At 58.1% G+C, this 60948-nt stretch overlaps 3 protein-coding genes across 14 annotated transcripts in view; all 3 read right to left on the bottom strand.

Annotated features, from left to right (window-relative positions):
* Positions 1–1392: 1392 nt before the first annotated feature.
* On the bottom strand, positions 1393–20124 carry CDC42BPG (CDC42 binding protein kinase gamma). 6 transcript variants are annotated; one of them, XM_081532555.1, is made up of 37 exons: positions 19828–20124; positions 17212–17303; positions 17039–17122; positions 16605–16700; positions 16034–16182; positions 15443–15536; positions 15014–15214; positions 14641–14889; positions 14201–14280; positions 13282–13379; positions 13114–13194; positions 12725–12816; positions 12445–12624; positions 11936–12028; positions 11674–11798; positions 11511–11583; positions 11188–11294; positions 10987–11101; positions 10623–10771; positions 10435–10523; positions 10073–10125; positions 9909–9989; positions 9725–9784; positions 9329–9434; positions 8898–9031; positions 8652–8791; positions 8474–8555; positions 7576–7792; positions 6648–6710; positions 5928–6527; positions 4784–4881; positions 4470–4554; positions 4243–4363; positions 4000–4120; positions 3750–3873; positions 3543–3631; positions 1393–2599 (listed from the first exon to the last, which is right to left on the bottom strand). In XM_081532555.1, the coding sequence occupies exons 1-37, from the start codon at positions 19985–19987 to the stop codon at positions 2543–2545; spliced, it is 4638 nt and encodes a 1545-aa protein (XP_081388681.1). In that variant the 5' UTR covers positions 19988–20124; the 3' UTR covers positions 1393–2542. The 6 variants fall into 6 exon arrangements, with proteins under 6 accessions (XP_081388681.1, XP_081388682.1, XP_081388683.1 ...); XM_081532556.1 differs by having other exon boundaries at positions 3543–3628; XM_081532557.1 differs by having other exon boundaries at positions 3543–3628; positions 4003–4120.
* A 7057-nt stretch (positions 20125–27181) lies between these two features.
* On the bottom strand, positions 27182–47877 carry EHD1 (EH domain containing 1). Of its 2 annotated transcripts, XM_081532550.1 has the most exons (7): positions 47804–47877; positions 47014–47113; positions 46203–46629; positions 42559–42656; positions 30878–31290; positions 28397–28561; positions 27182–27938 (listed from the first exon to the last, which is right to left on the bottom strand). In XM_081532550.1, the coding sequence occupies exons 3-7, from the start codon at positions 46604–46606 to the stop codon at positions 27414–27416; spliced, it is 1605 nt and encodes a 534-aa protein (XP_081388676.1). In that variant the 5' UTR covers positions 46607–46629; positions 47014–47113; positions 47804–47877; the 3' UTR covers positions 27182–27413. The 2 variants fall into 2 exon arrangements, with proteins under 2 accessions (XP_081388676.1, XP_081388675.1); XM_081532549.1 differs by lacking the exon at positions 47014–47113.
* Positions 47878–60130: 12253 nt separating this feature from the next.
* ATG2A (autophagy related 2A) overlaps positions 60131–60948 on the bottom strand; it is a 21112-nt gene continuing 20294 nt past the window's right edge. For all 6 annotated transcript variants that reach the window (XM_081532542.1, XM_081532544.1, XM_081532548.1 and 3 more), the window contains 2 exons: positions 60862–60948; positions 60131–60772 (listed from right to left, as the gene is read on the bottom strand). The exon at positions 60862–60948 is cut by the window's right edge and continues 66 nt beyond it. In XM_081532542.1, the coding sequence (XP_081388668.1) occupies positions 60536–60772; positions 60862–60948 (324 nt within the window). In that variant the 3' untranslated portion in view covers positions 60131–60535. The remainder of the gene's footprint in view (positions 60773–60861) is intronic.

Raw genomic sequence — 60948 nt, 5'->3', positions numbered from 1 at the left:
AGGATGGCTGGAGGCTGTAGCTTGTAAGAGGCCTTGGCGTCCCTGCCCGAGGCTCTCTCTTCAGGTTTTGGCATCTCCATAGGCAGAGCAAACATTTCTTGAGTGAGGTGAAGGCATTTTATACTCATTATCTCACCAAAGTCTTACTAGAACCTCCCATGATGGGTTTTATGATCCCCACTTACAGATGGAGAAACTAATGCTTAAGAGAGGTCAGGTAACTTGCCCGTGACTGAGTTGCAGTTCAGTTGCTCAGTCATGTCCAACTCTTTGCAACCCCATGGACTGCAGCACACCAGGCTTCCCTGTCCTTCATTATCTCCCTGAGTTTGCTCAAACTCATGTCAGTGATGCTATCCAACCATCTCATCCTCTATATTAGACTGGAATCAAAACTACACTCCTAACCAGGCCCTGGAATTTCATGGGCCCCCTCCGATCCCCACCTAGCAAGACCTAGGCCCCTTCTTGGTTATTTTTCCTAGCTTTAGGGCCATGTCTTAGGGCACAGTCATCAGCTCCAGGCCTGCTCCAATCCAGGTGCACAGGCCTTACCTTCCTGCCTCACCCAGCCCCGCCTCCAGGCAAGGGTCCTGCCCAGTCATGGACACCCCAGCTCAGAACAAGGAGACCCCTCCCAGACATCCCCTCCCCCCCACCAGCAGCCTCATCTGAGTGGGACAGCAGGCTGTGCCCTCCAGATCCACTTCCTAACCCTTGCCCCCGCTCTGTACCCTAAAGGCTTCCCTCTAGATCTGCAGAAACTGAGGTCTAGGGGCCTCTGGTTGATGCTTGGGTTTGCACAAAAGGAAGCAGAAGATGGATGGGAGGGAGGGAGTAGATGAGGTATAGGAATTAATTTCCTGGGTTGCCTTCTTGCTTGGCCACAGCTGAGTACTTCTACTGAGAGCCATCAGTCCCACTGGTAACACCTGCCTTTCCCTGCCCAGCTGACCTGGGGGTGATAACAGCTCTTCACCACTGCCAGGGCTCAGGGCATCTCCTTGGTCAGTTCCCCTGATGCCGCCCACACTTTTGTAAACTGCCCCTTCACTTATGACTTAAAAAATTTTTTTTATCTATTTGGCTGCCCCGGGTCTTAGTTAAGGGATGCAGGATCTTTAACTATAGCATGTGGGATCTAGTTCTCTGACCAGGGATCAAACCCAGGCCCCCTGCTTTGGGAGCTCACAGTCTTAGCCACTAGGCCACCAGGGAAGTCCCTGTCTCTTCACTTTTAAACTCTCCTCATTTACCCCCATGTGACCATCATCTGATTTGTGAAGACACAGGAAGACAACCTGGTCTTTAACTGTCCCTGATCCCCTCCCTCCTCCCTGATCCCTCTGTTTTCTGAACCCCAGGAAGACAGATCCAGGCAGGGAGGCCAGCAGCTTACAAAGCTGTTTTTATTGGTTTCTTACTGCCTCACAGAGCGTCAGGGTTGATCCCTCCCGGGCATATGGCATTTGAGAAGATAAATACTTATTTTGCCCCCTACTCAACCGTAAGGGGATGTTTAATAAAAATAGTAATATAATAAAATAATAATGACTGTGATCAATAATAAAATGCTCCTATGATCCCCTAATACACAGGTGGTTGAAGCTTTGAGAAAAAGGACCCGTCCCCTTTCTGGGAAGGGCCGGAGTGTGCCTGGAGACCCATAGGGTGCCCACCTCCCACCAAGTAGCCCTTATAAATACCCTCCCATCCCATCCCTGGCTGGGAGTTTGCTTCCTCCTGGACGGATTAGATGACTGATGGATGCTAGCTGGCTCTCGGGGTCCCTCCCTCTTCCGGCCCCCACCGGTTCCCTGCACAGAGAAGGGGCCTGGGCCCGCGCTCTCCCACCTCCCACTCCCTCCAGCCCTCTCCTCTGGCCTCTCTCTTCTCCATCGCTCCTCCTTTATCCTTCTCTCCTTCTCATTCTCCTCTGGCTGGCTTTCACCTCCTTCTGATCACTATCCTCTCCTCCTGCACTTCCTTTCCTCCCCCATGCCTCTCTCACACCTTCACCGACATCCTCTCTCCTTCTCTACCTCGGCCTCTGGATCAGAGTCTGTCTTTCCTGTCCGGCCCCTGAGTGGAGACTGGGATATGCCCCTACTTGGCCTTGCTGGGCGTTAGTCCACAGCCAAGACCCCAGATTGCTCCTGGGGTCCAGCCCTTCTCTGTCCCTCATCTGGACTCTCATAGGCCTCCTGGGGCTTGGCCCTGGAGATGAGAGCTTTGGCACGATCACCCCTGGACGATGGGGCAGAGGGGCCCCCGGAACAGGAGGGGGCCATCCTATTCCTCGTGGCTAGCACAGGTTGGGATCAGGAGCAGAGGGAAGGGCAGGATGAGGGCTGGGAGTCAGACCCCCCCTATCCCGCCCGCAGGGGCCTGGAAACCCAGGCCATGGCTGCCCAGCCCAGACCCTCCCTGAGTCCAATTTCCACATGTCCCGGACCAGCCGGAGTTTGGCATTCCTCAAGCTCTTTGCTCCCTCATGTCTCTCTGGGTCCTGGGATTGGGAATTGGGCCCTGCCAGAGGACGTCAAGGGGAGCTCTCAGATTCAGGGGCTGGGGGGAGGCTCCGGGGTCGTTCTGAGACCTGGAGGGGGAAAGAAAAGGAAGTCAGGGTTGAAAGAGGAGCAGGAGTCCTCTCTCACCAGGTCAGCACCTCTCAGAGTCTTTCCCAGGACCCATCTGTTCATTCGCTCCATCCTACATTCAGTCAACAAACAGGCTTTACTCCAGGCAGAAGACAAACTTGACCCTCACGATCAAGGACCTCAGAGGAAAACCAGAGACCAGCAGGATCGACAAGGACAGGGTGGAGGGAGGAGGGTGCCAGAGGTGGCACCGGCCCCAGGGAGGCAGTGACCACCTGACCAGGCAGCCAAGTGGTCTTTGGAAAAGGTGATATCGGTGCAGAGACTTGAGCATGGCCTGAGCCTTAATCAGGTGGAGGACCAGAAAGGGCATTCCAAGAGGAGCAGGGCAGATGGCAGGGGTAAGGGCCTGGAGGTGTGAGAGAACACGGTGGGTCCCAGGGCTTTGAGTGGCCTGCTGTGGCTGCAGTGGGGTGCAGATGGAGATGGGGCTGGAGGGTGAGCAGATGACTTCCCAAACCCTTAGATCTTCCTGGTCCCCAGCCAGAGTGGGCTGCTCCCTCCTCTGACCTCTTGCCCATGGGCTGGGCCTGTGCTCAGAATTCCAAGAGCTCCCCTTCTGTGGTGCTCTCCCTCTGTGCCAGGTGCTGTGCTCAGGCATCTTCACCTCACACAGGTCTCATAATGATAACCTCATTTTACAGGTGAGACAAGCTCAGGGAGGCTGGGCATGTCACCTGGGGCCACACTGCTGAGACAGTCAGAGCCGAGACAATCAGGCCTAAGCTGACCTGCTTCCGGGCAGGTGGGACCCACTAAGGGGTTAGACAGGGGGAGAGAGCATCTCTTAGCATCCAAGGCAGGTGTAGGCTCAGCTTGTTCTCTGGCCTCAGGTCCCAGAACGAGACAGAAGGGCCTGACTTTGAGTGGGGGGAGGCTCACCTGTATCAGGGAGACCGCAGGGCTCAGAGATCCCTGGGGGCAGGACACAGACTCGCTGGACAGAGATGTCCAAGGCTTCCTCTTCACTGCTCCAGGAGCAGGATGAGCGAGGGGACGAAAATCCAGGGTCAGATTTGAAGCGTCCAAAGGGGGTGGAGACATGGGGGAGGGACGCAGAGGTAGTGGAGGCTGTGAGGCTGTCCTTACTGGGGTCTGCGTTTTTAGCGAGGCCGTCACTGCCCATGGAGGCTGGGCGCCGCGAAGCCTCGGAGAAGCTGTGGGGCCGCTGCGGGCCAGAGCCGCGGGCACCTCGTGCTTTCTCTTCCGCAGCCTGTTAGGGGACAGCGCGAAGGGCTGGGACCAGGTCAAACGAACTGCACGTGGCCTGGACGTGCGGAGGTCCGGGGACCCAGGTAAGGAGAGGCTGGTGATTGGCTCCAGAGGGCTTATAACTCACCACCAGGGGCAGGTCCCTGGCGCTGGGTCTTCCGTCTGCAGGGCCCACGTGAACCAGGTGGTTGAAGTTGGTGGGCGTTGAGATGAGCTTGGAGCGCACAAAAGGGTCCTTCAGCATCTCCCTACGGGGGTGGGGGAAGGGAGGTGGGCGGCTAAGGTAACGCCTCTCCCGGAAAGCGAGGTTTGGGTTCGCTCCGCCCCCAAAGCAGGAGGCCCCGCCCACCCACCGCACTCGGACGCGCACCTGCGCTGCTGCTGCAGCTGCTCCTCCGACACGCGGAAGAAGAAGCGGCGTTTGCTCTTGGTGCGGAAGAGCTGGCGCCGGCTGTTGTCCGTGAGGTTGGGGATGTCGAACTCGTCCTTCTCTGCCAGAGAAGCAGAGAGCTGGGCGGTGCTTCCAAGGCCCCACGACCCCAGTCAGCTGGTGCTCAGGGTCACGACCCCTTCCTCCCACCGCCCACACTCCCTCACCTGCCAGCGGGTTCCTGAGGTAGGTCAGGCGGACCTTCTCGGTACCAAAGAGGAACAGGGAGCCCTCTGGGTTCAGGGGTCGCACCTGAGGCAGCAGGCACAGACGTCACACCCTGTTATCCAACCGCACCCTAGTCTAGCCCCAGGGGCCTGGGCAGGCCTCACTTTTAAAATTTTAATTAATTTATTTCACTGCATTGGATCTTAGTTGCAGCATGTGGGATCTAGTTCCCCGACTAGGGATTGAACCCAGGCCTCTTGCATTGGGAGCGCAGTCTTAGCTACCGGACTATCAGGGAAGTCCCCGCACTCACCTTCTTGAGTGGCACGGTCTGGACCCATTCTGCCCTCCTCACGTCAAACACATCGATGGCGTTCTCGCTGAACACTGTCAGGTAGGGGGCTGCGTAACCTACACAACCAGGGCAGACACTGTGCTGTGCAGCCCCAGGCAAGTCAGGCACCTCTCTGGGCTGTATCCTAGGGCACACCCTGTGCACTGTCACAGCACTGTAACTCCCACGCCCCACCAAAGGGCCTCCTGGAGACTCTCTGGGTTGCCCCACCCAAGCTCCACACTAAGTCAGAGATAACGAACAGGGAGCACTCACTCTAAGCCATGTCAGGCCAGCTTGCAACCATGTTGCATGTTTTTCCTCCTTTAATTCTCAAACAACCCTAGGCAGGTAATGTTATCGTCCCTAACTTACAGATGATGGAAACCCCAGAGCTAAGTCTCACTTTGTGGTGAGTGAGAGCTGGGAACTGGCCCGGGGCAGTCTGGATCCAACGCCTACACACTGAGTGTCTGTGCTACACCCAACCCGCAGGCCCCACCCCAGAAGGGCGGCTGTGAAAGGAGCATTGTCCTTCTCCTCCAGCCTGTAGCCCAACACATCAGCTACCTGTGGATGTTTGAGGCTCCCCTGCTGCCCTGTTCACTCATTCATTCCTCCAAACATTATAGCCTCTGGGGGGGTGCTTGCCTGGGCTGCGTGCTGGATGCGATGAAGCACTGCAGACCCCCCATGTACCGAACCAGTCATTGTAATAAGAAGGTGCTGAGAGGGCAGAGATCTGAATGGAGGTGGGGGAGCAAAAAGGAGCAAAGGACCAATGGTGGGGGGTGGGGGCAGGAGTGTAAAAGCAGTAACGATATTGACAGCAATCATGGGGGTCATTTATGGAGGGCCCACTAGCTCTAGACCCTGGGGCTGGACTTGCAAACTGAAGAGGTGGCCAGCTACAAAAAGGACAGTAGTTCAGGCAGGGGAAGAGCTTGAATGAAAGCAAGGTCCTGTTCAAGAGGAAGATAACGAAGATCCCGTACAAGCCACCAAGGGTGTGTCAGGCAGGAGGGCACATACTCGCTTCCAAATCCAAGCTCAGGAGTTTGGGCAGGACCCTGTCTTCCTCCAGTACCAGGCCCCACCCAGCCTGGCCCTCCACAGGCCTCACCCCAGCCTGTGGGCGCTGCTGGCCACAGCAGCTCTTGCATGCGAGACTTGCGGCCGGCGCTGTCCACATAGACCCCGGCAGTGGTGAAGAGCAGCAGGAACTCACTGAGGCTGAGCTCCACAGCGCCCAGGGCCTCGCCCAGGCCCCCGCGGGATGGGGGCAGCTCCTCAGGCACAAGACTGGCTCCCAGTGCTAAGGGCGCTGCCTCATTGAGCAGCGGGTAGAGGGCAAAGGTGCCAGCCGCACCCACGCACAGCCGATCGCCCAGCAGCCCCAGGCTCTGCACGGGTGCTGGTGCCTGCAGCTCACGGATACGGCGCTGCCAGGGCCCTGGGCCTGGGCCCAGCTGGTAGCAGAGCACCTGGCGCTTGACCGCAACACAGAGCACGGGGGTGCGGGCCTGCAGGATGCGCCCGGCCGCCAGGACCTGGCAGCCTCGCGACTCGGGGATCTTGGCGCCGGCTGCCTCCGCGTTCTCCAGCTCTGCCAGGGCAAAGAGGCGCACGCTGGGGCCTCGGCCACACAGCGCGACCAGAAGGCCCGCAGCGGGGCTCACGGCCAGCCGCTGCACCCGCCGGCACTCGCCCACCTGGAAGATGTCTGCGGGGTTGGCGAGGGAGAGTGTCACCAGCAGGTGGGTGAGGGGTGCCCGGGGCCCAGCCTCCTTTGTCCCTGGGGGCTGACCCCACCCACACCCACCCTGGCCCGGCTGGCGGGTACCATTGCTGTGCAGGTGGATCACAAACAGCCCTTCCTCGGTGCCCAGAGCAAGGCGTTCTTGGTCTGGTGGAGGGAGGGAGGGGGTCAAGGGTCAGAAGGCCCATCCAGAGGCGGGAGATTGGGCAGTCTGCCCGCCCCTGCCAAGGACTCAGAGAAGACAATCCCACTGTCCCTGGACCTTTCTGTCCCCAAGTCCGGACTGGCTCTAATGGGGAAGGGCCATGGGGCCAGGAGTCAGGATGAGAGGCCTCCCCCACCCTGAGCTGTGGGATCTGGGGGTAAGTCACGTCATCTCTCGCAGCCTTGGTAAAATGGGGCTGATGATGGTACCTTTCTCACAGAGCTGCTGTGAGGCTGCAAAGAGATGAAGCATCACAGGGTGAGCGTTAAGCTCACAGCCACCTTTGCTCAATAAATGCCCTTGTCCCCTGGCTCCAGGCTGACACAGGGGACTTGGAGGACGTGGGCCCTGTCTCTCGTGGCTCCGTCCTGAGTGACGGCAGGGAGAAGCCCCAGCCCCAGCTGCCAGGGGAGGCCAGGGAGCCTCCTCTCCTGTCTCCCAGCAGTCCGGTGCGGAGGCCCCACTGTGCACCAGGCTCCCGGGTGAACGCAGCAGCCCCACAGTGGATAGTGTGAGGCTCCCCCATCACCTGGCGGCTGCTAACAGCCTGGAGGGGAACCTCCTTTATCTCTTACTAAAGCCTTGGCTCTTTACACTCACTTGAGATTCTTAAGCAGAAAGGGAGGCACAGAAAGTGGCAGAAGCTAGGTGCCCCACCCCAGCCCAGGTCCCTCACAGCGATGCCCAGAGGAGTGGCGAGGAGGACACATGTGCAAGAGGGTCCACAGCCCAGGGCTACAGGGACCGGGCAGTGGCAGCGGCCCTAGTGACCGTGGCAGGCCGGCGTCCCCTCCGCGTGAGGCTCACCGACGATGGCGGCGCAGAGCGCATGGGGCAGCAGTGGCAGCCCATTGTCGTAGGCCTCCTTGAGGGTGTACACAGGCCGGGGCCGGGGCCGCGCGTCCAGCAGCAGCCGCTGCAGCTCGCCCAGCACCTGCAGCCAGCGCTCCCGCTCGCCCTTGCTCTCCGCCAGCAGCAGCACGGTGCACGTGGCAGGCGGCACGGTCAGCTGGGAGGCCGTTACCTATGGGCAGAGCAGGGGGGGGTACCCAGGCTGGAGGGCAGAGTGCTGGGAGCCAGCTGTCCTTCCTCCCGTCCCTCTGTCCATCACAGATGCCCTGTAGCACCAGGTGGGTCTGCCCAGTGCAGTGTCAGTCACCATCTGGCAGCAGGTGATAAGCCAGGTGGGGTGGTCAGACAAGCATGGGGACAACTCCAGAGCCCTGGGACCAGTGCCACTGAGAGGGCAGGACAGGGCCTCACGGAAACAGGCTGGGGCCCGCTCACCCAGGCTAAGCCTGAGAGACGGACTCCCAGGGGAAGAGATGTTGCTGCTGGAGCATGGGGGACGAGTGGAGTAATCAGGAGTGTTCAAGGTTGGGGAGGGGAAGGGAGTTGGCAGGGTCTGAAATGAGGGTCCACAAGGCTACGGTTAGGGGCACCCTGAGGGTGATGCGGAGCCACCAAAGGGTCCTAGACAAGGCCGGGCACAGCCAGCTTCATGTATGGAAAACTCTGCACTGCAGGGTGAAGTGTAGCCACACTGACTGGAATAGAGGCTATTGTAGCCATCCACGTGGAAGCAAGGGGGGCAGGATGAAGGGGGCAGGATGAAGGGGGCAGCCGTGGTGATGGAGAAGAGCAGCTGGAGTGGGCCCAGCACAGAGACAGACAGAGGTCTGGCCCTTCCCATCCCGGAACTCACCCTAAAGATGCGAGGCAAGTCCTTGGATTGGGCATGGATAACATCAGGGGCCAAGACAGGAGCGGCTGAGAACTGGGGGTCCCTGGGAGGTTCACGGAGCAGGTCAGAGGTCTGCCGGCCCCAGCCACCCCCTCGACCCACTCGCCCCCCCCGCCCCAAACCACAGCCTGGCACCCACCTCAGATCCAGAGCCTGCAGGAGGGCCCCGCTGGCCGGGCTGAGCTTCGGGTCTGGAGCATCAAAGAGCAGCAGGCGCGAGTCGCTGAGGGCGGCAAACACTCGCTGCCAGCCCCGCCGGACACCCGAGGGCCGTGGCACCTGGGGGAAGGCAGGGAGGCATGGAGGTCCCACCGGGCCGCCTGCCCTGCCCTCCCCTCCCCTCCCCTCCCCTCCCCTCCCCTCCCCTCCCCCAGCACCAGCTCACCGACAGGAAGCCCTCGTAGGCGGTGCCTGTGCCCGTTTCAGGGTGCACTCCCAGGGCCGTGTGGAGGAGGTCAGGGGGCACAGGGCAGGGGGGGGCCTGTGGGGCACAAGTCGAGTGACAGAAGTAGCCGCAAACTGTGGGGGAAGCAGGAGCCGACAGGCGGCGTGAGGTGGGCGGGGGACTGCCGGGGAGCAGGGACCCCGGGAGCCCCAGCCCAGCACCCCTCAGACTGTCGCCCTCAGCACGGCCCCAAGCCGTCGCCAGTTCCCCATGAAGGGAGAAAAGAAAAAAGAAAACTGAGCAGTGGGAAATGTTGACGGGGGTGGGGGGCGCCTGCTGCGGCAGGATGGGGGCCGCTTCCCCTCCCCCCACCCGGGGGCTGTGGCTGGCGCAGGGGAGGCCGGTGAGCAGGGGGGCGCTGAGGGTCTCACCGTCACAGCCCAGGCCCTGGCGGCCCAGGCCCAGCATCAGCGAGGTGCAGCGGAGACACTTGGTGGGGGATGGGAAGCTCCGGGGACGCAGCGTGTGTGAGCCAGGCTGGTGAGGGGGACAGGCCCATTACCCAGGCCTGACCGTAACCCAAGGCCCCTGAGCCCCCCACCTCCCCCAGGCCACCCTGAGGCTCAGGCAAGACCACTGAATGAGCCAGGTGGCAGTGTGAACTCTGCGCTCCGAGGGGGTCTGGTCATACTCAAAACTCAGTGCCACCGTCACCATTCCCATCGCGGTCTGCTGGCACGGGGTAGGGGTGGGGGGAACCCCAAGCGGGACCTCGAAAACCTGGCATAATGGCCTGGTGCCCCCGCCCCGCCCCGCTGGGCACTGACCTTTGCAGGGGGACTTTCTGCAGGGGGTGTGGTGGCAGCAGGCGTCCTGGGGAACACAGCCTGCAGGGGAGCCGAGAACAGGGAGAGGGTGGGGCCCAGCCCCCCTCATCCCCGGGGCCCAGCCCCCCTCATCCCCGGGGCCCAGCCCCCCCAACCCCAACACAGGTCTCCTGTCTGTGCTCACCCCCAGCCGCAGGCTGCGGCGGCCCTCTGGCCTCAGCTCCAGCGCCTCTCCAGAGGTGCCCACATCTTTGGCAGAGTCCTTCTGGGGAATGGCATGTGGGCAGAATCAAGGCCCTTGTGTCCTTCCCGGGAGTCCTCCCCGGCCAGCCCCGCACCCGTTCTTACCTCTGAGCTCCGGAAGGACAGGAAGGGAATCAGGGAGTTTGAAGGCTTGGTGTCTGCAAACAGAGGGCATGTGTCACGGGGGCCAGAGAGCCCCCCCGCCCTTAACACTTGTTCCTTAGAAACCAGGGGCCAGGGCGGGGCCTCAGTTTCCACCCCAGTAAATGGGGGAGTGAGTGCAGGGGGGGAAGAAGGAGGTGGTGGCATACAGCGGGGGCTCAGTAAGCACTAGCTAACAGACAGCGGGTTAGGCAGCAGAGTCTGCAACAGAGTCTTTTCTCCACAGCCCGGCCAGGCTGATCCCCCTGGTGACCTGGAGAGGAGGCCTTGCTCCGGGACAGACAGGCGTGTGCACGGCTACTCACCCACTGGCCCACGCGCCCGCAGCTCCTCCCGCAGTGCTGCCAGCTCCTGCTGCAAGCCCTGGTGCCGCTTCTCAACCTCCTGCAGGCGGCTGGGGAGAACCGCGTGAGGGCTCGCCACAGGCCTGAGGGCTCGCCACAGGCCTCTGCCTGCATCCTGGGCCCCTCACCGCGCCAGCCCCTGCCCTCACCTCTCAGCCCGCAGCTGGGCCTCCTGCGCCTGCGTCAGCCGCTCCTGCAGGCCCTGCTTGGCCCGGATCTCGGCCTCCAGCGCTGACTGCAGCTCCAGTCTGGCCGATGCCTCCATCTTCTGCAGCCTCCGTGCCTTCCACTGGTGGTCCTGTGGCCAGGGGGCATCAATGTGCGATGCCCCCAGGACCGGGTTGCCGCTGAGGCCCCCCCCACCACCACACCACCTGGCCAGGTTCAAAGCCCCGCCTCTGGTGCGGACCCAGCGGGAGCTTAGGCAAGTCCCTGATCTTCCGTGAGCTCAGTGTCCCTACCTGTGGAGTGAGGCTCCCGGCAACCCTCCCTCCGGGTGTCCCCGGGGCTCACCAGCGGCCGGGAAGGGAGAGTCTGGGTGCCCACATTCCGCAAGGACTCCAGCTCCTCGGCCATCTTGGTGGCCAGGGCCTGCAGGTAGCCTCTTGACACCTTCTCATCATTCACCCTGTTTGGGGAGGGGGCTCAGGGTCAGAGGCTATGCCCTCAGTGCTGCCCAGGCCCAGCCCCTACCCCCAGGCCCCGGGCACCCACCAGCTGAGGATGTCGGCGATCTGGGCCTCCCAGTTGCTCTCCGTCTCCCGCCGCTCACCTTCCAGCCTCTGCTTGCTCTGCTGTTCCTGCTCCAGCTCTTCCATGAGCTGGGAGGGAAGGAGATTCAAGAGACACATACATGCCATGTGGGAAGCAGGGATCAGCCCCCAGGGGCCCCAGCAGTCCTGAGCCTGCCCATGTCCAGCCTGGCTCACCCACCCCATCTGGCCCACGTCCCTGGCGGCTCTGCCCACCTGCCCAGCCGGCTCCCTGCCTGTCCCACCGCCTGCGATTCTCTCCAACCCTCTGTCTGCCCTGCTCACCCGCTCCTGCTCCTGGCTCAGCCGCCGGTTCTCCTCCTGCAGCCGGCACAGTGCCTCCTCCTTGCCGCTTGGCCTGCAGGGGAGAAGGAGGACTCGGTGACCCCCCGGCTCGGGCCCCTGCCCTGTCCCCTGCCCCGTCCCCTGCCCCGGCTGCCCAGCTCACCCCTGGCCACGGGCCTGCTCCAGCTGTGCACGCAGGGCGGCCACCTCCTGCTTCAGCTGTGTCTCCTGGGGCCCGCCACTCTCAGGCGACCCCATGCCGTTGGTCTCAGAGGCAGTGTGGATGGTCTAGAGGATGTGGAGAGGGGTCAGGGCAGGGGTCCAAGACGCCATGACCTACCCTACCCCTGGCGCCTGGCCCTGAAGACCCTGAATGGGGTCAGGCTAAGAGAAATGCCACTGGGCAGAGGGTAAGGCCTCACCACCTTGACCTGGGGAGACGCGTTCTCCAGGCTTCGTTCCCGCTGTCTCTGGAGCTGAGTCACCTCTCGCTTCAGGGCGGCCACCTGAGCTTGCAGCTGGAATGGGGTGTAGAGTCAGCCAGTGCTGACCTTGTCCACCCTAACTCTTTTTTGTGTGTGTGTGGCCACTCCCCACGGCATGTGGGATCTTAGCTCCTTGACCAGTGATTGAACCTGCACCCCTGCACTGGAAGCGTGGTCATAAGCACTGGACCACCAGGGAAGTCCCTGTCCCCCCTAACTCTTGACCTTGCTCCAGATTCTTGGGCTTTGCTGGCTGCAGCAGGAGTGGAAGTGGTGGACCCCTCCCCACACTACCTGCTCCCTTGCTCAGGCCTCGGCCAGCCACAGTGGGGGTGCAAGGCATTTGGTGTTCCCAGCACCTCAGACCAAGCTCCCCAGGCTTCCTCCTACCACACCAGGCGTCATGAGGGCAGGGCACTGTTGCTGTCCCCACTCACCCCATCACTCACCCCACTCTGGGCATCACGGGCTTCCTCCAGCTGGGAGTTCAGGGCTTGGGTCTGGCTGACCATGGCCGCCTCTCTCTCCTGGGCCTCCTGCAGCTTCCGGAGCAGCTCCTCCTGCCGCCCCTTGGCCTCACGAAGCTCCCATGCCTGTGCCTGCTGCCCCACCCGAGCCTCGGCCAGCTCCTGGGGTCCAGGTGGGCGAGGGGAAGGCCAGCCAGGAGTCAGGGCATGGTCCTCCTTAGCACCCAGCCCTGGGCCACTCACCCATCTCACCACGCCCCACCTGGAGGAGCTGGTCTCTCTCCTGCCGCAGGTCACTGTCCTGGCCTGGGCTGCCAGCCGGACACCCGTCCACATTGCTGTCCCCCAGCGTCTCTGCCAGGAATTGTCACTGAGACCAGCACGTACAGCCTCAGCCAGGAGCTCTACCTGTAGTGTCTCATGGAACCCTCACCCCAGCTTGGTTAGGGGTGGGGTGGGGGGCCCCGTGGATTTCCTTGGTCCATTTTCTACACGTGGACTCAGAGTTTAAAATATTTCCTTAAGATCACACAGCATGTACAGACCCAGAGACAGGACTGGAACCCAGGTTGGACTCAGGTGGCTGGGAAACCAGCTCAGCCCCCAAGGTGAGGGGAGAAGGGAAGAGACGAGGTGCTGGGGGCGGGGTACCTGACAGCCTGTCCTGTAGAGTCTGCACTTCCTTCCGCAGCTGCTCCAGCTCCCTATGGTCTGAGGGTGTCTGCAGAGCCTCTGCAGTGTGGGGACACCCATAATGTTGAGGAGCTCGTCCTGTGGCAGGGCAGACCCACTCTACCCTGGCCCTGATGGCACCCATACCTTGGAGCTTCCAGCTCAGCTCCAGCTTCTCTTGCTCCAGACAGCGGAGCTTCCGCTCCAGGGGAGCCAACTGCTCAGAGCTGCTCTCGGGGCCAGGACTGGGGAGAGCAGGGCAACACAAGTTGGCAGAGAACCACCCCCTAGCCTCCTCCATCCTTCTGCATCCAACATTCATTCATCTAAGAAACGCCCACTGCGCACCAGCTCTGTACCCAAGTCTGGGCTCTGGGCTGGGAAGAGACACATGAGACTGCACCCTGCCCTTAGGAGGCCCCAGACAGGTACCATGAGTGGTGGCCAGGACAATGGTTCCAGAGTCCCCTGGGCCCTGGTTCCACAGCCCTGGCCCTTATTGTTTGTGTGACCTTGAACAATAACGTAATGTATCAGGTTCTCAGTTTCCCCACTGAGGTGATGCTAGGGGCTCTTGCAAGGGCTGTCAAGAGGACTCAGTGGTATGGGCCCAGGACATAGGGAGCACCCCATGAATGAAGGTCAGAGGCATCTGCTTATACTTCCCAGTTCCCACTCCCCCAGGGTCTCGCCGCAGTCTCAGGCCAGCCCTACAAGTGGAACTGGGTTGAAAGCATCTGCCCATTTTACAGAGGTACAAAGTGAGGCTTGGGGAGCAGTACTAGATCTCTGGCTCTGAGTCCATTACACACCCAGCCTGCCATGGAGGGTCCCATGAGGAACAAATACTGGGGCAGCACCCCTAGGGGTCATGGCCTCACCAGGACCTTGAGGACATGAAGGGTTGTCCTACTGGGAGTTTAGAGCAAAATTCCCGAGCATCTGTCTCATGTGGATACAGGTGGGCCATTCAGTCACTCTCCCGGGGTCCTGATGGGCTGTGCTCCCAGTGTTCTCCAGGCCAGGCAGCCCTCAGCTTCCCACCAGGTGTGTGAGGACTACTCACCTGCCTGAGGTGTAGGTGAAGCCCACGAACGGCAGGTGGTGGCCTAAGAAGGTCCCGTGGGAGGGTGGCGGCAGGGTTCCCTGCAGAAAGTGGGGAAGGAGAGTCAGAGTAAGAAGTACAGCTCCAGGTGGAGGCTCGAGACCCAGGAGCCCTCAAAAGACTACAACCCCCACAAGTCTTTGAGGTTCTGGCTGCACAGGTGCTGCTGGGAGTCTTCTTATAGGATGTCTGGATGACAGGATGACACTTGTGGTCAAAGATCCTTCACTTGGCACAACCCACTTCAGTGCAGGTGAACCAGCCCAGGTGAACCGTAACTCCCATGGGCCTCCCATCCCCAGCCCAGCAATTGCTTTGGGGAACTCTGCGGGGCAGGGGAGGGTCCCGTAGCCACTGAGACTCCAGGCTGTTGTCCTGCTGCTGTGGGGCCCCCCACTCACTGGATGGTTGAGGGTGTCGTCGTCCACATCGAAGTTGGAGGTGTCCACGGGCCCACGCAGCTCGGGGATGTAGGGGGCAGTGCTGGTCGCCAGCCTCTCCCAGTCCACGCCTTCAAAGAAGGGGTGGTTCCGGAAGTCGTCCAGCCCTCTGCGGCCCAGACGCTCCTCCTGGCGGCATAGCAGCTGGCGGATCAGGTCTTGGGCACTGGCCGGCACGTCGGGCACGTCTGGGGGGAACTGCAGGTGGTCCTGGGGTCCCGGGGGATGGGTGCAGGTGAGTGTCCAGAATCCTACCCCCACCCAGGGCATCTCCAACCTCACAGCCTCAGGAGTCCCACGGCCCTCCCAGAATCTCAGGGCCTGACGGCCAGACCTCGTGGTTCATGATCTTGCCGTAGGTTTCCACCAGAGATTCAGCATAGAAGGGCGTCTCCCCGAAGAGCAGCTCGTAGGCACAGACCCCCAGGGACCACCAGTCGCACTGTGGGCCGTAGTGGCCCTTGCCCTCCTCCATGGCCTGCAGGATCTCAGGGGAGATGTAGTCGGGTGTCCCCACTGCCACTGATGAGTCCACCTGTGGGTCGTGATATTGATGGTGCCACAAACATGGCCTAGCGTCTGGGCCCAGCTCCCCCATTCCCTAGGGCTTGGCTGGCCCAGTGCCCCCACCTAGGTCCTAGGCTTAGCCCTTCCTTCCCCTGGGAGTCTGATGCCGCCACTCGCACCAGGCCTGGTGCCTCCTGTTCCCCTGGGAGCTCTCCCAGCCAGGTGTCCTCTGTCCCACATGGGGCGGGGTTCTTACCATGCCACTGTTGTTGAGACGTAGGCAGGAGCCAAAGTCGGCCAAGCGGATGTGCCCGTTCATGTCCAGCAGGATATTGTCTGGCTTGACATCCCTGGGGGAGGGCAGGGAGAGTGATCTGTAAGTGTGGATATGCATTTAGGCACATACCTGGGTGTGTGAGTGCGTGCGTGTGCACACACCAATGTGTGTATGCTCACACTTTGTGTTCCTGCATGTGCTGGCGTGTGAAGGGGGGAAGGATGGTGGTCACGCTTCCTGGCTCCCAAGAAGGAAGAAGGCGGTTAAGTTGAGGAGAGGGACCCTTGGAGGCAGCTGAGTGTGCCGTTGGGGACACAGGAGCCAGACTCCCCCGGTGTCACCCACTGGCTGAGTCACCGCAAGCCAGGTGCTTACCCGTGCTAAGCCCTGACTTCCTCATCTATAAAATGGGATGATGGTAGCTCCCATGACACAACGTTTGGGGTGGGAAGAGTCACAGGTTCTCTGCATACGAAGCACTCAGCACAGGATTTGGCACAAATGTGCTTAGCTGTCCCCAGAGCTGTCAACAGGGCCTGGTAAAGACAGCAGGGGCTTTGGGGGCCCCACCTGTGGACATAGCCCAACTGATGGAGTGAGTGGATAGCCAGCACCATCTCAGCCAGGTAGAACTGGGCCAGCTCGGGCGGGAGGCGGTCTTCAAAGCGGCTCAGCAGAGTGAGGAGGTCCCCTCCAGCATAGTAATCCATCACCAGGTACTAGACGGTGGGGAGGGGGGCAAGAATCAGATGGGGGGGCACCTGTCTCCCACACACCTCACAGGGGTCCCGCAGGGCTCTGGAAAAGCAGGGCCATGTCTCCCAGCAGCTCTGGGGCAGCCAGCTCCCAGCCAAGGCTCAGGCAAGAGGCTCCAGGCCTGAGCTGGTGGGGAGTGGAAGCTTCTTGGACCCAAGAGGAGGGGTCTCTCTCTCCTTGGACCAGGGCTTCTGGCCCCCATCCCTTTGTCCCCAGGGATGGCATCACTGACTCAATGGACATGAGTCTGAGCAAACCCCAGGAGCTAGTGAAGGACAGGGAAGCCTGGTGTGCTGCAGTCCATGGGGTCGCAAAGAGTCGGACACAACTGAGAGACTGAACAACAACCACCACCACCCCCCTCCAGCTTTCTGAGCATCCTCACCAGATACTCCTCATCTTGGAAAGCGTAGTGCAGAGCAGTCACCCAGCGGCTGTCCCCTTTTACCAGAACATCCCGCTCTTCCCGGAAACAGGCCGTCTGTAACAGTTTGGGGGAACGGGGTGGGGGGTTGGGATCAGAGCCCATGAACCCCACCTTGCCAGTTCAGGGGATGGAGGAAGACTGAGTAAGGCTAGGAATGGGGATCAAGGTCTCCTGTGTTAGCCTGAGCCTCGGTGGTATCGTAAGGAAAATAGAACAAGCCTGCTTTTACTAAGAAAGGCTTCTTGTGTGGAAGGGATGGGAGGAACCCGCGCTGCCGGGGGTGGATCCTCTGCCTGTTTGGCAGCCATGCCCAGCCACTTCCCCTGCAGGTCTCAGAGGCCTGTAGACTCCCCTTTGCAGGGACCCCAAGTCCCCCTAGACCCAACACTGACCTCGGCCCGCTTCAGCATCTCCCACTTGTGCAGCATTTTCATGGCAAAAATCTGCCCACTGTCCCTCTGCCTCACCACAGCGACCTGAGGCCACAGAGAGCACTGGGGTCATGCCGGCCTGGGACAAACACCTTTGTCCTCCCCCCCCACCGACTCCAGGGCCACTTGCTCACCTCCCCGAAGGCCCCTCGGCCGATCACCTTCAAGATCTCAAAGTCATCTCTCTGCAGCCGCAGCTCTTTCACCTTTGCTACGAAGGGACTGACTGAGGGCACAGAGAGTGGGGTTCAGAGAGCCTGTGTGGAGGCCCCAGCTCCCTCTCACCTGCCCTCCCATGAGGCCAGGGCCGGGATGACCTCCCCAGCGATGGCCTCTGGCCAAGGGGTTGACAGGAGCTGCAGCCCATTCAGCCACAATCAGGAAGCACGGAAGATGGGGTGCTGGCTCTGCTGACCACCTGGCCCCTGGATCTCCCTGAATCCATGGTTCCCAGGTGGCATCTGTCCCAGGGGCTGATGGGATTTGTAGTCCTCCCCTGCCTGGGGGCTGACCTTGGCAGGCCAGGTCATCCTGGAATGATGGGGATACCATTCCCACTCCCAGCCTGCAGTCCTTGGCCCCTGAGCAGGACCAGGCCAGAGCCTGTCTTGGGAAACTGGACTGGCAACATTCCTTGTCCCCAGAGAGGCTTCTATGCCACGGAGGAGCTGTGGGTCCCTCGTAGGCACAGAGGTACCTGGGTGGAGTGAGGCCTGGAGCTGCCCTGGAGGGCAGGTAGGGCATGGTTCTGTGGGGCTCTGGGAGGGCAGGCTCTGTGCTCCTCGAGTGGGGCCTCCTTAGTCCGGAGGCACAGAGAGGTCTGCGCCTGGGTTCGCCCAAGACTCAACAACAGGGCCAAGACACCTTTTCTGGCGCCCAATGCTGGCACCTGAGGGCGTGAGCACTTGGGATCTCCTCCAGGCCTGAGAAGCCCTATAACTCTGAGCCCTGCTTCCCTCTCTGGACGCGGCCTGTACCTGGCCAAGCACCTCCTCCTTACCGCCCCGAACTCTCCCCGAAAGGACATCTCCAGCCACTCCCTGGCCCTTCCCAGGCCTGGAGGAGCCCCATGCCTGGGGGAGGAAATTGGGGCCTGGAGACTTAGGGAGGTGAGGGGGAGCAGCTGGGGTGAAGAGTGCTACAGTCTGGGCTCCCTGCCTCAGTTTCCCCTTGCCAGCAGGTACACTCCCTGCCAGCTGGGCAGGTCTGTGGGTGGGACAGAGAGCTGTTCCACAGGTTTATCAGGCAGAACCCCCGCAGCAGGGGTGGTGTGGAAACCTCATTACAGAAATAAACTGTCTCTTTCCTGGGTCTGTGTGTATAGCTGGGGAGGGGCAGCTTGCAGGCCTCCAAGGGGGAACCCAGGTGGGGGGCAGCTACCCCATCAACCAGACGGGAGCTGAAGCCTGGGGCCCAGAGCCAGGAGACCCAGGCCCCCAGGACAGGCTGCCCAGTCCCCTCACCATGCTGCAGGGATGGGGGCTCTGGGCGGGAGCAGGGACAAGTTGAGGCAGGAGCAGAGTGAGTCACCACCCTGCGAGTTACCTCAGGAGATGTCAACAGACAGGCCCCCACGCCGGGGTCCACGGCGGTGGTGCCAGAGGCGGGCAGGGAGGAGCACGTGGGCATCATGGGGGTGATGACAACATGGTCAGACACACATACACAGGTGCAGGAGTCCCGGGGAGAGAGGCGGGCAGCAGAGCCAGGGGCCCTCGGACTGCCCTCAGCCTAGAGGAAGGCCTGGGGCATGTCCCACAGGCCCCCAACCGTGCCAGGCCGGGCCTCACGCCTGCCCAGAGCTCAGGCATACCAGGAATGCTAGTCGCCCACTGGGCAAACACTCACCTCACCCCACCCTCCAAGCCAGGCCCCCGTGGCCTTCCCCCATGGCCCTGCCAGGTGTAACTAGAGAGCCCTGGGGGCTGGCACTGGCTTCAGGGTCATCCGGGGCCAGCCACTCCTGGTGACTCAGGTGAGTCAACCCCAGGAAGGGTGCAGACCCACCTCCAGCCTGGCCCCCTTCCCCAGCCCTGGGGCACAGCCCTCAGGAGGCCTAGTCAGCTGCTTGCTCACAAAGGGTCTGAGGCGAGTGCCTGTGCCCAGTCTCGGGTGGTCCTGTGTGTGGGTAAGTGTAAGTGTGTGTGTGTGTATGTTTGTGTGTGTGGTGGGAATGGGGGATGCTACGGAACTGTGAGTGGATGTAGACAAGTGTGTATCACAGCCAGAGTGGGTGGGGTGGTCGGCAGGGCTCCCTGGGTCCCTGCAGGAGCTGAACGTGTGTCTCAGTGTGTCCGTGGAAGGTGGGAGCGAGAGAAAACCTACGTGTCAGTGGGTCACGTGCACAAGGGTCTCCACGTCAGAGTGTGTTCTCACGGGTCCTGAGGTGACTGGGTGAGCGTGTGTTGTGTACATGTGTCTGGAGTCTCTACCTGGCACCAAGTTTCTGTGTGTCTGTGTGTGATGTGTGTGGGGCCCACGTGCCAGGTTCTGGGAGTGGGAATAAGTGTGTGGGTGAATCTGAACGACGGTGAAGTAAGCAGGTGAAGGGGGGTGGGGTGTCCGGTGGCACGTATATGGGGGCCAATGCAGGTCATCTGGGATGGGGTGGGGGGAACCTGAGGGAGTGCGGTTCCTCACAGGAGGGTCTGCGAGCATCGAGCACGGAGGCAGAGGCACCCTGCGCGGTGTCCCTCTGGCCACCCCCCACCCAGCCCCGCGCCCCCCACGGTTCCACCCGGGCCACTCACCCCAGCTCAGAAACTGCGCCACGTTGCGCTCCCGCCGCAGGGGGGCGCTGCTGAGCTCGTGGTGCAGCCCCAGCAGCAGATCCAGGAGGCCGTCGAGTCCCGGGCCGCCGCCGGCCTCGCCCCGCGCCAGCCGCTCCAGCGCGCGCAGCCGCCGCTCCATGGCTGCGGCCGGAGCCCCGAGCCCGGGCTAGAGTCGGGCCACTCGCATGCCCTCCCGTCGGTCCGTCCGTCGATCAGTCCGCGGGTCGGTCCGCGAGTCCTCCCCCCACCCTCCCGCCCTCCCTGCTGTCACCGTCCTCCGCTGCCGCCTGCGCGCCCTCACCTGGACGCCGCTCCCCACCCTCCGCCCCGCCCCCCGACGGACGGGCAGGTGTGCCCCGGCCAATGGGAGACGGGACTGGAGGTGAAGGTGGGAGGGCGGAGGCGCGCGGGGGCGGGGCCAGCTCCCGGCCAGGAAGTGGGGGGGCGGGCCCCGAAGAGTAACTCCTGGGCGGGGCGGAGCCAGGAGAGGGATAGGGGCGGGTGGTGGGGTCCCATCGCATCCCGGACGGGAACAGGGTCCTCTCGCGGCCCCAGCCCCAGCCCCAGCCCCACCGGGGCCCTCGCCGGCGCCTGTCCTAGATGAGGGATGCCCAGGGCACTGTAGCTCCCCTCGCCCCATGGGGCAGGGGCAGCCTCTCCGGAGAGCCTGCCCTCTCAGCGAGGGGAGAGGGGCTGGGGAGGCCTGCGGCCCCGAAGCCGGATGGGAGCTGTAGTCCGCTCCCTCCCTGGGATGCCGGCCTCTTGGCATACCCCCCCCACCCCCCTCCAAAGAGCTGGCTAGTTTCTGATTTCATTTTGTTTGCATCGTTACAGCCGACCTGGGAGACGGGTAGGTAAGGCAGGGATGCTTCCACCCATTTGGCAGATGACGCACAGGCTTGGGAAGGACCAAGGTGAATTGAAGGACTGAGGGTGAGGAAGCCCCGAAGCTAGACCCTGGAGTGGGGCTGGCCTGGTAATGTCACCATAGGCTTGTTAAACTTGGGCGGCCCGCCTGGAACGTGAGGACGAGGGCCAAGGAGAGGTCGAGGCTGGGCCGGAGGAGGTGGGAGAGGGGAGGGACGGACTGTCCAGGGATATTTCTGACTTCTGCCCAGCTGTCTCCAGCTGGGCTGGGCTAGACGCCATGGGGCCATGGGGCTGTCCAAGAGGAGGGATCAAGGGGTGGGGCATTTTAGTGGCTTCAGACAACAAATTCTTCCTTTGAAAGATCTCTTTGGAGATTTGCCTGCCTCCTCGGTTTGTCCGTGTTGAGCAGGGAGGCGCTCTGTGAAGATCTGTGGAGCTGGACTGAACATCCCTGGTAGCACACAGGGGGCTTCCTTCGCAGTCTCCCATTTGCTCTGCTCAGAGACCTGCCCTGGGGCAGGGCCAAGGTCTGTGCAATGGTCTGTCTCTCCCAAGTCAGTCAAGTGGGGGAAGGGGAGCCAGGATTCAAACCCAAATCTGGGGATGCTGTCATTGCCTCTGTGTCTCCCGGAAGGGAGCAGGGGACAAGGATTGGAGGCCGTGTTGAGCACTCCTGGCTCCTACCTGAGGCCGGCTGAGCTCTCCTTAAGGGCCAGGGCTGGGGAAGGGCTCCCAGGAAGGGTTCTCACCCTCTGTAGCCACAGGGGGGAGCCAGAGACCAGAGGAGGGCCTGGTGCTCAGGACAGGACCAAGTTCCATTTCCTGGGGAGTGACACATAATGCTGGGCAAGATTGAAGGCGGGAGGAGAAGGAGACGACAGAGGATGAGATGGTGGGATAGCATCACTAACTCGATCGACATGAGTTTGAGCAAGCTCTGGGAGTTGGTGATGGACAGGGAAGCCTGGCGTGCTGCAGTCCATGGGGTTGCAAAGAGTCAGACATGACTGAGCGACTGAACTGAAGACACAGGGCAAGGGTCCTGGGTGGAAGATGGGCCGTTCCTCCTCTGCCCCTTTTGGACACCTTGATTCACCCCCCCCACACCATGGCCCCCAGGGGTCAGCACTCAAGGGCCAACGTGAGGTGAGGCCTCTGGGTCTAGCTCACTCCCTCTATGACCTTTAGCCTCTCTGAAAGCCAAGTTCTCAAACAAGTCCGTCCCCCGGCCCTTCAGACTCCATCCCCATAGTACAGCTGAGGGAAAAACAGCCCCAGACAGCAAAAACTGAGTTCTGCTGGGGTCTTCATGGGGGCAGAGCAGGGACTGGCACTGGGGACTCCCCACCCATCAGGTGCATGATTCTATTTGGTCCTGTATTCGCTTTTTTGTCACATCCTTGTTTCAAGCCTCAGTTTCCTTGTCCATGAAAGGGGGTCAGGTCTGACTCTGCCCATTCCTTGCAGTTGTAAGGCCAGAATGCCCCTCAGGACTCATTCTGTGTCTGAACCCCTCTTCTGGCCTCGACAAGCAGCCAGTCCTCCCTTGCTGTCAGAAACAGCTCTGGGCCCGCTTTGCCCAGCAGATCTGTTCTCTGACCCTGTGTGTGGCAAGGACCCTGGACTAGCAGGTGGGTGCTCCAGGGAGGAGGGAGTCTGAGCAGGAGACCTCCGCCATCTCCATCTTCCCACCTCATCCTTATTCACACTCTGGTCACTGCCTCCTGCAGGGCCACCTGTTCCCTGCATAACTTGTCTCCCCTCTGAGTGCCCTTGGCGTGGGGTTGCTGGCACTAGCTCTCACCCAGCCCTGGGGGCAACAGAACTTGCATTCCTATGGTGCTTCTTAGCATTTCAAAGTGAATGTAGATCTGTTATCTTCACAAGGGCCCTGCCAGAAGGAGGGAGTTAGCAGGCCCTCCCTCTTTAACAGATTGCTACCTTGAGGCTGGGGAGGTGGGTGGTGGCTGGCGTTCCTTACCAGGTTCCAGGCCTAGGCCAGTGCCTGGCAGCAGAAGGCAGTGTGTGGCACTCAGACTCTGGGGACAGGGGACAAGGAAAGGCCAGCCTGCACTGGACTTGATGCATGTAGGCTTCTGAGAAGGGTCTTAGATGGTTAGAAAAGGAAACTGTCAGTTTAATGACCCAGGCCTGGCAGAAGGGACGGTTCAGATAAGGCAGGGCCCCAAAGAGGACGAAGACAGAGCCCAGTGGCAGGGAACTCCGGTTTTCTGACCCCCACAGAGCATAGCCTTCTGGGTCTGGGAGGGGCCCAGACACAAAGCAGGCTCCCAACTCACATCTACACCCACTTCTTAGGCCTCCCAACCCTGATCTGTGGCACCCTTTTCCCCAAGGCCAAGGTCCAGCTTGGTGACTGACATGAGACTCTCCCAGCCCTGCCCCCAGAAGCGCCTCTCAGCAGATGCCCGGCAGGTAGCTAGAATGGCAAGCTACCCCTGCCCTTGGCGGTGCCAGAAGTGCAGCGCCACCTCCTGGCCCAGGAGCCAGAGAACAAGGCGGGGCAGCCGTGGGATCCTTAGCCCTGCCTACTGTTGAGTGATTTCTGTCTGTCTGAGTCTCTCTGTGCACTAGAGAACCACTCCAGCTCAGGTATGGGCGGCCAGTGGTACTGGGAGCGGCCTCCAGTGGCGGCTGGAGCTTGTCTCTCTAGGACGAACGCGTGGTTGGAAGGTTGGGAGCTCATGTAGAGTTTCACAGCTGCTCAGGACTCTGGGTTTTACTTAAATGTGTGTATTCCTGGTGGTCCAGTGGTTAGGACTTCGGGCTTTCACTGCCGATGGCACGAGTTCAATCCCTAGTCATGGAACAAAGATCCCACAAGCCTCCACGCACCCTTCCCATGCCCACCTCGAAAAAAAAAGTGTGTTTGCTACAGTGGCTTGGAGGGAGGGGCTGATGGAGACGGTGGGGTTGAGGGTCCCCAGTCCCCAAGCGAGTCCTTGGCAGCCTCACAGGCCCACTCCCCCGCCCACCCCAGCACAACAGGGGTGTATCCTTTGAAACGTCCACGCTCCAAATGGATGGACATATGGTGATTTCATCATCCTGGCTTTTCTTCCAAAAACCTTCTCTGTGCTGCTCCTACACACCATAGGGACTCCCACGCCCCACAGCCACAGCGGCTGCAGCCCCGTGTGGTTTTCTAATTATCAATCCTTCTGGGCGCACAGGAAGCCAGGCTCAAGGCCCCCCCCCCCCGCCCCCACCACCACCCCTTCTGGCCCTTGGCCGCCACCAAGTCTGGGAGCTGCTTTAGGGAAGGGTGGGTCCTGCCTGCTTTGTTCTGGGAATTGGGTGGGGTCTTGGGCTCCTTGCACCCTCACCAGCCTCCCCGAGGTGCTCAGGAAAGGTGGCCACTCAAGTTAGGTATCCATGGGCCCTGCCTCTCGGAAGCAGGGATCACTGTCTGCCTTCAGTGCCTGAAGAAAGACTTAGGAGAGGAGAGGACAGATGAGCCCCAGCAAGTGGCAGAGCTGGGATATGAACTCCTGCCTGTCTGCCCTAAGGTGCTGGATGGATGGGTGGGCTGCCTAATCCTCTCACAGTCGGGTGGCCTTGGGCACATCCTCAGACCAGCCCCTGTGAGGTAAGAGGCGGGCACAGGGTGGGATTCATGATTAATTTTTTTATTAAAGAGCAGAACTGTTTATTGCTCTCACATGGAACCTCCAGGTATAAGACAGAGCTGCTGTGTGGGTCCCTGAGGCAGTGGGTAGACCCTCTTCCTCTCTGGCACCCTGCGATCTGAGGTACCATGTGAGCAGACTGCCCCAAACGTCTCTGACTCCAGGAGTGCTAGGAGGCAGCTGGAAGGAACCCTGACCTGACCCCAGTCCGGCCTCTGAAGAGGTAGCCTTTTACCCAGGACCCTGGCCAGGTAGGGAGCCGTGGAGGAGGCAAAGGGGTGGGGGCTGGCCCTCCCCTCGAGGGTGGCCACAGCTCAGTCCACACCCACTGGCCCTCCTGAACCCCATCATGGCCAGGAGATGACTCCTCCACAACCTGTAAAACCCAAACCAAGGCATGAATTCCAGGGCTGCCGTCGGCCTCTGGTCAAGCCTCAGCTCAGCATTCCCGTGCTGGGACATGAGGGGTGGAAGCCCCTAGGTGGCCGGAGGTGAAGGGGCGGAGCAGGCAGGACAGCACTTCTCACACTCAAGGTACAAGAGAACCTGTCAGTCCTGTTTTTTGTGCTCTAATAGCTTGGATGAGCATCTCCGCCTCTCAAGTGACTGTAGAAACCAAGGGGCTGCCCCAAGTTTTCAGGATCCCAGGCCTGAGTGACAACATTTAATCTTCAAGGTGGGTTTCTCAAGCCTGCATCTACTGCTGCAGGCTTTGGGGGATGCAGTGACCTCTCAGCTTTGCTTTTCCTTTTAAAGAGTATTTTCTATTGGAAACTTGGTGGTGTGTGTGCTCTTGGAGCTGGGCAGACCCACCATACTTGCTCTTCAAGCTCTCCTAAATCTCAGGTTCTTGGCTGTCAAATGCAGAGAATGCTGACCTTCCAGGTCAGGAGGATCAGAGTCAACCCTCTGAGTGGAGCGCTCGGCCTGGCCCTCAAAACCCACAGGCACCTGCTCACATCCTGTCTCTTGCCACAAATGTGCCTGGAGCGGATTCCACCCCAATTGCACCTCAAATCTGCACCTTCCTCGGCGTTGGCTCCAATTTGTCACCCTCTGCTCTGCGGGTACAAACAGTCCCCCATCTGTGACGTTGGCTGGCTTCACCCTTTGTAGTTTTGTTGTTGGTGTTATCTGCTTGGTCTGCCTTCAAAGTACTGCCTCCCCTGTCTCTAAACCACCCTGGGGCCAGCACAGAGCCCAGTATTCCGTGTCTGCTTGCCCCCTCCAGGTGCCCGTGGGCACCCACCTGTCTGTCCATGGCTAGGGTGGAGCCCAGGTTGGAGGTGATGTAGTGAAGATCATGGCAGGGGAGGCACCTGCTCCCCCAACCCCTGGGGGCGGGCGAAGCCTAGTCCCCAGTCATCAGAGGCTCCCCCAACCTCTTCACCCCATCCTTCCCCCCCAAATAAACGATTCCTGCTCAGCCCCCACCGAGCACAAGGAAAGGGGGTTGTTGGCCCCATTTGTAGGCCTGACCCTGCTGGGCTTGCCAATCTGTCTCTGCTGGTATCTTGGCCCCCACCCCCTGCCTGTTCTGCCAGTGCCCCGGCAGGCACTGTGGGGAGCAGGCCCTGGGAAGAGACATCTCAGAGCCAGAAGCCAGCTTCAGCACAATTTAACTTTTTTTAATGCAAGAAAAAAAGTCTTGTCTTCAGTTGCTTTTTCTCCCCACAGGCAAGTGTGGTTAAACCACTGAAACTTCAACAGTGAATTCCCGACGAGGCAGCTGCCTCCACCCTCCTGATACTGTGTGGGATGGGGGCCGAGGCCAGCTACAGGTAACAAGGCCAGTTCCTGGGGATGCGGACCCAGTGGAAGCCTAGAGAGCAGCACTGGGAAGGTGGGTCGGGTCAGAGGTCGGAGTGAAGGAGTCCCTGAGACCCCCGAGGGTGTGCCGGTGGGAAGCCGGCTGCCCTCGCCATAAGGGCTCTGCGATCACGATCACAGCCCTGGAGGCCAACTGCTGGCCCGCAGGAATGTCCACTGGCCCCAGTGGGCTCAGGTTTCTTGCTACTCAGCCTCGGGGGCGCCATCCTAAGGGCGTCCAAGTGGAGCCCTACTTAGGAGGAAGGCAGGTGGGAGAGGGTAGGGGCTGGACCATCCCTGGTCTCTGGCCGCCAGGCCCGGGCTGGAGCACCGAGCCACACTAGGTTCCTAAGAACCCACCGCCCACCAAAGTGGGGCAGGGAGGTGTGCCAGAATGTCCCAGGGAAGCGAGAGGGTGAAGCAGGGGACGCGGCTTTATGGGGTCCCCGGTGGGGGTGTGCTCCACACGCACCCCACCTCCCACGGCTCCTGAGTGGAGTGTGGGGAAGGAGACAAAACTCACAGCTTCTGAACAAGTGGCTGGAAAGTTACCAGAAAATTCAGTCAAGTATGAAAGGAGTTACCTTATAAAAGAAGAACTAGCTTACATAATTCTCTGGAAGACATTCTCCACTCCATGCCCCCTGCGCCCCTGGGCTCCCCGCAAAAAGGGCAGCTGGGCCTGGCTTCTGTGATGCCAAGTCAGGGGGACGCGGGAGCAAGGGCAGGGCCTGCGGATAGGGGGCCTCAGGAAGGGAAGGAGGAAGGCACAGAACCAACTGAACCGCGAGTGGTGGCGGAGGCCGGGCTAGGCGGGGAAGGGAGCCACTGGGCTGAAGGAGCGACTCAGCCTGAAACAAAGGGAGACTCAGCGTCCCTGTCTACAGGGGCTGCAGCTGCAGGAGGGGCGAGCCGGGGCAACTTCCCCCCTCGGGAGGTGAGGACAGGAGGACAGAGGCCCTGCGTGCGTGGGGCTGCCAGACGGAGGAGGCAAGAAAGAACGCTGCCTCTAACGTTATATATTAAAAATATCCAAGTTCTTATGCACAAAATTCCATCATTCACATATGAGTATCACCCCTGCCTCCCCAGAAGCAGCCTTAAGAGAAAGATGGTGGTCTTCCTTTGCAAGCTGAGGAAACAGCACTCAGTCTTTATGGTCTTGGAACTGCGGACCCTCCCCCCTAGTCTCTGCCTGGCCGGGTACTGAGGTGCTGGAGTCCGGTGGCAGGGCGCTCACTCGTGCCTCCGCTTGGAGGGTGGGACCAGGTGCGGGGGCAGGTCGGCGGGCAGCTCGTGGCCCTCCAGCTTGACTTTGATGAGGTGGTTGGCCAGGGCGAACTCCTCATCGTCCAGCAGCCCGTCCCGGTCCACGTCGGCCAGCTTCCAGATCTTCCCCAGCACCGTGTTGGGGAGCTTGGACTTTACCATCTCCTTCTTGGCGTTGGCGCCTGTGATCTTGCCATTGACGGGCGACAGCGTGTAGAAGATCTCGTCGTAGGTGGGCTTGTCCTTGCCCACCACCCACTCGACGTCATCAATGCCCTCACCGGCCCCCTCGCCATAGCCGTGCCCGAAGGGCCCGTTCATGGTGCCGTCGAAGGCACCGCCCTTCACGACCTGGGCGGGCATCAGGGACTCCTCCTGGCGCACCATCACCATTAGCCGGGCGATGTCATTGGCCAGCATGTCGTCCACTGTGTCCAGCAGCTTGGGCTTCAGGGCCTGGAACTTGCTGAAGTCCTGGGTCTGCAGGAGCTCCTGTCGGGGCAGGGGAGGGCGGACCAGCCTGGGTCAGGCCCTCCCGGGCTCTGGTGCTGCAGGTGCAGCAAAGGGTTCCCAAGCAAAAAGAGCTGCCTCCACCTCATAGCCCCAACCACGTCAATCTTGGCTCCCCCATCTCTTTAAGTCGGAGGTAAAAACAGTCCCCTCCTAGCAGGACTGGGGCAAGAATTAATTGGGAGGAGGCTGGGGTGCCTGGCACGGCCCTGCCCTCTCCCTACCCCTCCGGGTGAGTCACTATATTCCCCTGCCTGGTGTCACGGCCCGGGTCCACCTCTCCCCGGGTCACCTTCCGATTGGGCGGGGTGCGGCTTCCACTTTGGGAGGCCCCACCCCGTGGAGCCGGGGTTCCCTCCAGAATCACTGCCCCGGTGCCCTGAGCCGTCCGCATTCCGATTCCCACCAGCCCGCTCCCAGGGCATCAGGCGTGGCTGTACCTGCATCTTGCGGAGGTTGGGGAAGTCGCCGGGGGAGATCTGATGCTCCCGCTCAATCTTCTGGTAGATCTCACCCAGGTTGTTCACCAGCTCTTTCTTCTTGCTCTCCTTCCCGAAGACATTGGGCATCTCCTTCTTGAGGGAGCTGATGATGTAGGCATGGACCTGTGAAGACAGGGAAGGGGCGGAGTCAGGTGCTTCCTGGACACCTTCTCAGGGAGTGGCCTGATCAAGTTATGCCCAGTTGATCATCCGACAGCCTCAGGGATGACGAAGGATTAGACAACTCCCACAAGGCTATTCCCAGATGTTTCAGGCTTTATCTAAACTCAGTACCTTAGTTAGGTATATCTAAACCTTCCCTTCCCTACGGTGGGCTGGTCACCTGGCGAGAGCACAGCCCTCTAATCCTGTGGCCTGGCCAAGCAGCATCCAGCTGCAGCCAGCCAGCCTCTCACCCTCTCCGCCTAGACCTGCCAACTCCACCCTGAAAAACCCCTCCACTGGCCTGACCCTGTCTTCCCTGCAGGGTTGAAACCTGGCTGAGAACTGCCCAAGGGAAGCAGGTTGGTCACAGGGTCACAGTCACAGCTTTGCTTGTTACAGGCAGAGACTGAGCGACTCAGTCCAGGAAAAGGAAACAGTCTCACAACAGCAGGTGCAGGACAAGACTGGAGAGGCTGGGGCTTTCCAGGCAGAGTGACTCAACGTGCCCGAGGGCCGCGCCATTACACACCATCTCAGGGGAAGCCTGCCCTTGTTCTGTCCTGAGAGGCTGAGCGGGGCTGGATGGGAGGCCGGGGTGGGTGGCGGGTGGGTGGCGTGGTCCTTTCCTTCGACCAAGCAGAAGTTGGCCCGGAAACAGGCGACCAGCATTCCCCTCCACTCACTGCTCTCTCCCTCAGCTCAGGATGCCACTTGTCCCTGGAGGCCAGGAGCCACTTACGTGGATGTTCTCATGGGTTCCTTTCTCAGAACCAGCTCGCTCATCAGGAAGGTTCCAGAAGTGAGACAGTTCCAGAACTGAGCAGCCCCAAGTCCTCCAGGGCGGGGTTCTCCGAGCCCAGCCCCGAGCCCTACAGGGCAGGGTTCTCCCTCTTTACTAAGCATACAGTAGGTCACAGGAGACCGTGTCCAAATGCAGATTCTGGTTCAGTAGGGCAGAGGAGGGGCCTAGAAACCTATGGTTCTAGCAAGTTCCAGTCTACTAGTCCTGGGGCACTCTGGGTAACCAGGGTGGAGACACACCAAGGGATGAAGGATCACTGCTCATTATTTGGGCCAGGGAGCACCCAGAGCTCCCTGAATTCAGGCCTCAAGACAGTGGGTGCCCTGGGTCACTGTGTTTGGCCCACAACAGAGCCCCAGAGCCAGGCAGTCGGCTCCGGAGGGGCAGGAGCATGGCCTGGGGGGCTGCCCAGCTCTCCCAGGACAGGGCCTGCCCCTGGAGATGCTCACAATGCGGCATTATTCAAAATCATATATCCTATATCCATAGGCCATTGATCCCATGGTAGAGTCCGCCTGCCAACACAGGAGATTCAAGAGACATGGTTTCCATCCCTGGGTTGGGAAGATCCCCTAGAGAAGGAAATGGCAACCTACTCCAGTCTTCTTGCCTGGGAAATTCCATGGACAGAGGAGCATAGGGGGCAATAGTCCACAGGGTCGCAAAGAGTTGGACACGACTGAATGCTTGAGCACAGACACACAAGCGGACACACTCGGCTCCTCGATGTCTGAAGGGTCCACTGGCAGAATTAACCTTCTCTTCCCAGACCCGAGTCTTGCTAAAGTGCTTGGCCAGGCACTGAGGCTCCAAACTCAAGCAGATGTTGTGCACAGATGCCAGTAGGCCCTGAGCTTCCATGGAGGGTAAGGATGGTTTACAAGGGCTCTGGGGCAGAGGCCACCCAGTGGTCTCCCTGGCCTGCAGGCCTGTGCCCTAATTCTCCACGAACTACCTCCTGTTGCAGCTGAAGCATCACTTCCTGCCCAGGTACCCCCGTCTGGTCCACCCTCCTCAGGACAGCTCCCCAGCCACCTGCTTTTGTAGCAACCAAGACAATACAAATAAACTGTGCTTTCTTTTAGTCCTCTGCTTTTCCCCATGCGGCGGACAAATGCTGGGAGGGTGGGAACCTCGCAGTTCCCACCGCATCCCCGGCACGTGCTGCAGGCACTCAGTGCTTGGCAGGCCTGGGGGGGTCAGCCGATGAGGCCTCGTGTGGCTCCCCCACCTACTCTCCACTCCCCAGGCTGCCCCTGGGTACAGTGGCATCTTCTTGTTTGATGTTTATGTGTTAAAAAGAATCTCAGTGAGGAAGAGGCTGCACCCACAGGTGCACAAGAGGACAGATTCAGATGAGGCATGGCACAGTGTGGCCAATGAGTGCAGGGCTGGGTCTGGGGCATCCAGTCCCAGGGCCCCGAGTGGCTGCCCCAGAGTGCCCTGGCCCACGGCCGCCCCCCTGGGTCTACCTTGGCCAGCCGTGCCCGCTTGATTAGGTCATTGAGCTTCCTGAGGGCGGCGTTTCGGGGCAGAGACTGGATGTCTTTGAAGAGGTCCTGCTCCTCGGCCTCGAAGAGCTTGCGGTTGTCGGGGATGAGGAGCGGGTGGGACCAGAAGGAGCCGATGTATACCCGGACCACCTCAGGGGTGTTGATGATCTTCCCCAGGGACCACATGAGGGCCCCGTAGACCCGCATCAGCTGCTGCGTCTCGATCTGGTCGGCCTTGTTCAGCACCACGCGGATCTTGTCCTCGTGGTTCTTGAGGGCCTTGATGACCTCTGAGAACTCGTCGGAGATGTCCAGCTTGTGGGCGTCGAAGAGCAGGATGATACGGTCCACCCGCTCGGCGAACCACTCAAGGACGGCCGCAAAGTCATACCCTGCGGGAAGAGAAAGGGTGGGTCAGGGCCCTGGGGGTCTGATCTCTGACTTGGTCTGGCACTTCTCAGCCTAAGTTTCCAGAAGGGACTCCTGTGGACAGCACAGCACCCTGAGGGCAGCGGGTTAGGCACCCCCAGCTTCCATACCTACCATGGTAATGACATCACCCATGTAGCATCTGGCACAAAGAGATGCTTGACAAATAAATAATGGAAAGTGAAAGTGAAAGTCACTCAGTCGCGTCCGACTCTTTGTGACCCCATGTACTATACAGTCCATGGACTTCTCTAGGCCAGAATACTGGAGTGGGCAGCCTCTCTCTTCTCCAGGGGATCTTCCCAACCCAGAGAGCAAACCCAGGTCTCCCGCATTGCAGGCGGATTCTTTACCAGCTGAGCCACAAGGGAAGCCCATAATAATGGAAATGAAAAAAAAAATAATGAAATAGAAAAAAATAAAGCCCAAATAATGGAAAGAAGCTCATGAAGTCCATGTCCTAAAGTGGGTACAACTACGCCAAGAGCATGGAGGAGACCTGGCAGCACAGTTCAGCACTGGGTGGTGAGAACAGACTGGGGTGCTACCAGCTGGGTGCCCCTGCACGGCAGCCACAGTTAACAGCAATAAAACCTGCAGTCGCCGCTTGTCCAGGGCTCTGTGCTGGGCCCCTTGCTCTGTAGGAATGGCATTCATTCTCTATAATAGGGGTTGGCAAGCTACAGCTCAGGGGCCGGATGTGGCCTGCCACCTGTTTCATAAAGTTTTATTGGAACACAGCCTGCTCACCTGTACTGTCTCTGGCTGTTTCTGTGCTATGACAGCAGAGTTCAGCTGTGGCAAAGACCACGAGGCCTGGAAAGCCAATAATTTTGAACACTCTGACCCTGAGAGGAAATATTTGCTGACCCTTGCTCTATAAACCTATGAAGGGCTGCAAACCACTTCCCCCTCTAAAATGAATCGGCTGGACTAAGCCCCAGTTCCCAACTCTATTCTGTGCTGTTTCCCACCAACAATTAAGGCTGTTGGTCTGCGGCCGCACTGCTGACAGAACCGTCTGGTTCCAGCTGTCCCAGTCCCCCAGCTTCACACTGCATTTCCCAGCCTCTCTGCTGCAGAAATGAACAAGCCACGAAAAGGCGCACAAGCCCTTTGTCCTCGTCTCCCTACCCGAGAACTGGAATAGCAGGTGTGAGGGCAGGAGCTGGAATACCTACTCTGGGTTCTGCTGCTGCTGTATTGTATTTCACACAAACTATCAGATGCCTCATTGAAGCCAATGGGTCTGTGAGTCTCTGTAATAGTGGTTTAATTTGTAATCCATTTTTATAATTACGCCACCTCAAAATGCTTCTACCTGTACTGTCCCCAGAAGAAGTAAAAATTCTGCTTATCTTTTAGGAATACTAAGGAGTGGTAGGAGGGCCATGGAAACAAGGGCTCAAGAGTCTTTGGGAAGCTTGGGTCCCAGCTCTCGAGCTGCCACTCTCTGCGTGACTCTGGCCAAGTCCCCTTGTTCCTCACCTGCTACCCAGAGGCTACCCCAATGCAGGCCGACCCTCCTAGGAACCACTGTGTCCTTCCTTCCCAAAGTACAGTCATGCCCCTGAGAAGGTGCCAGAGAAAGCACTCCTGTACAGAAGGGCCTGGGACACTGCCTGGAAACAGGCCAAAAACCAGCCCCCTCTCCATTGCAGAGCTGTACCCACACTCCCCACCCCGACCAGGCTGGGAGTTAAACAGGCCTTCTCTAGACAGCAGGAAACAGAAAAGGAACAGGTAGAGGGGGAGGCCAAAGAAAAGGACCAAGTGTCAACAAAAGGCCCAGAGTGACTCACGGAGCCACAGAGAGGGCAGTCCTCCCCGCTTTCTTGTAAGGCGTGGGCTGAGCCGTCCCGCCAAGCCTCCCAGGCTGAACTTGAGTCTAGCCTCGTGGGCCGCCTCCCTCCAGCCAGAACACTCCCAGGGCTCGGGAGTGCTTTAAGATAAACCAGGCCAGGTGGGGTGTGCCTGCGGTGACGCTGTGCCTGGTTCGACAAACATTCCGGCTGCCTGGCTCTCTGTTCAAATAGGCTCCAGGGTTGTCTGCCCGCCCGAAGCCACAGCCATGCAGGCGTCTGCCCGCACCTGGACACACAGAGACAACGCAGGCCCTTAGTAAGAAAGCCCTGGAGTCCACTCCCAGCTCAGGCCACTGACTCTGTGATCTGAATTTCTTAACTTCTGAGTTATACTTTTTTTCATCTGTAAAAGTCAAATTACAATTCCTTTTCCTAAGCTCACAGGGAGGACTAAATGGCCTCCCAGCACAGGCCCCGGCACCGGATGACAACCGAGGGTCAGGCAGACTCAGGCCGGGGAGAGGGGGCAGGGACCCCTGGAACGAGGTTCCGGGTCACTGGGGTGCATCACTGATCAGGAACCAAGGGCGACAAACTGGCTCGAAGGGCATCAGCCTGGCTCGAAGGCCGGAGGCCAGTACTGGTCCTTGTGGCAAGACACTGAAACTTCAGGAAAACCCCAGATGTACGGCTTCTGTGGACCTAGTGCAGCCTGGCCAGGGCAACCCACTCTTGCCACAGGACGGGGGACCAAGACGCTCTGATGGGAGGCTCTGCCCACCCGCCCCCTCCCGTTTTTGAACAGGGTGGGAGTGAGGTGGAATCGGAGGCAGCAAAGCCCCTGTGAATGTGAACTTGAGCCTGAGCTGGGGAGCCATCAGCCTTCCACGGGCTGTGCAGACAAGGAATGGCCGGGCTACCAGATTCCCTGCACTCAGAGGATGTAGGAAGGCAGGGGGCAAGGGCTGGGTCGCTCCCCCACCCGCCACTGCCAGGCTGCGGGCTCCAAAGTACAAGGTCCCCAGAGCCCTGGAGGAGCAGGGAGCAGGCTGGCCCCAGCCTCGCCGCCACCGCCTTTTATGGCCGGCTCTGGGAACGGGAGGTCAGTGCTGAGAAGGCGATGACTCAGGACTGAAGGGCTGCTCCCTCTCAGCAAAAATGAGGCCCCCCTTCTCCCCTCGGCACACTGTTCGTCCTCAGACCGCCAAAAGTCCAAACGACCCGAGCCCCACAGCTGGGGAGGCGGTGATGCCAAAACCGAGCTGCTGGGAGAGGGGCGCCCTGATGGGCTGGGCTCGAGGCCCAGTTAGCTTTGGCCTGGGACTCAGGACGGCATGCAGGGAGCTGAGGTCACCCCCAGACTCCACCCAGCGTGGCCTCACCCCTCCCGTCCCCCAGTGGTGGTGGGGTGGGAGGAGATGACTGGGGGTGGGGGAGCTGATGGGGGGAGAGGAGGAGGAGAGAGAAAGGAGGAGGAAGCCGAGAGAAAGAGGAGGAGGAGGAATCGCCTCTGAACGAAGCACCAGGTCCACCAGCCCCACCCAGAGTGAGCATGGCCCTGACTGCAAACCCAACTACTCGCCCACATCTCAAGTTGGAGCCAACAGAGAGAAGCCCATTTTTTTGCAGGTGAATGAAATTTCCTGTTTATATGGAAAGCGCTCACACTTTTGGTGAGAGAGACTGGGTGGCTGGCCAAGCACGCTCACAGGTCATGCACAGGGTCTCAATGTTCAGACTCGAGAGACGTCATCGCAGGTGGAGGACCACATCCTACCACGTGGCTATGGCCACAGCAGGGGCCCCCAACACCTCAGCCTGTGTGTCTCCACGGGCACCAAGAGTTGAACCAACCCACATCAAGGATGCTGAGAGCAGCGACTGAGTCTGCTCTCTGCCTCAAGGGGCTCAACGGGAGGTGACAAATCCTGGGACCAGGGACACATCCAGAGAGGAGCCCTCCACCCCCAGCACTGCCCCAGGCACTGAGCCTCCAGACTCTGAGACATCCTAGAGGTCAGCCTTGGCGGCAGGACCAGGCTAACACACAGCAACCCAAGCAAAAGCAGGAAGGCACGTGCGCCCAGTGAGGAGGACACCACGATCCACACACCAGCGCGGACACTGTGCTGCAGCCTCATGCATCTCAGGAGGGATGGTCATGAGGGTGCTGACACCCACAAAGGACACAGACCACACAGTCGGGGATTTGAGCTGGAAAGAAAAGGCTGAGCCTGCAGTGTGAGTAAAAGCCAGCGCTGATAAGAGACAAGCTTGGCTCAGGAAGTTTGGGACCTTGAAGACATTATGAAATGATGAAACAAGCTGGTCACGGGGGATGATTCCACCGGTATGAAGTGCCTCGAGTCAAACCCACAGACAGAAAGTGGAATGGTGGGGGTCAAGGCCTGGAGAGGGGGCGGGGAGCTGTACTTTAATGGGGACAGAGCTTCCCCTTGGGGAGAGGGAGAAAGTTATGGAGGAGTTAGATGGTGGTGGTGTTTGTACAACAATGAGAACGTACTTAAAGCTACTGACCTATGCACTTAAAATATGGCTGAAATGGTAAACCTTATGTTACGCATATTTCAGACTTCCTGTAGCTCAGATGGTAAAGAATGTGCCTGCAGTGCAGGAGATCAGGGTTTGATCCCTGGGTCGGGAAGATCCCCTGGAGAAGGGAATGGCAACCCAATTTTGCCTGGAGAATTCCATGGACAGACCATCAGGTTGCAAAGAGTCAGACACAACTGAGTGATTGACACTTTCATGCATATTTTACATAGGCCATATGGACAGGAGGCCCCAGCCTGCCCCTCTCGCCTTGGCCCCGTCCTTAGTGAGCCTCCTGCAGGTCCCAGCTGCTCCAGGGGTTCTGCCCCTGTGGTGCTGGCTCCCTTGTACGGGGTCTGCCTTCTAGTCAAGAGTCTTGCTCCCCACCCTCTGGCACAGAGGTGAAGAGGGAAGAGTTGGGATTCAGCCTTGCCCCAGCCCAGCACCCTCCAAACACACGTAGTTCTAGTAGCTGGGGGGAAAGCTGCTTCAGATATTCCAGAAGTTTCTAGAATGCAAACAATAGAGGGTTTGTCTCCAGTCAACTTTTGTTTCCTGCAGCCATTCAAGCCGCGTGGGCCTCGGCGTTTCTTACCACCGCTCCCATCACACATGCTTAACCCGTGCTGGGGCCAAGAGGAAGGGGTCCAGGGGGACAAGAGAGATTAAAGAGCTAAGAATACACACCGTGAGGACTTGTTCAGAGTTTCCTTGGGCTACAATTCTTAAGGGAAGGGCACAGAGGTTGGGAGAATGGGGCCTCCCCAGTCTAGGCATTTACCCAAAGAAACTGAGAAACTGGGACTTCCCTGGTCCAGTGGTTAAGACTCGGCACTTCCACTGCGGGGGCAGCTGTTTGATCCCTGGTCAGGGTACTAAGACCCCACATGCCTCAAGAACTGAGAAATTAAAATTAGCACTCTGCACGAACGTTAACAGCAGCTTTATTCAAAACTGCTCCAAACCGGAAACCTAGATGCCCTTCAACAGGAGGATGGATGACAAGTTACGGTACATCCATACTCCAGGATACAACAGCTACAAAAAGGAATGAACTGCTGACTCTCAAAGACAGATGAGCCTCAAAAGCACATGCTAAGTGCAAGAACACAGACACTAAAGGCTTCATCCCGTATGATTCCGTCTATGCCTTTCTGGAAAGGCACGACCTTGGGGCAAAGATCAGTGGTTGCCTGATGAGGGATGTAGATGAGGGACTATAAAGGGGTGCAGGGAACTTTCTGGGGATGATGAAAACTCTGTATCTTGGTCATGGTGGTAGTGGTTATACAACTGCTGCCTTGGCTGAACTTTTATCGTATGTAACAGACCTCAATCAATCTGGCCTAGAAATAAGCAACAAAGAACGGGGTGGGGGAGGGCAGGGGGAAGGGTCAGGCCCTGACTCCAGAGTCAGGCCTGGACCTTCTACTCTCTGAGCTTCTGTTTCTTCATCTGCATTGTGAAGGTGGCAAGTTTCACTGTGACTGTGAGTGAGTGCCTGATCTGCCCTAAGCGCTCCGTAAATGTTTGCAATCTCTTACTCACAGGATTTGTATTTTGGGCCCAAGAAGCTCAAATTCCGATGGCTGTGTGGGCAACGACTTCTAATGTGTGAAGAATGCCTCGTACCCCAAATATAAACCGAGTGTTTGCAGGCAGCTGCCCGGGAACAGGTGGGGCTCCAGCATGGGCTGGTCCCACTCTCCCACAGGGAGAGGGCCAAAAGCTGGACAGGGGTGGGGGTGTGGGGGTGTGGGGGTGTGGGAGGGAGGTGGTGAGAGGAAGGCCCTGAGGAGGGTAGCAGTGCTGAAGCCAGGCCCCCAGAGGAGGTCCTGGAGTCTGAAGGGAAATCCCTGCTGAGTCAGTGCTTCCCCTCCTCCAGCCTCCTCGGGATGTTGTTCAGAGAAAGGCCTTTCTCATCACAGTCTGGGAATCCCTGGGTTTTTCAGTGTATTTTTATTCAGCTGACATTTGTGGAACACTGAACTGGGCAGCGGGCACCAGGGCAAAAGCTTAACACATGCAAATTCCTGTGACCATCAATGAGAACCCAGGGGCTGGTGCTGCTCTCCCTGTTCTATCGACGTGGCTCCTGGGGGCGCAGCAACCCCCTAGGGCCCCAGCTCCTAAGCACTGACCTGGGACTCGAACCTTCTGTCATCATCTGTGCTGGGAACCCAGGAGGGATGCAGTACTTGGCCTCTCACGAGGCTTCAAGGCAGCCTCATGGAGCCGTACTATGGGCTACAGAAAACCTGGTGAGCTTTTGGGGCCAGGGCCTCTCAGGAGAGGGCAGCAGGAAGGGCCACCTGCGGTCAGAGGGCTCCAGGACTGGGCCAGAGATGGCTCCTGAGCTTAGATGGAGCCTGGAATCCAGGGACAGTCAGCAGGGAGCAAGTGAGAACCCAGCCTTAGCCAGGGCTCCCAGGTCCCATCCATGGATGGCTGGGGTGGGGGGCGGATTTCTAGCTGGAGGCAGAGAATAGTGAGGGGAAAAAAAGGAGAAAAAAAATCTCAGCATTGCTGTTCAAAGCCCTGAACCTCAGGCTCATTTCTGGACTCGGAATCTGGTCTCAGGTGGAGAGAGAAACAGGGTAGACCCTGCGCATTCCAGGGAGCTGAGCCAAGCACAGCAGGGCCCAGGGCTTGTCCGAGCCATGCTCTCGGAGCTCCTCGGCCCAGAGCGCCGGCCTCCTGCACACTGAAGCCTCTGCTAGGTTCGAATCCCAGTGCCAGCACGTGCTGGCCCATGTCCTCTTAGGCTGCTTAATGGTGCTAAGCCTCTGTTTCCTCATCTGAAGAGTGGCGGCTTCCTGGCAGAGGCAGCTGCTGCAGCCGGTGAGTGGTGCTGGTTCCCAGCGCAGAGGTCAAGCAGAAAGCAGACACTGGCCGGCCGAGCTCCATCCTCTAATGCAATCTGAAACGACTGGTCCCTGGACTGGTCCCTGCTGACTCGACTCCCACGGCGGGTGGGGGTGGGTGGGGAACGAGGCACAAAAGTTACGTCTCAGCTCACAGCCTCGCCGTGACAGTGGCAAGCGCGCCCTGGCCCGGCCCCTGCTTGCACCTAGCACCTCCCTCCGCTGCGCATGGAGGACTGGCGTGGGAAGACCCGCTCCTGCCCAGGCCCTGCCCGCCTATGCCGTCAGCCAGCAGCCTGGGAGCCCCGGGCACCAGCCCTGTGGGCCCCATGTGCCCTCTGGAATGCCTTGTATCAGTCACACGGGCAGCACCCAAGAATGAACGCTGGCCCCGCAGGTCACCTTTGTCCGCTGACACGAGAGCACTTTATCTTTAAAGGCACTCAGGAGATTAGCACAAGGGTTGGGGGGGCAGCCCGAGACCCCCCCCAGAGGCCCCTACTCTTCCCCGCAGCACTTCTCAGGCGTCTCCTGCGGGGCCTGGGCTGGGTCCTGATTGCTTTGGGCCTGCTCAAGCCCCACCTCTTATCTCCCTACCCAGTACTTCCTGCACACACTAGGCACCGTTCAGAAAGAGGAAAAGTCAAGAGGGACCAGGCCAACAGGGTGGGAACTGGAGGTAAATGCAATAAATGACGCCAACTGTAGCCTCCAGAAGGCTGCTCGACTTCCAGGGAATGAGGTCAGCAGACCACAGAAACGCCTGCTCCCTGCCCGGGACCCATGTGTGCTGTGGACACGATCTTTCTGAGAGGGAAATACCTGCTTTCCACCCTGTCAGCACCAGGAGCAAGGGGTGGCCGCCAGGGAGCCTGGAACGCACTGCCCTCCCCTGACTTCCTCTGCCGGGGGACAGGGGACCTTTGCAGTGACAGACAAATGGGGTCTCCAAGGAGGAGAAGCCGACCGCTTTTGTGTCCACCTGGAGGACACCACCCCGGAGGCCACACCCAGCACATCTAAGAGGTCCTGTCTGATGGCCTTTCTCCACTGATAAAACGCTGACCCCAAACATAGCCCACAGTAAATCCCAACTTGGTAACTTTTAGTGCATGCTAAGTCGCTTCAGTCGTGTCCGACTCTGTGTGACCCCATGGACTGTAGCCCTGCAGCTTCCTCTGTCCATGGGAGTGTCCAGGCAAGAATACTGGAGTGGGTGGCCATGCCCTCCTCCAGGGGATCTTCCTGACCCAAGGATCGAACCCACGTCTCTTAAGTCTCCTGTATCGGCAGGCGGGTTCTTTACCACTAGTGCCATGTGGGAAGCCCAACACTTTTAGTAGGATACTTTAAGACCACTAGAGTTACAGAGAGAAAGAAACAGTGCGTAAAATCAGCTGGATCTCTCACTGTTTCACAGAAGAACACCCCTCCTTCAATCAGAGTGATGCACTTATCTAAGCCAACCTCCTTCCCCCTGCCCATGATGGGGAAATACAGAGGTCTCCTGCTAGCTTCTTCCTCCAAGTATCTGCCATGTGCATGGGTAGCATGTGGGCTGGGACGGCCTGGTCCCCAGTAACACGCACACCGCCTGACTGCAGAGCACGCTGAGGCCCTCCTCAGTGCCCGTCCCGCAGGCAGCAAGTCTGGACACCACTGCCTACCCTTCTACGGATGGGGTGAGGAAGCAGAGGGAAGGGGAGCAGGGGAGGGAAACACCCCTGCAGGCAGCGCCAGGGTACCCTGTGCAGCAAGACAGACACTCATGCGACTTCCTTGGTGGTCCAGTGGCTAAGACTCTGTGCTCCTAATGCAGGGAGCCCGGGTTTGATCCCTGGTCAGGGAACTAGAGCCCACATGCCGCAAGAAGACTTTGCATGCCCCAACGAAGACTGAAGAGCCTGCGCACTGCAACTGGGGATCAGGCATAGCCAAATAAATAAATATTGGAAAAAAAAAAGAGAGAGAGGCAGATACGCCCCACTCCTCAGTCAGCTGAGCTCTAAGGCGCCTGCCTGAAGTTTCAAAAACTGCCCAGCAGGGGAACTTCACAGCGCTGGTGGAAAACTGCTATTTCTGAGTTCCCTTTTAGGAGATAACAGGGACCACAAGAACCCTAAATGCTTTTCCTTAAATACCTTAACTGCTAGCTCTGAAGGTTATAAGAGGGTGGCGTTTGGGGAGGATGTGTGTGTGCATGCCAAGTCACTTTAGTTATGTCCAACTTTGTGCCACCCTATGGACTGCAGCCCACCAGCCTCCTCTGTCCATGGGATTCTCCAGGCCAGAATACTGAAGTGGGCTGTCATGCCCTCCTCCAGGGGATCTTCTTGACCCAGGGATCAAACCTGGGTCTCCTGCTGCTACCTGCACTGCAGGTAGATTCTTTACCGTAGAGCCACTGGGGAAGCCCTTTTTATGAGCTATTATTACCCCTTATCCAAAGATGCATTCATATCAACTGACCAATCTGATCTCATGGCCCCCAGTCAGGAGACCCCCTTCCCGCCTACTCCTCCAGGCCATTAAAGACATAAATCTACAGAGCCTCAAAGAAAGTTCCCCTAGGGTAGCTCAATCCTGGAGGGAGATGGAGAAGAAATTCCCTTTTGTGGGTCTCTCTCTTTAAGAGTAACTTAAATGGCAACCCACTCCAGCGTTCTTGCCTGGAGAATCCCAGGGTCGGCGGAGCCTGGTAGGCTGCAGTCCATGGGGTCACAAAGAGTCGGAGGCGACTGAACTGAACTGAACTGAATCAGATATTTAAGGCTTGTTTTGGCAAATGACAAGACAAGAGCCTTGTTTACTGGGCATTTTCTTAAAACCAGGTTGGAACAATAACAGCAATAAGAAAGAAAAAACTGGCCCTTGCCACTTTCAAAGAGGCCCCCAAATCTGCCCTCTTGAACCCCTAGATGTATGACTATCATCAGGGGTGGAAAACCTAAAAGTTTAAACCAGATGGAGAGATAAGAGAGCAGTTTCAGCATGTTCTGATGCAATCCCATATCGACAGGGGCCCACAAGCCAGGAAAAAAAAGGAGCAGCAGGCTTTCTCAGCACTGAAAACAGGGCCCCAACCCCCTCACACACACTGCCTCCCAAATCTCAGGCTGCTGGCTTCTGCTGCGAAGCTCACTAATGCCTGCTGGGGAAGGGGGAGAGACAGGAGAGGTCTGCGAGTTAATGATAAACAAATCTGGCCACTTGTCTTCAACCTCCTCTGAGGCTGATCCTATTTCACTTTTACATTCGCAGCTGCAGGCTCTGCTCTGAGCCGGCCCCCATGCTCCTCCCAGAGAGCATTCAAACCCTGAGGCTTCCCTCCTTTCTACAGAAAGAGGCAGCAGCAGAAATATAACCCAGTTCAGGCGCATCCTGAACCAGATTTTTAGAAAAGCTTGGTGAAGTTGAGACAGGAGTTTACACAACTAGAATGTGCCTGGTGCACTAATATTCGGCAAACCTTACCACCACACATGGCACCCAGGGAGGCTGCTGATGAACAGTATTTAAGCAAATTTAAACATGTTTCCACAGCCCAAAATGTTTAACAGATCCCTGCCAGCTTCTCTTTTTGGCTCACTCGTTCATGTCAAACTGTTCTCTCACAGTTCTGCTGGACTCGCTAGGAATTTATACACCTCTGGGGGGGCAAAGCTTTCAAACTAAGGTGAATGAGCCCCAGGGGAACCAGAGGCTCATTCAGAGCAGCAATGCTGACTGGGGTACCTGGACCTCACAGTCAGCCAGGATCCTGTCCTCCTTTCCAGAAGGCCCCAGGGGCCGGGAAGCTTGAAAACCACACACAGCTGGCTGTCGTCTCACCCTGACAGCTCCTTTAACCTCAGCAAAGGGAGCCACCATGCAAATAGCAAGGCTGATGGGAAAAGGGTTCTCACTCGGGCTGGGAGAGACTTGGGCAGCCTCTGGGCCGTGTCCCTGACGTCAGATGGAAGTCGTCTGACGACACCGGGCGCCCCGGGTTGTGTCAGAGCTTGTTTACCTCTGCTGATGCGCTGCTTCTCTCCAGACAGGATCCCCGGAGTGTCGATGATGCTTATGCTGTCCAGGACCGGGTTGGGCAGCTGGGCGCACATGAACCTGCACGAGACCAAGAGTCCGGAAGAGCGAGGTCAAGATTCGGGTATCGCTGCTCTGGGTCAAACAGCAGTGATTTCTGTACTCCCTCATCTCTGCCTCTGGCTTCCCTTTCAGAAGCAAGGAACCTAAAGGTTGTTTCTCTATTGTCTTACGTTTCCAGGGGTGGGAACTCCCTGGCGGTTCAGTGTTGAGGATGTTGTACTTCCACTGCAGGAGGCACAGGTTCGATCCCTGGTGGGGGAACTAAGATCCTGCATGCTATGTGGCCAGGAAAAAAAAAAAAGTTTCCAGGGTGGCCAGTAGATTTCTCGTATTGTCTTAACTGGGAATCCAACCAGCAGGCTCCAACTGACCCACATCAGCACTTCCCTCACTGAGCTCTTCCCCCCAGAGTTCGAGAGTTCAACTTCCAAGTTGCTGACGTGTTAGCGAAAACTGCACGCACAAGCCTTGGTCACCATTCAAATCCAGAAGGAAGGGAGAAGAGTGACAACAGGGACCTTGGAATTCCATATTCAGATTTTCAACCACCTGGCTAAATTTCCACACACCGAGAGAGATGGTCCTTTTCTATGCCTGCTGGGGCCAGCCCTCCCTCCCACCCAGCTGCTCGGGTGAAGGGACTGCGGTGAGTGGCCAGCGACAGCCGGGGGACCACACAGTCGGTGGTCCAGGCTGGTGGACGGTGGGACAGGGAAACACAGACACCAAATTCTCTGAAAGTCAAAGCAGATCGGGGAGGAATGAAGCCAGAATCACAGGCGAGGCCTCAGCTCTGTATGCCTGAGTTCCCACCGAGTTCAACACAGCCCAGAAGGACTGTCCCATCTGATACCAGAGATTCTTGACTGGACACAGAGAAGTCCTTTAAACACTTCTCTAGAAAAGGTACTTCTAGCAAAAAAACACTGGCCCATTGTCTAGGAATCTGAGGAGATTAGCTTCTCCCTTGGCCCCACCCCCTTAATGACTGCAGCCCACAGACTAGGGGCAGCTGGCCGGGGGGCGAGAGGTGCTGCCTGCAGGCACAGCCGAGCAAAAGCAGCTGACCCTCAGGATGAAGAAAGCTTGGGCCTCATCCTCACCGTGCCAGCAGCAGAGCACATATGCTGTAAATAAACCACACGACCTGGCGCTCCTGCCAGGGAAGGAGTCAGCGGAGAGAAAACCAAAACGGGAGGATTTTCAGCTGGCTCTGAGAAGCAATACACATAAAACGGCCTTGTGAAGAGCCTCGCCATAAGCCAACATCTGTTCGGATCGGGTGCTCTGCAAAGTCCAGGGAGCGAGACCGAAAACACGAAAGGGAGCGGGCAGTGTAGATGCGTCCCATCCCGTTTTCTCACCAACAAGGACGTGCTGATTTCATCTCGAGCTACAAGTACCAGTTACAAGTACCCGGGCTGCACCCTGCCTCTGATTTGAGTCTTAGAGCAGCCACTCAGGAGGAAGAGGCCAGAAAGTCAAGTCCATGACTCAATGAGTCTCTTTAAGGGTGCGGGAGAGGCTGTGTCAGCCAGTGAAGAGCCCCCTTTGTGTGCCCCGGCTGGCGGGCGGTGCTGGTGTACTACACGGGCTGACACAGATCGGGCCTCGGCTCCAGCGCAAACCCACATCCCCACCATCGGCTGACCAGGCCCCTTCCGGTGAGGTCGTTAGTATTCTGGGACCCTCTGGCGATGAAGCGGTGGCAGAAGGAAATAAAAGCGTGGCTCTGGGATCCTGCGGCACCAGCATAGTCAGGGTGCTTCTCTTCGACCCAGCACTCCTGAACTGCTGTTTTTTTTCTTTTCCAGGGAGAAGCAGCAGGAGGAGGTAACTGGCTGCACAAAAGCTGACAGTCGGCCCTGCAAGGGCGCTGCATTAACCTGCTCGGTGGTGAACTCGTCAACGGCTGGGGTCCCTGAGCAGCGGTTTCCTGAACAAGATGTTGTCTAAGATCCCTTCCAGCTCTGAAACTTTAGGTCTCCAAATTCAGAAAATAGGTCATACATCCACTTCTCCTTACAAAGAAGGTCTGCTCTCACAATCAACAGTGGACACCTAAGACCAGCAGAAGGAGATACAGCTCCTTCCTTCCAGCCTCCCAAACTTCTCCAGGAGAGCAGACCTAAGAGTGCTCGGAATTCCCAGCCTGGCAGGGCAACTTTCCACAAGACTGTATGGCACCCACCAGGTGCCAGTCAGCCAGCTGCCCATCTACAGGTACAGGTCTCAGACCCCAGTATCCCTCCAAGGCAGGCTCCTGGCCAGGAGGACCCTGCCTCTTCAGGAGTCTCACTCCAAGGGCTTTACTGTACTCTGGCCCTGACTCACCAACACCATAAGCCATGAAACAGGAAGACAGGTTTAAATGCCCCGAAGAGGCAAAAAGACAACGGAAGCCTGCTTGTCTTCTCGGTTAAAAGGTCATCTCTGCACACGGAGGTCGGCCTGGCCACTGGCTGGGATCGAGGGCGAGCTGGTCTACCCTGTGGGGCTGGACAGTGTCTGGAAAGGAATGTGATCACACAGGGCGGGGACCTTCTGGAAGGCAAGAGTCAGGGATTCCTTCCCAGGCCCTTCCCCAGAAGGGACTTTGAAAGGCACGTAAAGTCACTTCTCTAATGGAGTCTGGCAGAGAGGACAGATTTGTGAAGTCCTTTGGTATGTCCCCTGGGAGTGTGGGGGGAAGGATTTTAGAATCCCCATTGAGCCAGGACCTTGAGTTCCTTCAGAGAAAAGTGAACTAGGCTGTAGCGCTCCTGAGAGAGGAGGCTGATGTATTTCATTCATAGCGTCCTGAAGATTAGACCTTTACAGGGTTACCCTCATTTACCCATTTAACTGGGAAACGGAGTCCCAAGTAGGTTAGAGAACATCCTAGGGAGTTTACAGGGGCTGGAATCTCATTCCAGGGCTCCAGGGGCCACGGCCTGGCAGCACAGAGCCTTACCCCAGAGACTTTAAAGCAGCACAGGCCCTGCAGAGCTGCCCCTGGAAGAAGTGCTGGTGCTCCCCTCGGTCTGCTGCCTCTACAGGCAGCCCCAAACTCAGCAGGCCAGGGCAGATCTCCCCGGTCCCTCCTCCGCAAACCACCGGTCCCCGGGGAGGCACATCACACCAGCAAAGTGAATGGCTAAAAGTTTCACTGTATTTTTCCAGGACACTTACGAAACAGACCCTTGAAGGGAGGGGGTAAAGGGGTTGGTTTGAATGAATTAGGTGCGCCCAGCCTTAGGGAAGGAGGTGGAAACCAAGACTATCTGAGGGATGTGAGGAGTCTGGGATCTGCCAGGGTGGGGGGGTTGGGAGTTAAACCGATAACCTGGGAAATTCGAGGGGGGGGCGCGGGAGGAGACAGAGCCGCAGGAGCCGGCGACGCCCACTCTCAGACCCCCCTTGGTAAGGGTTTTCTTTGGAAAGTGGCAGGGGACCAAGTTCCGGGGAGTGGTCGCTGGGGGCGTCTCGCGGAGGCTTCGGACAAAGAACAGGGGGGCAGTGGTCACTGGACGGTCGGGACCTTGGCTGCCCCCTCCCCCCTACCCTGGGTCGAGCGGTGGCTACCTGTTGAGGAAGGCGTTGCCGAAGGCGTTGAGCTTACGGAAGGGCCGCCGCGGGTCGACGACGAGCGCGTTGCCCGGCACCACGCCCTCGGTGGGGCCGTGCATGACCGCGATGAAAGAGTCGGTGGTGGGCTCAGGCCCGATGCGCATTCCCGGGAAGTCCTGCTCAATCAGGTGCCGGATGAAGGTGGTCTTGCCTGTGCTGTACTGGCCCACGAGGAGCACCATGGGCTTGTTGTCGAAGTCGGCGTCCTCCAGCGCCGGCGAGTGGAACTCGTGGAAGCGGTAATACTCCTCCAGGGGCAGCAGCTTCTGCGCGTACAACTGCCGCAGCCCCTCGGACACTGTCTGGAAGAGCTCCGGCTCCTTTTTGCGGCGGGCATCCTTGCTGACCCAGCTGAACATGCTGCCGGACACCGGGCTGGCTACTGCGGGGCAAAGGGGCGGCTGAGGGCCGGGCGAGGACGCGGAGCCGAGGCTGGGCCGGGCCGGCCGGCTGAGGGGGCGGTGGGGCAAGGGGGCGGGGAGCGGCCCGCACTGCGCAGGCGCACGGAGCGGCCGGCCGAGTGCCCTTCTGAGCAGTGGAACGCGCGCCTAGCCGTGCGCTCTTTATAAGGCCCGGCCGCGCGTTCGCGCCGCCGCCACTTGGGGCCGCGGGGAACCGAGAGAGGGAAGGAGGAACCCCGCCCGCGCACTCTGCGCCACGTCCTCCCCTCCCCCGCCCCTCATTGGCCGATTCCAAATCTCGCGAGCGCCGCTATTTCCTCTGAGGCCCGCCCCCCCCCCCGGCCCGGGTGCCGTGGCAACCGCACCTGTTTCGCCCCGCTCATTATGGGGCGGCTCGCGGAAGTGCTGCGGTCCCGAAGGCGGCTGGCCGGAGTGCGGCGCGCGGAGGTTCCAGCGTCTGCACGCCTTCCTCCCCCGCGAGATTCCCAGTTGGACACCCCAGTACCCTGAATACGCGCCCCACCGCAGCTCCCTCAAAGGACGGCCCTCCTCCTCCCACTCAGAATGCCCAGAAGCATGGGAGAACCCCGTGTGCCACGCGCCTCCTGTCTGCACTGCCCTTCCTTGCCTCCTCCTCTCGCCCCTGCTTCCCTGATACTCCTTCTCATCCCCTCGTCTTTTATCTGCTCTGGGAGAGGGAGAGACAGGAATGAGGTAGCGGAGAAAGCTGAGGGAGTAGACCATCCAAGGTGGGGTGGTGACTGGGGAAATAAAAATGGAAAGAGGAGGCTGGTGGGGAAAGTCTGAGCCGTGGCAAGAGACCTGAGCTCCCCACAGGCCAGGAATTGGGAGCTGGACACTAGCAGTGGAGGACACATATGACATAGAACACGTGAGGAAGAAGAGACCCCTCCCTCAGGAGGCTGCCTCTGAGGGTGGGGAAGTGGGGTGAAGAGGAAGTTAGGCCCTCTGGCACTTCCAGTTTTGAGGAAGTTAATCAGAAATTCCCTGTGTAGGGTGGAGAGGAAACGTGGGGCAACAGTGAAATCTTGTGGGAACTCAGGGGGAATTAAAAAAACCCAAATACTTCCGCTTTCCTCCCTGGGTCACCACCAGTTACCATGCTTTACTCTGACCTGTGCCTCCTGCCCTTACCAGTTCCTGGCTCTTCCGTTAGGCTCATTCCTCCACCATCATCCCGGGCCACACATAGGCCCCCTTGGCTGTCCAGGATGGTGAGAATCTTCAGTGGGTGATGTCAGAGCTCTGGGGATTGTGATTGTTAGGTAACCGGTATCAGGACACCAAAGTGGTGGAGGTGGTGGTGAGGGGGGAGCTCCTGGGTAGATCTGAAATGCACCTGGGAGCGTGAAGGCCTCCCGTCCAACTTTCTGGCTTCCGGGAAATGTGGGAACCTGGAGGCCTGGGTGCCTGTTACCAGCACCTGTTATCAGGGAAGAGAGCAGGCTGGCAGGCTAAAAGGACAGATGCAGGAACTCAAATCTGAGAGTCAGCAGAATATCAGGGGAGCTGAGTCGAGAAGGAACCAGAGGGGGCCAGATGGGAGGTTTGATCACCCACCCCTTGTAGAATCAGGCCTCAGTGCCTTCTGAGGGAACAAACCACATTAAATTGATTGCCTTCCCTCCACCCCCCACCTCACCCCATTAGAGAGCAGCTGAGTAATTCCAGCCCTGTCTGCAATCTTAGCTCTCTCACTTAACTGCTTTTATTTGGGACTTCATTAGCATTCTTTTCATCAATCACAGTAAAACACAGAAACCACGAGACTCAGGCTTTCTCCTCAAAAGAGGATATTGAGACTCCTGGGCAGGGCTGTCACCAGTCCAGACTTCCGGGGCCAGCCTTAGAAGCCAAAAGGACTTGCTTCTTCCATAGTACTTTGAGGGGTCTGCCCCGGAGATGCAGCTTCTGGGGTGTTCCAGGGAAGGGCGTGAGGCGGAGGATACTGAAAGAGGTGGTTGTCTAATGGCCTGAATGAGGGTGCCCGAGCTTGTCCCAGTAGCTCTCACACTGGCCTGTCATGGTTTTCACGTCTCCCTAGAGCCTTGTATGCTGAGAAAACCCAGTCCTAAAAAACTGAAAACAACAAAATGTTCCTGGGTTATTTATAAATGAACCCAGCCCCTGTTGGTTATGTATGGCCACTTGACTTTCTCCAAGGACTCAAAGGATTGGAAGAAGGGATCTCTCTCCCTTACGAGGCTCAAGTGTGTAGAAATTAGTTTCCCCAGTTTCACCGAGTTGGCACCTGGGTCCTGGGCAGCTTCTGTACCTAGTGATGCCCCAGACTGTGAAAATGTCCTAACTTCCTTTCCTTTTTTTATTTTTGTGTAGACTAGTTTCTCTTTGGTGGGAAGGTTTCATCAAACATAAATGAACCATTTCACTTTCAGTTTCTCCCCTTTCACTTTCTGTTTTTGCCTGGTTCCCTGACAAAAGGCTGAAGAATTCAAATGTTTTCCTTTTGCTCAGGAATGATGGCCGTTCCCCCAGTCCCAGTGTTTTCTTCCTTCAAATTCACATACACCCCCTGCCAAACCCGGTCCTGGGTGATGCTCGGTCTCCTCTGCTCCCAGCTAGCAGAAGCGGGTCACCTGCTTACCCTCCAACCAATCTGCTCAGCCCCATGATGGCTTGGTCTAGAACAGTGTCTACATGGCTTCTAAAAACAACTTTAAAAAAAAAGAAAGAAAAGAAAAACAGAGTTTTTCTCCAAATATGGCAGAAGCATCAGGCTGGAAAAAACCAATAACACATAGATTTGTCCCCAGGATCAGAAGTGGTTCATTCTTTCCACTGAAAGTTTGCATATAAGCACAGTTTTCTTTCTCTCAATCATGAGGCATAGATTTGGCCAACAGGTCACTTTTGCCAAAACAAAATAAAGAACCAGGGAATTCTGAACTTCCCTAGTGGTCCAGTGGTTATGACTCCAAGCTTCCAGCGCGGGGGGCACAGGTTCAATCCCTGGTTGGAGAAGTTCCATGTGCTTTGGGGTGTGGCCAAAAAAAAGAACCAGGGAGTTCTGTTCTTTTGCAGGCTGGGGGCTCCAGTACCAACCAGAGGGTATTCTCTCCACCTCTATGGGGCCCCTCTTTGGAAGACTCAAGTACATGGCTCTAGGGGCTAGGGCTCTGGGAGGGTTGCTGGGCTCCAGAGGCCCCTGCAGGTATCTGGCAGTAGTCAGGACGTGGTCCAGCTTGGAGGGGACAGAGTGTCAGGGCTGCTTAGGATCTCTGCCTTCAGATCCCAGTGAGAAAAAGCCCGAGGTTTGGGGATGTTGAGTGACTTGCTTGAAGTCACCCAGGTTGAATGAGAAGCTGGACCTTTGGAATCTTAACACTCTGTTCTTTCCACACCCAAACCATTTGAAGTTGCAAGATCGGGCTGGTAGCAGAGCAAATCAAGAGGGTCTGAAGAGCCTTTGCCCGGGAACCAGCTGGGGTGAACTCTGCCCTGAAGCAGCAGCTCTCGCTCTGCGGCCAGGGCAGCCCTGCCAGGGTACTCTGTACATGTAGCCACATGGTGCTTTGCAGAGCTGAGCTGCAGAGGCCTCAAACACTTTTGATAGAAACTACACTGCTGGGCTTCCAAACATGTGTCCTAGTCTCAGTGGCCTCTGACCTCATCTTGCAGGAGCTGCCCATCTGATCTCAGGGGTGCAGTTTTTACCTAAACTCCCCGGAGAGCTCGGCTGCCATCCCAGCCCTGCCCTCCAGGGACACACGTGTGGACACATCACGTGTGAAGACTTTCGGGGAAGTGGTTTATCATTTTCACGTGAGAGTTCTGCCTTCTACAGCAATACCATCAGGGGTCCCTTGGCAGCGTCTTTGTTGTTGTTGTTCAGTTGCTTAGACGCGTCCCTCTGTTTGCGACCCCATGGACTGCAGCATGCCAGCACAGCATGTTTCCCTGTACTTCACCATCTCCTACACTTTGCTGAAACTCATGTACATTGAGTTGATAATGCTATCCACTTTTCTCATCCTCTGTCACCCAGTTCTCCTGCCCTCAATGTTTCCCAGCATCAGGATCTTTTCCAGTGAGTCAACTCTTTACATCAGGTGGCCAAAGTATTGGAACTTCAGCTTCAGCATCAGTCCTTCCAATGAATATTCAAGACTGACTGCCTTTGGGATTGACCGGTTTGTTATCCCTGCAGTCTAAGGGACTCTCAAGTAAGGGTCTTGGGATCCCCTTGCTCTACATTGATGAAAATAGTGGTTGTAACCCCAATGTCCCCATTGTCTCAGAAGACTGAGAATGCACGTGAGGCCTGTGAATGTTACTGCTTGAGTGACCACAGTCCTGGCCCTCCACGGGGGAGTGCCACCACTTGCCTTTCTCGCGTCTTCTCCAAGCATGTTCTCCTGCCCCAGCTGCCTGTTCCCTCCCAACAGCCTCTCTCCCCTGTTCCCCCATGACTGGGGGCTGCCCTGAGCCTCACCATGGGCCCTACAGGCTGGGGACTGGAGAGTAATTCTATCTCTAATTGTGTGCCCCACTCAGCCACCATGGCACAGAAACCTCTTTCTCTCTAACAAGCCTGGCTCCCTGGTCCCTGGCCCAGACCCTCACACCCACACCTCGGTGGGGGCAGACATTGTGTCCCAGAGCACCTCCAGTCCTTTCTGCTACTCAACACCTCTCTCCTCCTTTCCCCAAGTTGGTCTCCAACCAGGTCGCTCAGAGCTGGGTGGTCCACGCAGCTTCCCCAGCTCACCTTCCCTGCCAACAGTCGGGTTCTCACCTCCCTTTTGACCTTGCTGGAACATTTGTCTGACCCACCCTTCATCCTGATCTTCAGTACAGGTCAGGGTCATCTGAAAAGGGACTGGAAGTGGGGAAGAAGAGAGGGCTCATGTCTGCCCAGGCTCCATGATCCGTCCCAGAAGTACATGCTGGGGCTTCTCGAGGGGCAGGAATGCAACAGGACCCTTCCTGGAGTTGGGGTCGAGCCTCCAACTCCTGCTCACCCAGCCTGGCCTGCTACCCTTTGGTCCCGAGTCGTCCCCCTGCAAGAGCCCTTTTCTCTCTGGTCATTTTGGTAGGCAGAATTCTGAGATATTCCCAAGATCCCCCGCCCTGGTGTGCATACCCCATATAAAGGCTGTGAATATGATGAATATGACTCCTGCAGCTGGTCGTGTTTGATGGTACAGTGGACTTCAGATAGGTTATTCCAGTGACCTGACCTCATCACAAAAGCTCTTTATTTTTTTGGTTTGTTGTTTTGATTGGTTGTTTTTGGCCACACCACATAGCATGGAGGACCTTAGTTCCCTGATTAGGGATTGAACCCATGCCCCCTGTAGTGGAAGCCCCGAGTCTTAATCACAGGAACACCAGGGAAGTCCACATGAACTCTTTAAAAGCAGAGTTCTGGCTGGTGGCAGAGGAAGTCAGAGACACAAAGTGCAAGAAGAAAGGCAAAGGATGTGCCCTTGTTGGCTTGAATTAGAGGGGACCACTTGGAGAAGAACGTTGGTGCTCTAGGAGTCTAGAGCAGCCCTCAGCTGACAACCAGCAAGGAAATGAGGATCTTACTTCTGGAGTCGCAAGGACAGAATCCTGTCCATCCCTGCCAGCCAACAAGAATAGGCATGGAAGTGGATGCCTCCCGGAGCCCCCAGAGAACTCAGCCCGGCCAACACCTGATGTCAGCATTTGAGACTGGACTTCTGACCTACAGACTCATGAGCTAATAAGTGACTACTGTTTTAAGCCACTTAGTTTGTAGTTATTTGCTGTGTGGCAACAGAAGACTCCTATAATGGATTTTTTTTGGTCAACCGTTTATTGGATTGGCAACTCCTGGCAACAGGACATGAGAAGAAAATGAAAGGACACTAGAGTGATCGTGGAGTACAGATATCTGGGAAAAGTGAAAAAGTGAAAGTGTTAGTCTCTCAGTTGTGTCTGACTCTGTGACCCTATGGACTGTAGCCCGCCAGGCTCCCCTGTCCGTGGAATTTTCCAAGCAAGGGTACTGGAGTGGGTAGCCATTCAAGCAGATATCAAACTGAATATAAAGTCACCTGGTTTCACACACACACACACACACACACACACAAAGGGACTCTCAACTGGAGGTGACTCTTCTCCCCAGGGGACAGCCTTGGCAATGTTTGGAGACATTCTTGAATGTCATAGCTTGAGGGATTTGCTGGCATCAAGTGGGTGGAGTCTAGAGATGCTACTAAGATCTTATAAGGCACAGGACAGCCCCCCACAGCCACAGCCAAGAAATACCTGGTCCCTACCCAAAATGTCAGTAGGGTGGAGGTTCACACACACACACACACACACAAAACCAGCTGTTATGGAGAAATAGTGCAGCATAAGCACAAAGTGCACCATCAAGTTCGAGTCCTACTATGAACCTGATCTTTAGCAAGACTCAGGGTCTCTGGGACAAGCTGTAAAACAGAGCTAAGGAAAGCAAGCACCCACCTCCTAGAAGTAAATGTTAAGGTACAGAGTGCACAGGACAGAAAAGGCAACTAACTTGAGTGCTTACAGGAAGTGTCTACAGGGCTGTTCTTGCATCAGAGGAGCTGGGGCAATTTTGGTTTTGTTGTTGCTATTGTTGTTTAGTCACTAAACAGTATCCAACTCTTTGTGACCCCATGGACTGCAGCACACCAGGCTCCTCTGTCCTTCACTATCTCCTGGAGTTAAACTCATGTCCACTGGATCGGTGATGTTATCCAACCATCTCATCCTCTGTCGTCCCCTTCTCCTCCTGCCTTCAGTCTTTCCCAGCATCAGGGTCTTTTCTAATGAGACAGATCTTCGCATCAGGTGGCCAGCGTATTGGAGCTTCAGCTTCAGCATCAGTCCTTCCAATGAATATTCAGGGTTAATTTCCTTTAGGATCAATTGGTTTGATCTCCTTGGTTTATTTCTTTTAGTTTACTTCCCTATGTTGTCCAAATTTTATATAATGGACATATTTGATTTTCTTTATTTTATTTTATTTTCTTAATGGGAGGGGAGGAGAGGAAAAGAAACTGAGGGACATTCTACAAAGCAACAGCCCTGAACTCTTCAAAAATGTTGTTGTTGTTTGGTCACTAAGTCTTTTCTGACTCTTTGCGACCCCATGGACCACAGCACACCAGGCTCTTCTGTCCTTCACAAATGTTAAAGTCTTGAAAAACAAAGTAAGGCTGTGGATTGTTCCAGATTAAACACTAAAGAGACCTAACAACCAAACGTGAGGCGTGATCCCAGTTCATTGGGACAATCAGAGACACCGGAAAGGGGCCAGCATATCAGATCCCAGGGTTGCATCAGTGTTGCATCACGGTTTCTAGGCCTAAATTGGTAACTACTGTGGTTGTGTAAGACATGTCAGTTTTCTTAGGAGATACGTGTTGAAATATTTGAGTGAAAGGTCATGACCTATGTAACTTCCTGCCAAATGGTTCAGGAAAAAAATGTGTATGCGTATGAGACACAAAGCAAATGTGGCAAAATGATAATTACTGTGAATCTGAGCGAAGGGTATATGGATGTTCAACGTACTTCTGTCACAGCTTTTCTGAAAGTTTCTTGACTGTTAAAAACAAAAAGAAGGAAATTCCCTGGAAGTCAGGCACAGGTTCGATCCCTGGTTGGAGAATGAAGATCCATAAGCTCCCGAAAGCCAGCCGTGATGCGCTGTAACAAGGTACCCCTCTTTCAGGCACCATGTGGTCTTGTCCAGGATCTGCTCCCTCATTACCAAGTAGTACCAAGGTACCTTTACAGTCCACCGGATAGAGCAACTGAATTCTACTCATGCAATGGAGCACTGTGGGCAGTGAACGAATGGGAACAATCTACGGCTCCAGGAACCACCTGGCATCCACTCAACCGAGCCACAAGGTTCCACTGATTCAATAAACGACCTCAGGCCAAATCAACACACAGTTTTGGGCTACGTACCTGCGTGGTAGACCGCAGAGAAAGGCAAGGAAATGGTTACGGTAAAGGTCAGCATTGTGCTTACCTGGGGAGGGGTCACCTTCAAGGACATCTGCAAGGAGGCTCTGCAAGACAGATTTTCTTATTTTCAATGGTGTTGCTCATGGACTCATTTTATACTCATTGAAATATATACTATACATTTGCTTTATACACAAGTAACAGTAAACGTCCCACCAGAAACCTCACTTAGTGTGAGATGCGCGCTGAACACCTGGGATCCGCCGCTGCTTGCTGGGCGCTGACGGCGTCCAGCGGACCAGGAGGGGTCCGGGCGGGGTGGGGCCGGGGGATGCCCGCTGGGACCTGGGCTGGGCGGGGAGGCGGTCCGGGGCGCCCCCTGCTGGTGGCCTCTGGGAGTACGGCTTGCAGAAGAGCGGGCTCCCGGGCCGACCGCATGAATGCCACCTTCCCCTTTCTACACCCACCGTTGTCCCTGTCACTCCTTCCCTCTCCAGTGCTCACGACCTCTTGCTAGGCTTCACCTCAGCAAAAGCTGAACTCAACTCACCTTCCTCAGGGAACCTTTCCCGATCAAGGCCACCCAACTCTGACCACTCCTTCCTTGACGTCCTTTCTTTGAGGGTGGACAGTTAATTTGTGTGTACCCTCAGCCATCCTAGTCAGCATCGCCTTGGTCCATGGATGTGTGGAGATGGTGAGGAAGCGGCTGGCTGGCATTTACTGAGGGCCTCCTCCCTGCCGGCACTGTGCTGACAGCTCCAGGCTTCTGCCGCCCCTGCCCCAAGCATCTTCATTCACAGACGTGCTCCTTCAGCGGGCATTTATTCAAACACCTACTCTGTGCCACTCCCTGAGGCTGCAGGAAACAAAGTTAGTGGCCGCTGCTCCTAGGGGTTCAGTCTGGGGGCAGAGTAGCCGGGTGTTGGTGATGGGGTGTAAGGGGAGCTCTAAGACAGGCCACAGAGCACCCTGGGGACTGGTGAGTGGGGGAGAGGGCGAGGCCGGCTCTAGTGGGGAGCTGGGAGGTGTCCTGGAGATCTCCAGGCTGGACGAGATGTGCACAGGCCCAGCGCCTGCTGGGGAAAGGCCACAAGTAAGCAGCGATGGAGGAGCCCGGGGGGGAGGGAGTTGTTATCTTGTCTCTGAGAGCCATCAGAGGGCTCCGTAGAGGCAGGTGGAGGAGGAAACCCAGAGCAGGAGGCTGCCTGCCACCCCTTCCCCCAGAAGCCAGCACTCTAGGCCTGGGGCCTGATAGCCCAAGAGGGTCAGAGTTCAGGTCCTCCAAGCAGCCAGTATGTTGAACACCTACTGCGTTGGGCTGCCAGGCCAGGGAAGATGAATGAGTCCCAGACTTTGCCCTCGAGGAGTCTGGGATCAGCACCAGGATAAGATAAGCTCTCAGAGCTCTCAGCCTTGCACAGAATGAGATAAGGAGGCAGAGAGAGAGAGCTGGTGCAGGTGGAGGGGAGCAGATTGTGTGTCATAGGAGGGTCATCCCTGAGGGCCCTCAGCAGAGGGGATGGGGCCCTGGGGATCTGGAGCTGACAGGACATTGAGAGCAAAGCTGCATGTGGGAAGGAGTGAGGGAAAGGGGGCCGATCCTTTGCCAGCCACATGAAGTCCTTGGAGGGAGAAGGTCACCTTGCTCTGTGACTTTAGCGAGATGCTCACCCTTTCTGAGCCCATGTTCTCATCTCCCAGATCAGCCTCACAGCAGTTACCTCACAAGGTTGCTGGGGTGATTCCAGATGATTGAGGTAGGCAAGCTCCCAGCACACAGAAAGGGCTCAAGAACATTCCATTTACTAAGCAATTTAGACTTTATCCCTAGGTCTGTGTTTCCAATGTTTAAATACTAAGTTTTTAGCAGCAGAAACCTTTTTATTCAAATGAAAATGTTCCCAGAACCCCATGTTATAAAAACCAGGCAGGAGCGAGGCTACTGCAGGAGCTGGAGCAGGAGTGGGGGCCATGCTTCTGTCAACCCAGAGTCCTTGGCTCCTCTTGGCCACATTGGACATTGGTGGTGCTTCCTCAGGGTGCAAGCTGGAGGCCCAGGGTTGGTTCAGACATTTATTGAGCACAGACCTGGGCTCGGCTTGGGCTGGGGGCTGAGCTCATAGATGGTGGGGAGAGCAGAAACATGGGGAGAATGCAGTGCTTGCGGGAAGTATGGGGTGCTGGCGGTGCTCGCCGGGCACTTCTGGTCAAGTGGGCTTTAAGAGGCTTCCTGGAGGCAGCAAATGATCCAGCGAAGCTTGGAACAGTTATTCATAGTAAGTAAGCCTGACAAAAAGGCTGGGAAGGGTGCTCAGGCAGAGGGAACCGCATGGACTGAGCACAGAGACACACAGTACAGCCAGTGGAGGTGGAGCCCTAAAGCAATCCATTCATTTTCCCCCTCGCCAGAAGGAAAACGGAAAGGTGGGAAGGCGGCAGGACTGTGGTAGACAGGTTTCACGGCCCACCAGGCACCCCCAGCCCCCCCCTTCCCCCGCAGGTCCTGGTGGCTGGCATTGAGGCGAACATACCTGTGACCTATGGAATTGGCAGCCAGAGGGGACGTGAGAGCACTGGCTGTCAATTCATAGGTCAGAGCCCTGTGCACTCGGTCTTGGCAGCCTGCCGACAGCCCACCGCCCTTCGCCACCCTAGTTCTGGGAGTGTGGCCACAGGGGTGGGGGTCCCTGCTGGTATGCTGGGCAGTCGCCACTTCGCCTCCTCCGTGGGCGTGGCCCCCACCCCAGATAACAGCAGCCCCACTGGAACTAGTGGTACTTCCACATGGAGTTGCTGTTACACGGGGTGGGAGCCAGTTGGAGGCCTGGGCCCTGTCCTCACGGCCCCCGGTCCACAGTCTTTTTATGGAGGCTCGTTATCATCTGGGGCCCACACCTGGAGTCTGATGCCAGCACTCCTTCTGGGCGAAGTCCAGGCTCAACCCCAGATCTGCTCATAAAGCCGGGAGTGGCTCCCGTTTACAGCTCCCGGGTAGCCTTTGCCCACTGACACCCCCACACCCTCTCCCCAAGTTCCTTGTTTCCTCATTTCTTTCTCAACTAGAGCTGGGCCCCAGGTTCAGGTTTGCCGCTGCGGCCTCCACTCTCTGCCCTTTGCCCACCCTTCCTGCTGCAGCCACAGGGCGGAGGAACAGTGAGGGACAACTGGGCATCTGGGATCTCCAGGGACCTCTGAATGCCCAGAACCTCGAGGAGGGCGCCAGACACAAAGCTGGAGATGAGACGGAGAGAATGGTGGGGGGACACAGAAGGGGAGACAGAGAAAGTGGGAGAGTGGGGCCGGGCGCCAAGAGGGCGATGAGAGGGGCAGGCAGAGAATGGGAAAGGGACAGAGCTGGGGGAGAGCAGAGGGAACCGGAGACGGTGCTTGAGACATCACCCTCCACAGAATGCTAAGAACAGGGCTATCAGCCGCTGCCTTCTGGAAGAGCACTCAGTGCCTCAGTGGCCTGACAGCCAGCAGGGTCCTGGGAGCTGGGTGACCTTGAGCAAGTGGCTTAACCTCTCTGAGCCGCTGCTGGCTCTCATACCAGGGCTTGTGAGGTCACCCTGGCCGGCGCTGTTGGGGAGCCACCTTCCCTTCCACCTTTGGGTTTGTTCCCCCAGTGGGGAGAGGAAGCGGGTGTTGGTTGGGGTCCCTTAGCTGGCCCAGGGCCCCTGGGGAACAGCCCTCTCTCTTGCAGTGTTCTCATCCTCACCAAACAGGCTCTGGCCCCTTACAATGCTGGTCCTGTGAGGACTAGGGGATTCTTTGGAGATCCCAAAGCTTCTGAGGAGAAAGAGGACCTGGGGCTTGGAGCTTTTAGAGTGGACCTAGGCTATGGACCCATTTCCCAGCAGTGGAAACTGGTCCTGGGGGCAGAGGAGGCTGCCCAAGGTCACAGAGCAGGTTCTTTCGAAGACCCGCAGGCAAGACCAAGTACCTGGTCTGGCAGAGGCAGGAGCAGCAGCAGAGATGCCACCCGCCATCCACTCAGGAGTCCTGACCCTTGTCGCATCGGTGGAAACTGAGGCCCAGGGGCAGAAGGGACTCACTTGGGTCACCCAAGTAAGTAGTTGCCTCGGGTCCCTTCCTTTCTTCTTAGAAGGGCTAGGCTCAGGAGAATCTGGGGTGGGTGGGCAGAGGGGCTGCAGGGACCTAACCCCTCAGGGAAGGCTCTTACCTGGGTGCTGGGCTGGCCCTCGGGGCACGAGGAGGAAGTGGGGCCACTCTGGGCCCAGCGCCTTTTGAGCCGTTGGCCCAGCCCCTGGCTGCAGTTAATGATTACCCTGCTGCCTGTCAATACCGATCACAAGTGCAGTTCGAAGGGCATCAAACCCTGGACTGTGCTCGGGCAGGGTGGGGCAGTTCCAGGAAGCATCAGCCTGGGCCCCACCTGCCCCTCCTGGTGGCATCAGATCCCAGCCATCAAAACCCCGCTCCCCTGTCATGGCGTGGCCCACCGCCCCACGCGACCATGGGCAGTGAGGGCCCTGGGGGCCAGTAGGACAAATCTTCTGCCCTGCTCACTTGGTGCCCAGGTCCTCACCAAGGAGGGGCCACTAGGGACACAAAGCAGGTTGGGGGGCTTAGCTGACACCCCAGCAAGGTGAGCGTTCTCTACGCCTCTTAAGCTGGGCCTCAGTTTCCCCACGGGCCCTCCCATCTCAGCGCAGTACTCCTGGAGAACGGGGTGGGCAGGGGCACAGTAGAGCGGCCCCTTCTTCCTTGCTCACCAGAAACAAGGTTAGAGGTGTTGGGGAGGGGGCGGGCGGAAGCCATTTCCCCGCCCCGAGTGTTTCTGTGCAAAAACAACTGTCAGGCTCCCTTCCAGCCACAGTGTGGTCCCCAGCGCCCCTCCCCCTCCAGGGTGGAGCTGGGACCCCAGGGCAGAGGTTCCAGTCACCTGAAAACCTGCTAAGGAAAGCGGGTGCGGCCCCAGAGGGCCCAGCCTTCCAGGAATGGCCTTGACTGACCCTCATGGCCCCTGGGTCAGCTGGGCAGAGATGACTGGGAGGGGCCTGAGGCTCGGAGACCAAGGGTGAGGCCTCAGGTCACAGGGTTGGGGCCTGAGCCCCCTGGGGTCCTGCACAGTCCTACCCTTTGCTCTGGTCCAGCGCCCTCCCAGCGCCCCAGGGAAAGCTGGATTGGGCTTTTGGGGGGAGGGGCCAAGAAATGTGGTCTGGGTGAGGTGGGCTCCAAGGACCATTCCTCTCCTCTCCACTCAGTGCCCGCCAGGTCACAAGTGGTGCCAGGGTGGCAGTCCCCCAGGAGAGGGGCAAGGGGCCAAGCACAGCAACAGGGCAGCGGAGGGGAGGAGCACAGAGGTGGGCAGGTGGCTGGGTTTGAGGCCAGGGGCAGTGGGTGGGGTGATGGTCGGGTGGTGGGGGGTTGTTCACCTGCTGGGTGGATGGAGAGGGTGTGGCAACCCCTGGTGGTGAGCTGGGTGGTGCTGGGTACAGAGCTGGGGATGGGGCGGTGCAGGTCGAGGCTGGGGCACTGCAGGTACACAGGAGGGGCTGGCGGTGGGCAGTTTATTCCACGTCATGCAGACACTGACCCACACGCTCAAGGAGCTTAAAAATACATTGAGCCACACGGTGTCCATGCCCCCATCTCCCGCCGAGACACAGAAAGACACTTGGCTGAGTGGCTCCGGATCTGAGAGCCTCCATTCTGGAACAAGGCAGCGGTGTGGGCCCAGGTGGTGGGGGGCACGGCATCCTTTCTCCCGGGAGGAAAAGTGCAGAGATGGGGCCGAGGGCCCAGGCAGGGAAGGTCCACTCTCCCAGCGGTTGGCAGTGGATGGGCCCGTCAGCGTCCTTCCTGGTCCATTTCTGAAGGCCTGGCCCATCCGGTGGGGGGCCACAGTGCTCCGGAGATGCCCCTGGGCTGGCTGGGCGAGGCGAGGCCCCGGGCCTGCGCTCAGTCCTGGGCCTCATCCAGACGCCACTTCAGAGCGTGGTCCTTGTGTGCGTCGGGGAGGATCTGGTTGCGCATCCCCCCCAGCAGGTTGGACGTGGCCTCGGTGGCCAGGATGAGGGGCTTCACCACGGTCGGGGGCAGCTGGCGGATCACGCCCCCCACGGCGCCGGTCAGCCCCTTCTGTTCGTGGCCCCGAGATGCCACCTCACAGATGGTCTGAGCTGTGTCCAGGATGCCCTGTGGAGGCCGGCAGTCAGTGCAGGGGTCCGTGGTGGGGGTGTGGGTGTAGACGTGGGATGACTGAGGGCGGGGCTGGGCCTCCTCACCTCTCGAACCGTGTCGTAGGCCTTGGCCACGCCCTCCCGGAGGTCGGCGGGCTGCTGGCCCTTCCGCAGCCTCCGCACAGAGCGCTT

The sequence above is a fragment of the Giraffa tippelskirchi genome, chromosome 10 (genome assembly GCF_054371585.1).
Source record: "Giraffa tippelskirchi isolate mGirTip1 chromosome 10, T2T-mGirTip1v1.2.pri, whole genome shotgun sequence".
Taxonomy (NCBI): domain Eukaryota; kingdom Metazoa; phylum Chordata; class Mammalia; order Artiodactyla; family Giraffidae; genus Giraffa; species Giraffa tippelskirchi.
The sequence above is the reverse complement of the archived record's forward strand: the minus strand, read 5'-3'. Positions and strand labels throughout refer to the sequence as shown.

Excerpts from the sequence above, each read along its gene's own strand:
- CDC42BPG (XM_081532551.1), bottom strand. The coding sequence starts at position 19,987 with ATGGAGCGGCGGCTGCGCGCGCTGGAGCGGCTGGCGCGGGGCGAGGCC. Across the intron at positions 9,032-9,328 it reads CCAGGGCCTGGGCTGTGACG|TTTGCGGCTACTTCTGTCAC; the intron begins GTGAGACCCTCA and ends CTTCCCCCACAG. Across the intron at positions 6,711-7,575 it reads GCTCTGCGCCGCCATCGTCG|ACCAAGAACGCCTTGCTCTG; the intron begins GTGAGCCTCACG and ends TCCCTCCACCAG.
- EHD1 (XM_081532549.1), bottom strand. The coding sequence starts at position 47,831 with ATGAGCCTAACGGAAGAGCCAGGAACTG. Across the intron at positions 28,562-30,877 it reads AGCGGGCACGGCTGGCCAAG|GTCCATGCCTACATCATCAG; the intron begins GTAGACCCAGGG and ends CTGTCTTCACAG. Across the intron at positions 27,939-28,396 it reads CCAACCTCCGCAAGATGCAG|GAGCTCCTGCAGACCCAGGA; the intron begins GTACAGCCACGC and ends CTGCCCCGACAG.